Source organism: Lathyrus oleraceus, chromosome 1, assembly GCF_024323335.1.
Source record: "Lathyrus oleraceus cultivar Zhongwan6 chromosome 1, CAAS_Psat_ZW6_1.0, whole genome shotgun sequence".
Classification (NCBI taxonomy): domain Eukaryota; kingdom Viridiplantae; phylum Streptophyta; class Magnoliopsida; order Fabales; family Fabaceae; genus Lathyrus; species Lathyrus oleraceus.
The window spans coordinates 412,562,684-412,634,772 of record NC_066579.1 but is presented as its reverse complement, the minus strand read 5'-3'; the positions used below and the strand labels follow the sequence as shown (position 1 = coordinate 412,634,772).

Genomic DNA, 72,089 nt, shown 5'->3' with positions numbered 1-72,089 from the left:
TCGGTAGTTATTTTTTAAATGTTTTTTTAATATTTTTTTTGTGTGTATCGGAAGACTTTCCAAAAGAGTTCCGATAGTCAAATTTTATGTATCAGAAGACTTTACAAAAGAGTTCCAGAAGTCATTTTCAAATATTTTTTTATCATTTTTTTGTGTACCGGAAGACTTTGCAAAAGAGTTCCGGTAGTCAATTTTTGTGAACCGGAAGACTTTGCAAAAGAGTTCCGTTACTATTTTTCAAACATTTTTTGACTTTTTTTTGTATACCGGAAGATTTTGTAAAAGAGTTCTTGTAGTCAAATTTTGTGTATGGGAACTCTTTTGTAAAGTCTTCCGGTACATAAAAAAAGTTTAAAAAATACGTGAAAAATGACTACCGGAATTCTTTTACAAAGTCTTCCGGTATGTAAAATAAAATTTAAAAAATATTTAAATAATAAAATAATAAATTATTTAAAAATATATAAAAATACAATTGGTATTTTTTATAAAATGCAGGTATAAGGATAAATGTAGGGGTATAAGATAAAATTTTCAAAGAAGCTGAAACCAAAGAAGAGTTTCAAAAAATGCTCGTTCATTCTTCTCCGAACATCAACCATGGACGTGTAGCTCCATTCGTCTACGTGCACCTTCGTCGCATCCGCTCCACGCACACTCCACCGCAGACTCGATCTTACGCCCAAACTCGGCTTCAGATCAAGATCAACATCGAAGTGGAGTTTGCAATCAAGGTTACATGCGAAATAGCGATAGCCGAAGAACTTACGGGAATACATGGCCGCCGGTCTTGCTTGCGTGGTTGAAGATGAAGAGTGAAGATGCCGATTATCTCGTGCGCAAACGCAAGGTGAATTGGATCGCGATTGGGGCTGAAGCAACCAGCATAGTCGCAGGAGGACGATTGAAACGCTGGTAATGTTAGCGGCGGTGGATTTCAGGTATGCCCTTGATGTCTCCTACTTTTTCTTCACATTCATCCCCTTCTATCTATGAAACTTCTTCTTCTACACTCCGAGTCCGTTGTTGCGCACACGTGATTTTGAAGAGATGAATTGTGAACTAGATTCTCAGCTTCTTCAATTTGTGCAGGGATACGATGATGATTGGAGGAGGGTGAATTATGCACTATGTGGATTGAGGAGAGAATGAGAGAAACTGCACCTTCCAATACCCCCTCGAATGGATCTGTAATGAGGTATTTATAAGCTTCTAATTTAACAGAATCCTGACTCTGTTACCTCTTCTATGTGTAAATCAGTTATGGAGTTAACTCTGTGAAATCTCAGTCAGTGTCATGTGAGTCATTTCCACTAGTTGGTTTCAATTCTGTTATCAATCAGTTACAGGGTTAATTGTGAGGAATTTTGTTACGAGTTACTTGAACTAGACTGTTATTGGATACGGTTAGTGCAGTTAGCATTGTGAACTAATAGTTAGTTAAATTAGGATGAAGTTTATTAATTGATTTTCTGTTGGATTACTGAATGACTGTTAGTGTCAATGTTCTGCTATTGAAATCTGATGTTCATTTCGAAAATCTCTCTTAACTAAATGTGCATTGCTGTTGAAGATACTTGGCCTTGTTGTTGTGTATTCATTTTGCCATGTAGCTTATACATTACTATGTGCATTCGATTGAACTATTGAAAACCATGAATATATGCTTTGAACTCTTGGGGGTGATTGGTCATTAGCTCAAAGTCAACTGTTAGTGGTTGAACAGAACCAAACTATGTAAGTATGTGAGTTTATATGATGCACTATGATGAGGTTATATGTCATGCTTATGTTTATGATATTGTTGTTTGGTTAAACTAGATGAGCGTTTGAGCTTTGACATCCTGTGAGTTCATCCGTGCAAAATCTTGTGGATCTGTGAGATTGGAGACAAATTGATACCCATTATGAATTTATTTGGAATTCATTTTTTTGCAGGTTGAGTATAATTGGAGATTGTCGCAGTAATTAGAACGCTGCGGTAAGCCATTGACGCTAGAGCCACATATCTGCAACTGCCCCTTGGTGTGCCGTGAAAGCTCTCTGTTTATATCATCTTCCGAAGCCACTTCAAGTGCATTCTCAAATCAGTGACAACATCCTGTAGCAGGCTGACCTCTTCGATAAAAATCCTTAATGCTCTCTGCATCAAATGCCAAAACCTTCTATCATACTGCTTTGGATTGAAGAGTTTGGTCATGAAATGTGTGGTTGGCCCTTGGTGTGCTAATGGTTGTAATTTGGTTGTAATGGAATTTAAGTCATGGATTTGATTATGTATTGTATATGGAAACAATGGTTGAATATTGATTGTGTTGTAATTGGATTGAAATTGTACTTATAAATGGAATGTGAAATTGGTAATTTGAATGAAATGATTGGATTTTAATAGTTTCAAAGGCATGTGATTCATGATAAAAGGTCTTATGGTTCATGGTAAATCCGGTTAACTTTGGTCAAAGTTGACCAAAAAGTCAACATTCAGTCAAAGTTCAACTTTTTAAAACTATTTTCTCATGGAATTCACATTGATGAAATGCAAATAATTTTGAATGAATGTGAATGGTTTTGACTTGACCTTAACGCTTGGAATTGAATCTTGAATAATTGAAATGACCATGGTATGGAATGAAAATCACAAACCACATAAAACCCCATGGAATCAGACCTTGAGACAAGACTTGAGTGTGCATGGACCATGACTTAAACCAATACAAGATTTGGATGTATTCTTAAACCTTACCTAGGACCAAAGGGGACAACACTTATGACTTGACCAAAGATCCCCGAACAACAAACACCAAGGCATCTTGGGTTGGGGCCCAAAGGATGAGACCAAACTATGTAATCACCATGGATGGATCAGAAACAAGAGGTTATAGGGGATAAGGATTGAGCAAAGGTGTCAACACTCAATGAATGAAAAATGGATGAAACTAGATGGAAAGTCAAGCCACAAAGTCCATCAAGATCATTCCCTCCTTGATTAGGGTTTTGGATGTCACCAGATGGAAAGTCAAGCCACAAAGTCCATCAAGAAAATTCCCTCCTTGATTAGGGTTTTGGTGAGACCTAGTTCCCTAATCAAGTCTTTTGAATCAAACCAGATGTTTCATCAACGAGTCTTCCAATGTATGAGCCCTCACTAAGGTTTTGATGGCCAAGGTAAGGCCAAGGGAAGCTCCATAGGATCCATAATCATATAATTAAGAATAAGGGTTTTGAGGACCCCTGAGGATAGCTCAGATAGCGTCTTTTTGAATTCATACCTCCACCATCAAGCGATTAGGGTTTCACATCCCCTATGAAAGTCCAAGTCACGTATTTGAAGTTATTCCACATGAAAACCCTAGCTCCACAAGCCAAGAATTTTGAATCCATGATACTTATTAGCGAGTGTTAATCATGAATGAATGACGCACATGAATGAGGCATGAATGAGTATAGATGGATTTCAAGTTATAGGTTAGATGGAAGGCAAAAAGGGAGGGCAAATTTTGGGGTACAACAGATACCATGTTAAAATTAAAATTAAACATGGAAAAGATGCAATAGAGGAATAATAATAATGATGAACAAGCTTTTCATTATTCCCTGATCTAAATTTTACATTAAGTGTGAATTAGTTATATAGTAAGCAGCATATAACAAAAGTTTCATAACACACTTTCTAACAATTTTACAAACTGGCTAGGCTCAATTATGATTTCAGCAATCTCAAGACAAACTTTTTTACCTTCTCCTTATCATATTTAACAAAAAAGAGAATGTAATAAATTAATTTTGTAGTTTAAATAGAAATTAATTCATGTCGCTAAGTTTAAACTCTAACATTTAAGCTTTGTTTTGGTCATGTAATAAAATAAAATAGAGTGGTATGAAATATGTTAAACTTACCGGATTTAAGATAGAAGAAAAATATAAATTGTATTGATAAAAGTAAAAACGTTACATTTCAAGATAAAAGATTCCCTTATTTATAAGAGGTGAACCAATAACATAAAAGAAAAAAATTAGGGGCCAAAAATAGTGAGCCAAACATAAATAAAAAACAATAAGCCCAATACAAGGAAACTTAAAATAAGTTATATGTTAACACCCACTCCCCTAAAACTGGAGTGAATGTCCTTCAATCCAAGTTTGCTCAACAGTGAAGAAAAAGGTCTGCGATGAAGGGACTTGGTAAGGATATCAATGACCTGTTCCTTTGTGTTGATTGTCATGAGATGAATAATGTTATCCTTGATTTCGTCACGAATGAGATGGCGGACCATTTTAATGTGTTTAGTTCGTTCATGGAAAATCGAATTGTTCACAATGTGAATGGTGCTTCTATCGTCACAAAATATAAATATTGGTTGGTGGTGAGAAACTCCTAAATCTGTAAGCAAGTAAAGTAACCATTGTGCTTCACAAGAAGAATTTACCATAACTTTGTATTCAGATTTGGAGGATGATCGAGAGTTGATTTGTTTTTTCTTACTTATCCCGCTCACAAGTGAGGATCCTAAGTAAAAACAAAAACCTATTGTAAATCGACGCGTTTCTTTGCAGGCTCCCTAGTTTGAGTCGGTGAATCGAATGACACTGAGGTTAGAATCTCTCTAAAACATTAACCCAAATGTTGGTGTTATTTTAAGATACTTCAAGATCCAGAAAGTTGCATTTAGGTGCTCATTTGTAGAGTATGATAGGTGTTGGTTGATCCTAACCAACAAAACAAATGTCGGGATGAGAATTTGTTAAATAAAATAATTTTCCAATTAAACTTCAAAAAACATAGGGATTATGAAGAGTATTGGCATCTATAGTAGTAAGATTATTATTGGGATGGGAGTTGAAACCAGTTTGGATGCAAGAAGCCCATATTCTAGAAGTAAGTCGAGTGTGTATTTCCTTTGGCATAAAGAAATGCCTTGATAAGAGCATATTTCAAATCCAAGAAAGTATTTTAAGTGACCCACATCTTTAATAGTGAATGTTTTATCTAGATAAGAGTTGGTATTTTCAATTTCTTAAATGTTGTACCTGCAAGGAGAAGATCATTGACATATACAAGAATACAAGTAAAGAAAAAATGTACATTTTAACAAAAAGGGAATAGTCAGATTTGGATTGAGATTATCCTAGATAAATGAGGGATGTAGTTAATTTATGGTTCCATTGTATGTTGGCCAACTTTAGGCCATAAATGGATTATTTAACTTATAAACAATGGTTTTGGAAGAAACTTGAAGTCCATGAGGGACATTTCATGTAAACTTCTTCATCCAAATTTCCATGAAGAAAAGCGGTATTAATGTCAAATTAATGTAAAAACCTATTTTTGGAAGCAACAATGGATAGAAGAAGTCTAATGGTTATCATTTTAGTGATCGAGCTAAAAGTTTCGTTATAATCTAAGCCTTTGGTTTGGTTGTAACCTTTTACAATGAGAGACTTATATCTCTCTATGGAGTCATTGGCCAAAAAAAATAATTTAAAGATCCATATACAACCTATGGCTCTTTTGTTGTGGGAAAGGGTGGTTAAGGATCATGTGTTGTTATCAGTAAGGGACTGGATTTCATTGGAAATGGCAAGTTTCCAACTTGGGTCAGTAATGGCCTCTTTGTAAGAGGTGGACTTAGTTAGAGTAGATAACTTTAAACTAAATAATCTCGGAAAAGGAGATAAAATTATTATAGAATGTAATGAGAAATGGGAAAAGAGGGTTTACCTTTTAAGTGAATGTCTTGCCTTGAATAAGATAATATTGGTAGTCTTTGAGATAAGTGAGTGGTTGTCACACCCTTGTTGATTTTCGGATGGAGATGTCAGCAGTCATGGGTATGGGAATATGTTATTGAGAAGTAATGGGAGAAGTGTTTAAGTATGATGGATTTAATGTAGGAGGATTTATGTTGGGTGTCTTTTGGTGGGCAGCATATTCAGGTACAGGTACATGTGCGTGGTCTGGTACATTGGCATTATCAATAATAGGAGATGGAGTACTAGGTGTGTTGTTATCAAGGTAGTCAAAAGTGTAATCTTTGTAAGTTGGGGGCATGACTTTAAGGTTGTATGGGTGGTTTGGTGGGGTATGTGTGATATGGGAATATGGTTTTGTAAAAAATAGTGTAACAAGATAAAAAATCATTGTTTATTTTGAAGGTCGTATAATATGTGACCTTTCACACCAGGTTTGGAGCCTAAATAAACACACTTATGGGATCTTGGGTCCAGTTTATTTTAGTTGTGTCTGGAGCTAGAAGTAAAAACAAGACAGCCAAAAATACACAAAGAAAGGTAATTCGGTGTATTATTATAAAGGATTTCAAAGCAAGACTTATAATACAATAATTCTGAAGGTAGACTATTGATAAAAAAAATTGAAAGAGAGAGCATAACCCCCATAAAACATTGGGAAAATGATATTGAAAAAGAAGAGCATGAGTTACCCCTAGGTGGTATAGGTATTTTCTTTCTACAATCGCATTCTATTGGGGAGTGTCAACGCAAACGATCTGATGATGAATCCCATGTTTAAGGTAAAATTCTTTCATAGTAAATTCGGAACCATTATCAGACCTGATTGTTTTGACTTTATTATTGAATGTATTTAATACGAGTTGGACAAAAGATTTTATTAATTTAGATGTTTTAGATTTTAATTGCATAAGATAAATCCAAAAAAAATCTTGAGTGGTCATCAACAATAGTTAAGAAATATTGATGTCCAGACATAGAAGGGGTAGAGAATGGACCCTATATGTCCATATGTAACAAGTCAAAACAAGCAAAAGTGGATTCAATACTAGTATGAAAAGGGGGTCTCTTTTGTTTAGCCATATAACAAGTGTCACAAGGAGAAATATTCTTTTGAAATTTAGGTAAAGATTTTTTTTTATTAATATGATCTAAAGTATCAAAAGCAAGGTAGCCTAAACAATAGTGCCACAATTATAGGATTTGATGATATGACTATTAAAGTTGTAAATAGTTTTGCTCATATAGTTATTGATGATAGAGGCATGTTTAAGGATCTAAAGGCCATCGTGGAGATCAATTGCACCAATCTTCATCAGGATACGGTTCCCATAAGTGGTGGAATTAAAATTAATGTGACAATCAAGGGATTTAGTTAATTTTGGAACATGGATAAGGTTGGTATAAAAATTTGGTGTGTATAAAACATCAAGAAGGTAAAAGTTTTTATTGAAGAAAACAGTTCCAAAAAAATGATAGTTAAAAAGGCTCCATTGGGAAGCCTGATATAAATGAGGGAAATATCATGCATATGGGTGAAAATGTGACTAGAATGGGCACATGGTCCATGGCTACTAAAAATAGAAGGTGAAGGATGGATATTACCTATATTTATGTTGATAGATCTGTGAATGTGATGAGTGTTGTTCTATGAGGCAACAATACTTTTTAAAATTAGGGCTAAGAGGGATTTTTGTTGTTCAAGTGTGAATCATGATAAAGGAGTATTAAGGATACCATCTTTAGAGTTAGAACTTGTGTTTTCACCCTTGCTTTCTTCTGAAGCAGATAGTTGAGCTACGTTAGTTTTCCTAAGGTATGAAGATAGATTGTGCTTCTTGAAGCAAACATCAATGGTATGTATTGGCTTTTGACTGAAGGTGCAAATCTGTATCCCTCGACCACAACATGTGTAAGAAGGTTTGGAGGTAGCTTCATTCTGACGAGACTTGTTAGGGAATTTGTTCATTGCATCAATGATTTTGTCATTTGCTACATGTATGGCATGTTGACGCTTTTGTTGGATGAGGAGGGAGAACACCTTGTTAATTGGAGGAAATGGCTGCATCAACATGATTTGCAATCCCACCGGAGCATAATGTTCATTGAGTCCCTTCAGAAATCTGATGACATGGTCATTTTCACGATATTGTTTGAAGGTGGTCAGAAGGAGAAAGGGACATTTCGGTTCATAGGTGCAACTAGGTAGGGGTCGAAAGTTTTCAAGCTCTTACCATAATTTTTTGACCATAATTTTTTGAGCATAGTGAAGTACTGTATAATGTTGTTGTCCCCTTGACACAAAGAGCATATTTCTTCTTGTATGTCTGATATTCTTAACAAGTCTCCTTGGTGGTACTTGTCCTTAAGCTCATCATAGATCTCTTCGATTGTATTCATCCATAAAATGCTTTATGATATGTTTTTCATCAATGAAATTAGTTATCCATGACATTACCATAGTGTTTCATCGATTCCACGCAAGAGATTTGTTGTCTGTATCAGGTTGACGAATTAGGGTTCCGTCACTGAATCCTAGTTTGTTGTTTGATTGTAAGATAACCTTCATCGATGGAGACCAAATATGAAATTTATTTTTGTTGAGTGTCGATGTAACGATAACATGGTCGAGATTGTCGCTTGAATGCTTAAATAATGGACCAAACATATATGTTTGGTAACTACAATTTGAATTGGTAAAGGCGTTGTTGGTGTTGTTGGAATCGTTGTTGGTAGATTTTGGGGATGATGAATGATTAGTACTGGACCCCATAGATGATGGTAGAAGACGAGATTAAGGTTTTTTGTTGATGAAGGTAGAGATCAAATAAGGTGAATATAGAGAAATAGGTGAGGAAGTGGCTGTGAAACATTATTGGTAAGAGAACGTTTGGTTTGGAAATGTTAGAGTTTTGAAATGAATTAAAATAGATTATTCATTATTTGTTTGACTGATGGTATATATGTTAACAAAACAAAATATAATTAAATTTAATTATTTTGATTGTTTAAAAATAAATAAAAGGGAACATAGAATAAATATATTGCATTACATTTCATCACTTATCATTTTATTTTATTTTTTTTGAACTTGTCTTGTTTTGTCGTACCTAGAATTTCTAAATTACTGAATCAAATCTATTTTCCCCTTTGTTATATTATTAAAACTTACGTCTTCCGTAAAAAAAATAAAAATCAAAACTTATGTCTATCAATTGAACTAACCATTATTTTTAAATTTTAAACTGATCATGCAAACATGTGATTGTCAAACACAAAAGTACCTTATCGGTTAAGTGGCACTAGTGGCCTTGAGTCATGCATATCAGCCTTTTTCTTTCAATTCATGTTTGTGATGGAACATAAACAAACTCATGTTCTCGTGAAGCACATTTGTACAAGTCATCATCTTATGGAGGTCGATGTGTACAGAAAAATCAATGCTTAAATAGATGAAACAAATGAAAGTATTGTAACCAAAATTATTGTACGTACCAATATTTAAATTCAAATGCAACTTTTCTTTACGATTAAACCTGTAAATCTATGGTAAGAAAGTTGATAAATGTCAATCAATTAAGATAAGAAAAATATACTGATAAAAACCTTATATTGAATGAAAATTTGTGTGTCATCATGATGGAAAAAATAAATAAAGAAAAGAGAATGTGAAAATACATTGAGAGAAAAGACAAAATCATAGTTATACGAAGAGTTTCATAAAATATGATTGTAATTTATTTAAATGCATAGATTTGAAATTTAAAGTTTAGAATTTTGATGCTTAAAATTTAAGATGTTCAATCCATTTTTAATCTCTAAATTTAAAAATAAATGGAATAAAGTTATATATATATATATATATATATATATATATATATATATATATATATATATATATATATATATATATATATATATATATATATATATATATATATATATATATATATATATATATATATATATATATATATATATATATATATATATATAAAATGAAATGGTTAGAAGATGTTTTGAAACAATTATGATTTTCAAGAAGAATGAAGAAGAAGGAGAGAGAGAGAAGATAAATAAATTATATTGTGAAAAGAGAATTTTATTAAAGTGAAAGTTATGGTTTATTGATGTGTTGATTTACCTTTATATCATGAATATGTAGCCTGCAATTATCTTATTCTCGTATTTATCTCCACTAAAATCTAAATTAGTGTAGCTATGTACCTTTATATTTGTGTTAGTATTCTTCTGCCTTGGCATCAACACACCATGGTCGATAATACCTTTTATGTCAACACTCTTTTGACTGCAGTGAGATGACATTCTTGTGGCTTCTCCATGAATCTGCTCAACAACCTGACACTTTGACAAATATTTGGTATGGCGTTACATAGGTACCTTAAGGATCCAATGATTTGCTTGTACATTGTTGCACTTACAAACTCATCATTTATATCATTTCTCAATTTTGCTCCAGTATCTTGGGCATACTTAATCTGATGCAGAAATACTCCTTCCCTTGTGTCTTTAAACTCCACCCATATGAAATATGACAAGTTCCCTAAGTCAGACATTTCAAATTCCTCCATTAGTTTCGACTTGACCTTTTTTATTTCAGTTTCATTTGCACCCGTAATCAGCAAGTCACCCACAGACAAGCATATAATGACTCGATCGAGCCTGCTTATATTGTTGAAGTACACTCCATGTTCTGTTACGCATTTTGTGAAACTTGCCTCGATCAGGAAGCCATATATTCTCTTATTCCAAGCCATCTATTTTAGTAGGAAAGTTTTATTCGACATAATTGTGTAGTGGAAGTAAGATGCATTTTATGGAGTCAAATACAACATGTGTGTTGAAGTGTGTAAGAATGTATTCGATAGAGTTAAATACTGCAGTTAGTGAATAGACTACAACTTTCACTTTAATAAAATTATCTTTTCACAATAGAATAGATGGTTTGGAACAAGAGAATATATGGCTTCCTAACTTATGTAGGTTTCACAAAATGTGTATCAGAACATGAAATGTACGTCAATAATGCAAGTAGGCTCAGTCGAGTCATTATATGCTTGTATGTGGATGACTTACTGATTACAGGTCTAGATGAATTTGCAATGTCCGACCTAGGTAACTTGTCGTAGTTCTTAGGGATGGATTTTAAAGACACAAGTGAACGAGTAGTTTTGCTTCAGACAAAGTATGCCCAAGATATCCTGAAAAGGTTCAAGATGAATAATTGTAATGCAGTTGTCGCACCATTGGAGACTGGAGCAATATTGAGAAAGGATACAAATGATGGATTTGTAAGTGCAACATTGTACAAGTAAATCCTTGGATCCTTAAGGTATATATGCAATATCAGGCCAGGTATATGCCAAAGTGTCGGGTTGTTGAGCAGATTCATGGAGAAACCACAAGAATGTCATCTCACTGTAGTCAAAAGAGTGTTGTGATACATAAAATGTATTGTCGATCATGGTGCGTTGATGCCAAGGCAGAAGAATAACAACATAGATGAAGAGGTACATGGCTACGTTGATTCAAATTTCAGTGGAGATCATGGTGTGTTGTTTGGATTTAATCCCAGCAGCTCATGTGTGTAGTAATACAACCTCAAGTAGGTTCCTTGAATGACCCTTCTACATAATTAAGTACTACCTTCCTTACCCTATAAGCCTTCGTCCTACTCATACCAGTATTATATTTCTCATGAACTTTCTCACATATTGTAGTGAGTTTCACAACTGGATTAACTCTAATAGTTGAGTACAACTTTTCCCAAGTCATTTAGTGTTAAACATCCTTACATTCAACTCCATATTGCATGTGTGAGTGTCAATGAGTTTTCTCAGTTGCCATGTATCCTCATTTTGCAATTTGGAACAGAATACAACCCATTCACATCCTTTTTTGCATCCCACTCTAACCATTGTCTTATCATTCTTTATAAAGTGTAAATCTCGATCATTGTTAACAGCGTAGTTTGCTATTGCTTCTTTAAACTCCTCCTTTATTGAGGACATGGTACCCAAAATCCATTTATAGTCCACAAACTCCTTAGGCATCATAAATGATGGATATTTTTTCTTTGTTCCTTTATTTGAGTAGTCACTACTTGAATCCTCATCAGTCTCCAACTTTTCAGATATATAATTTGAATCTGACAGACCCCTATCTATCACTTTTCCTCTACTCCTTTCAACAAACCCAAAATCAATTGTATCTTCATCACTAAATGGTTCACTTTTAATAGACATGGCTTCTTCCACCCTTTGTTTGCAAGGTCTTTCCTTTTTCTTGTTAAAACTTCCCTTGGCCTTTTTTTCTTAGGCCTACCACCCTTACTTTTTTTTCCTTTACTTGCATCATCCACTTCTAATTCATCCACACATTGATCATTATCCCCAATAACAAATCCTCATACTTCTACCAAAACATCATTTATTCCATCATTTAATACCTCATCATCAGATTCCTCAAACCTACACCCTAATGCACTATCATCACTTTGTTCATTATGGTCACTCTCAACAATTTTTGCATTTTGTTCATGTATCTCAGGCTGTGATTCAATGTCAGGTATCTCACTCATGGTGTCAGTTTCAGGTATGTCATGTTGGCCCTTAGCTATGTCAGTTTCAGGTATGCTATGTTGACCCTCAGCTATGTCAGTTTCAAGTATGCCATGTTGGCCCTTAGCTATGTCATTTTCAGCCATGTCATCTATTATATCAAGTGTGTCAGTTTTAGGTATCTCATCTGCTACAGTGGGTTGGACATAAGTTAATAAAGGTTGGATATCAACTACATCTACTACACTGGGTTGGGAAATATGGTGGACTATGTATACATCTTCCTTTCCATGAGTCTTGGACTAATTTAGCAGTTCTATTGCATCAAAGTCATTAATTAGTTCCTTTAAATTACCAACAAAATCATACCACATTTCAAGTACCTAATTTCTTTAACAACACCCAAAACTTCAAAATAACTTCATATGTCACCATCACACTTCCAGTTTGACACTATCCCTCCTACATATCTACCCATATCATCAAACAGTCCCTCATGATGAAAATCAACATAAAAAACATCTATTTTTGGCAAAAAAGTTATAAGTTGTAGAAATCAATAAGTAGTATAAGGGACCACATACAAAACTCTATACCTCAATAAATCAAATACATTTTCGTAGGGCAAACGAGACTTACCTAAATGCTTAAAGCTTCGTATCTGAGTTCGTCTCCCTCGAATCCTTTATCTCCCTTTTGAATCCATTATCTTCATTCACAGTAGCTCGTATTTGCAGAGTTTGTCAAATTAGGGTTAACTTTATAAATGCTTAAACTTAAATTAGAGGATTTTGTCTGATTGAATAAAGGTAAGTTTACAACAATTAGATCTCAACAAAGTTGCAACCATCTCAACAACGTAAGAACCACATAAGCACTATTAATGACAGTTGTGCATTTTTGGAACGGATTCATAAAAAATGGTCAACGTTGTAGACGTTACGTAACTTAAAGGACTGACATGTACCCAAAAAATCCTAAAGGAGCAACCTGTTACGATTAAATATTTTAAAGGACCATTGGTGTAATTAATCCTTAATACTATTTTTGTCATTCCCAATACTTGATAAGGGATACTTTAGTAAAAGTATTATTCTATCTCTTTCATTTATTCATTTTTCTTAATCTGTGTGAAATGGTCACTTGGATTACTCATTGTGGAACGGAAGGAGTAATACATGCCAACACATTTTCCCGTTCTTCGTGGCACACTAATGTTTATTGTCCATGTATGATCATCGCCATTTTGAAATACTCCTGCATGAGGATCTTCATTGATGGTCAGTTCGGTAGGTTCCAGAAGTTGATGTTCTCCAGGTACTACCTCGATTGAGGATTGATCAATTTCACAGTGAAGAAAATCTATGGTTTGCATTACCTCATCCATGTCGACCTCAGTAGCACTTCATAAACAAAAGGAAAATGTCACGATACGGAATGCAAAAAGAGTTATGAACTTGAAAAAAAACATATAAATAATAAAAAAAATCACCATTAAAGGTAACTATGGACCACAATACATGCAAGTAAAGACAACAATTTTGTTTCAGATCATGAAAATGTACTTGCTATTGAAATTTGAAAGCGATATGTGGTTTGAAATTGGAAATCTCTTGGATTTTTCTGTCCCTTAGAAGTATGTACAAACTCTACCTTCTTTTATAATACATTCTTATTACCATACGGGCTCAAGTTTACATCAAAACCATACCACCTTTTCAGAATACTACAATGCCAAACACCCTTTCACGTGATTACCCAATGCATCATGCATGCCTTACTGATATAACAACTCTTCGTTTACTGTTCACATGTGTCATAACATCATTATGATACTTTAATTCTTATCACATACACATTACATTTCCTTTTTTTTATCACATACAACTCATTTCACTCTTTATATATTTCATTTAACCAAACACAAAAACTCATAATGATTGCTATAAATATACATTGTCAAAAATTGTTAAGTTCTTCTACATTTTTTCACAGTAAACATCTTTATCACTGCAATATTTTTTCATTTAATGTTACACTAACCCTATAAATATACCATTATTAAAATTAGTTAAATTCTTCTCCATTTTATTTTCAATCATGATGGCTATTGATTTATATAAATATAAATATATATTTTAATTTATTTAACTAATTTCTTTTCTTTTTCTTATATCTAAAATGCAAGTAGACTTTGCAACATTATTAAGAAAAAATGATTATCATTATGTTCTATTGTGTGGTGATAATGAGAAAAAAATTATTTCCTTTATCGAAAATTAAAGATCCTTACAAAACAAAAATACACCCTGAAACAAATTTTGTCGTTCATGGCGGGAGACATAATAGAGTTCAAAGTTGATCTTCATTAAACCAACACTAAATATCATGTATATAAAATTTATCCATCATAAATTATGTTAGATATTATTTATTTACCTAACATTTCTTTTTATATTTTTACTTATATCAATTATCAACATTTTTTTTACTTATTTACTTATATCAATGATCGTTCTATTCAGTTCATTGAAATACCAATAACGAGTAGTAGTAATGTGTAAGTCAATGTGGATGCAGTAATATAAAGTAAATTTTTATCCAAGCACCATCAAAACTCATGCATTTTTTAATCAATTTTTATTTAAAAAAATTGATATTAGTTTTTTAAACAAATTACAATGTGTATAGTAAATAAGCATGTGTGTTTCTTATTTTTCTTTTTATATGTAAGATCAGTTTTACCACGTGAAATCGATAACAAGTTTTAATTAACTCTAGTTGCATCAAATTTACAACCTGGTGATGATGGATTAATATTTTTACAAAATATAAAGAATTCACAAAAGCCATAGGGCATGAAATTCTTGAGTTTTGCCCAACCTCATAATTGCGTCAGTAATAGAATGTTTAGTATTATTTGGAGTATGAAAATTTCAAAGATACTTAAGTGATTTACGTGGAAGATTGGTAGAGATCAATGCTTACTAATTTCAAAAGAGATATAGGATATCTAGGAGATTTTATATGCGACCTCTACCTTGATCCGTCATTCCCACGTATTTTTATAATGTCCATAATATTTTTGTCAAAATTTTATTAAAAAATTCCGACAAAAAATCCAGTAGAATAATAAAAAAATTCAATACAAATAAAAAAATCGATAGTGTATATAAAAAATCTGGTATACTGGATATTTCAAAATTTTGATATTTTATGGTATATATCGTTTTTCGTGGATAAGTGAAAATCTGATAATGTTAATTAAGTTTTAATTTAAAGGGTTGAGATTTTACCGACAATTTTGTATGACTGTGATTACACTGACCATTTTGTGTAATCCACAATGAATTCAAAGTTGTATAAATAAAGGTCATGTGTTGTTAAAAAAACATCTTACAATGCCTCAGTTTTTTGTCAAGGCAGAAGTGTACTTTAACAGGGTAAAACCTCTTGTAGAGTTTTGGCTCACGGAGGACACCACTTATCTTGTCGTTCCGAGATCCAATTTGAATGATATGTTACCCGATACCGAGAATATAAAGGTGAGTAAGATCGAGTTTTATCTAGATTGGATTAATACTGATGGAAAGATAAAATACGACCTTATTGAATTGAAGACCGATGAAAATTTGAAAGTTATGTGGAGAGTATATCATTGTAAGCTAACTTAGGGACCGATCGAGTTTGATGCGACAATTTCTAGATTTATCAACAACTTGATCAAGATGTTGAAACGTCCAGAATCATCTAATAGTGTCTAGATGTTGTTATTTATTATTATTTAGTTAAGTTATGTAATCGTCTGTCTAAGTAATGTAATCGTTTGTCAAATATTAAGTTATGTTCATAATGCATCAATGGAAGTGCCAAAATATTATCTAATAAACAATATTGTGCAAATTTTTGAGTAATACTACACATAATATACAAAAAATACAAAAAAAGAAGATAATAAGGTCTAAATAGGTCCCCTACGGGGTATGTCTGTTGCCTGCGATACCAAAGTATAAACCTCACCATCTTGGTTCACCGAACCCATGAGGTTATCCATAATGACTACTATCATCTGCATGTGTTAAGTGTCATCTACACCATGTGGAGGCGATGGTATGTCATCAGAAGGCCCCCTAACACCAGAAGGTCCAACATAAGAAGGTTTGACATCATCTACATGTTGTCTAGCTGGGATGATGTGAGAGTGTGATACAACAAGGTACCATTCCAAGTACCCATCCATACATTATGTTAGGAATTGAACATCCACTGCATGATCCCTAACAGCACGGGCAAACCCCAAAACATGAACAACAAACCAGTTATTAATGCCCTCTGATGGAATAGCAAGGACTGAACATATCCAAATTGGTGCATACACCTCTCAGTTAAGTGCCTATCAACTAAGGTCTCCTATTGCAGATAACCAGAAAATAATGAAGTGTCATCGAACTTATGATGAACTCTATGGTCTGCATAGGATATCAAGACGACATCGTCTACAGTTAGTGCATCAATCCTCTTCTTATACTCTGCAACACCTCTCGGGTGTGTGTAACACCCAAGGCTAACGAGGGTGGGGAGTGGTCGTGGGTGCACAAGGCATAACAATGAGCAGTTCCTGACAGCTTATAGGGAAAAAACCGAATTCACATCGAAATGAGGGAGATTCTAAGGTTTGTAGGTATATGATTACATGATTGAAGGAAGACTTATAAGGATTGATTAGTATTACCTATACCAACAAAATGCATCATTTTTTCGGTAGCCTAACAAATAAGAACTCCATAGTTAAGCTTGCTTGACTTGGAGTAGTATTTGGATGGGTGATCTTCTTTGAAGTTTCCCGAAAAGCGTGTGAGTAAGGACAAAGCATGATGAAAAGACCCATGTTGGTTTGTGGGATCAGTTGGTAATCCTGAAAGCAGTTTGGGACATTACAAATGGTATCATAGTAGACTTTTCCTAATACGATATGGTTCAGGGACGAACCAAGCGGAAGCTAGTGGGCGTGTAACACCTAAGGCTAACGAGGGCGGATATTGGTCGTCGGTGCACAAGGCATGACAATGAGTGACTCCTGACAACTTCTAGGCAAAAAACTAAATTCACATCGGAATGAGATGAATCATAAGGTTGTGTAGGTATGAGACTTCATGGTTGAAGTAAGACTTATAAGGATTGATTGGTACTACCTATACCAACAAGATGCATCTTCTTTTTGATAGCATAACAAATAAAAAAATCCATAGTTAAGCGTTTGACTTAGAGTAGTATTTGGATGGGCGACCTTCTACGAAATTTCCCAGAAAGCGTGTGGGTGAGGACAAAGCATGATGAAAAGATCTGTGTTGATTTGTGGAGTCGGTCGGTAATCCTGAAAGTAGTATGGAACGTTATAGTGTGTATGTCTCCCCCTCTATCGCTTGGCTTGTTCGGACCTTGCAATGGTAGGAATAATTCGTCCGTAAAAAATGGACGGGAAATGCTCGTATATCCAACAATGTACAATAACATAAGCAATTCAAGAAATGTCATAAAAACTAAAATAGACTCAGGGAAATGCTCATATACCTGAAATAGACTCATATAACCAGCAAGCTACCTCATTTAAAAAACTATCATCTCCTAGTGCACCATATAGAACTATCAGTGTAGCACACCCATATGCCCAACTGACATGGTCAGAGTCATTAAACAACCACATGTACTTCACATCAATATATACATGAGACTTATCTGTTAAGATAATATATCCTACAAGATATAACATGTATACCCTCGCAGCTGCCTCATACATACCCTAATGCACTAGATCTTTATACCTGTACTAGAGCTAAGATAGGCAAAACTGAGCACCCCCAATTGTCCTAAACTCTTCTATCACTTACTCCCTAGTAAACCCCAAGTCCTGTACAACAGTCATACATGCAACATCCTGACTAATGAGATGAGTGGTGAGGAAACTACTTGTTAGTGGAAGATGGAACAGACATGAGACATCATCCAAGGTAATCGTCATCTCACCAAATAGAAGATGGAATGAAGATGTCTCCTTATACCATCGCTCAACAAAGGCATTCAATAACTGACCGTCGAGCATGGTCATCGAATAGTCCACCAGTGAAAGGAGAATGTAATCATCAATAATCACCTTGACCTCCCTTGGTATCTTGACATATAAGAGCTTCTTCAGCTTTTTCCCGTGGATGGGCACCTTCAGCGGAGGTCAGTCCTGTAACAAAAAAATTCAGAAACATCAGTTATTTTCAACGTGTCGGTAATAAATAAAGTCACATCATTAGCATATCATATACATACCTCTCCCTTCCATAATCTGAATGTCACATGAACGACATATGCAGTAAGCACAAAATAGTCATTGGGCCCTCCAAGAAACCCTCCATTTATGTGTACAGATAGCTTTGTCGAAGCCGAAGCAGTCACCTCTATCTCAACCAAAGCATTGACCTTTGACTCAACCGGATGAGTGACACCCATATCATTTGTATAAGTCGTCTCAATAGCAAACACCTAAGTATCTGTTTGAGGAGTAACCTTTGTAGTAGTCAGAGCCTCTGTCTTAGAAGGATGAGGCATCTCCACCGTCTCAAAAGGATGTGGCACATCTGACTCCGCCACCATCTACATGGTATCCTTAACTACCGCCTAGACATCCTCAACAACAGGCTCATCACCAACATCTCTAGTCCATTCAACAAGAGCTCTAGATCCTTTACACAAAGTAGTGCAATATGCATGAAACTAATATGCCGCCAACCGCTTCCTGTGAGAATCGATCGGGTTTACTTTTACAGCACGGAGATGCGAGTCCTCTGTGTCACCTCGCCTCGCTCGAGTCGTGCATGTAGTAGTTTCAGCTCTATCACGCTGCCGAGAAGCATTTGTGACATCTCTTCCTCGGGTCCTCATTGAAAAAAATAAAATAAAAAAATCAACTTACCCGATTTTTCAAAATATCCAAAAAAAAATCAACATATTACCGAATTTTTCAAAATATCCAGTGTAAATTCATACTCATTTTCATATTTTTCAAAATATCCAGAAAAATATATGCATTTTCTGATTTTTTTTTTTAAATCCGATAAAACTGTATGCATTTTGATCGGTTTTTTCAAAAAATTCAAAAATAAGTATGAATTTTTATCGAATATTTTGAAAAGTCCAGAAAAATGTATGAATTTTTACCGAATATTCTGTAATATCTGGTAAAATTGCATACATTTTTCTAGTTTTTTTGAAAAATCCGATAAAAATGCATGGTTTCTTACTAAAATTGCTAATTACTTGTCATGACTTTTGAAAAATGCGGTAGAGGCTATGAAAAACCTTGAAATATACAAAGCTTTTCAAAAATTCAAACTATTCCAAAACTTTTTATGAAATGAATTATAAATTCTATAGGGCTAGTATGGTAAAAACATAGGGAATATGAGGGTGTCAGATCAAAGTCGGGGGATGGTAGGATAAAACCTCGACATCTAAAGTACTCCAAATTGTACATTGTGTGTCGTGTGGTGATGTACCAGAAACTGCTCTTCAAAATGCGTTGTGGGACTACAATGTTTCTAATCAAGTCTCGAAAAGGGTTATTTGCTAATGATGTGTGCATTCAAGAGATATTTAAACTCTATTGCATTCAAAATGTTATCTAGTTTGCCATAGATTACAACTTCTATATAAGTGGAACTGGTTGGTCCCTTCCTCGTGATGATAAGATTAAATAAAATGCCAAGGTGGAGTGGTATATGGGTTTATTTAAGTTTTTATTATTATTTTGGTTTTAGTTTGTCAAAGACGCATAGTCAGGGTATTAAAGGTCATGATGTATGCTAATAATTGTCAAGATTCATATTTCTTTTTTTATTTTAAAGCACATGACATTATGGAGGAATTAACTCCAATTTTAATGAAGGTTCTATAAAACTATGGTGAAAAAATGAGAGTGTATCATTAGATGAAGGTCTCAAGCAATTTAGGAATGATAAAAATGTCAAATATGAGATGACAACAAGTATGATGTCGAACTGTACATGGAATTTGATGTAAGTGTATAGAATTTTGTATGTGTTAAGCATATTATAAAGAATAAAGGGATAAATGGTATTATTGTTGATGTTGATAACTTAAGTGGTGGTATATAAGATGACATCATCGGTTCAGTTAGAGGTATACACTTTGATGATAATGAAGAAGAGATGATGATTGAGATTGATGTAGGGTTTGATTATGGTTTTAATAATACTGCAAATGAAGCTTGTAATGAGTACCCACGTGTTGTTTATGTTGCCAACCATAGTGGCATTAAAAAATTGATAAAGAATGCATTTAATGGGCTAAACCTTGAACGACCAATACATGAGTTTATTACACGAAAGATGAAAAAAGAGAATGTGTTAGAAGATGAGTACTTGACTGAAGAGCTTGATAGTGCATCAAAGAGTGATAGTGATTGTGAAGGTAGACCTCGTGTAATTAGGTTCAATAAATAATATGTTATGAGTAAGAATTTCAATTTCAATATTGGAATGAAGTTCTTGTCATTTAAGAGGTTCAAAGATACAATACTTGAGCATAATGTTTTGAAAGATGGAGAAATAGGACTCTCAAAGAATGATTATAAGAGATGTAAGATGGTGTGCAAATATAATATGAAATATAAACACACAATTTTGTGTAATAGGGTTGTTAGAACAACAACATTTAAGGTGAGTGTGTTATTCTCTAAACACGCGCCTGGAAGAGTTTTCCTTAATAAAAAATATTAAAGCTTCTGCGGTTGCTAAAGTGATTGTAGACAAACTTAAGAGTAATTCCAAGATGAAGTTAACAAAGGTTGTATATGATATAAATGTTAGGTGTGTATCTGAAATACCTAGATGTAGGGCATTTGAGGAAATATAACTTGCTAGAAAAGTTGTTGAGTGGAATTTTAGAAAGCAAATCAGTTTACTATAGTCATATTGGGTTGAACTAAGGAGGGTGTGTCGTGGAAATACTTGTAAAGTCAATATTAAAATTCTTGGTTTAAGTTTGTATATCCAAGATTTGGAAAAAATTACATTTGTTTTTATGGTTGATAGAAGGTAATAAAGAAGGCTTGCAAAACTTTATAGTATTGGATGTCTTTTATTTGCAGAAAAAATATGGGGGAATCGTATTGATTATTGTTGGGAGAGATCTAAACAATCAATATTTGCCTTTAACCTTTGATGTTATGGAGGCAAAAACTAAATATATGTGGAGTTGGTTCATAACTTTACTATTTGAAGATATTGGTGAACAAATATGATGTTTCATATCTAATTAAGAAAAGATAAATTTAATCAAATATTTTGATTAGGAGTTATTGTCGTACCCCAAATTTTAACCACCGCATTCATCTTTACTATCAACTTAGGATATAGATCACTCATATATTCATAGTCCCACATGGGTCATCTGGTCAACTCCAATGACTTAAAAAGTCAAAAGAGGATCATTTTGACTTTTATTTCCTCATAGGGACTCAATTCCAATTTAGGGGTATAACTGAAAATATCATCATGCTAGATGTATAGGAGTCGGTTAATCGGGGGTAATATTATTATTCGTTGGGTTGTATTTTTAATCAGAAATAGATTCATATCGGGATACATTAGGATTAAATTATTGTTTTTATTACATTAAATAATAATGAGACTTTTAAATTAAGTGATGTAATTAGAGTATTTATATTAATACTTATTAACATTTCTTATTAATTTTACTTATTACTTTCAGGAATATTATTAATATTATTTAAGTCAAATTAATTTTATTATTATTAATACTATTTTTAATTATCAATATAATTATTACTTATTGGAATGATTTATTATTAGGAATATTATTGATATTATGTCAAAATATTATTATTATTAATACTATCGGATTAATACTATTGGATCATTATTATTAATATTATTACTATTAATATTGAATTATCATTATTATTACTATTATTATTATTATTATTATTGGATTATTATTATCAAAATTATTAAAATTGAATTACCATTACTAATCTTATATATTATTATCAACATTATTATTACTATTATTAAAATTATTATATATCAATATTATTATTGATTATTATTTAAATATTAACATCAATAATTAATGAATATTAATTTTATTATCGATATTATTATTGATTATTATTATTAGAATATTAATAATTAATGGATTATTAGAATTAAACCATTTATTCAGATGTTTATTTTATGTTGGTACCTTGGGTTTGGGCCTCAATTGCATTTGGTTGAGCTAACTCAAATTGGGCTTTTCTCAATCGGGTCATGTGTGACCCAAGTCCACATGTCCGTTGGGTCAAGCACAACTCAAACCCATCAGTGGGCCGGGTTAAGCCTGACCCGAACCCTGTTCACCGTCTTCCTCAATCATCCTTGATTTCACACACAGAATCAAAACAAAACCTGCAAATCTAAACTTTCCAATTTCATACAATCACGCATTGCAAATCAAATATTGGACCAAATACATTGAAATTTCAGTTACAATTCAGAAACCCTAATCTTTCTAAACTAAATCAAATCTGATTCAACTCAATACAAAACTTCCTAATTAAATCAAGCTAATTAAAACTAAAACCTAATCCTAAGTCTATAAAAATCAAAGTCTAAATCAGAATGAGGGGGAGAATTCGGGAAATCCATAGCAGTAGAAATCTCTAACCCTTACAAGAGCTCTGAAATCCGGTTGATTAAGGTTGTCATCGAACCCTAATCGCACCTGAGTTTGACCTTCATTCCGTTAGGACCTTGCACCAAGCAAAAAAGAAAGGATTAAAGAAGGAGAAAATTATATCAGCGTAGACAAGAGGAAAAGGATTTGAATCGAATTACCTTACTAGAGAAAGTCGCATCTCCGAGGCTTGGTTCCTTTTATCTTTAATCTTTGCTTTGACATTTATTTGATGTTTACGCTTATTGACCATGTTAAATTTCTTGATTGGGGTTCGAGATAAAAAAAAAGGGTTAGGATTTGTGATGTATGTTAGGATCTATTGGGGTTGATGTTCAATCCGCGTTTTGACGTGTGTTTGGGGATTTCTGGGTAATATTTAGGGTTAGGGTTCGTGAGGATTTGAAGGTTTTTGGGTTGGGTTGAAGGTTTTGGGGATGAGGTGTTTGAATGTTTGAATTTTCCGATTGCAGTTAAACCGGAAAATTGAAGAACATGGTGGTTAGACGGTAGGGTTGAAGAACATAGGGCGGCCGGAGGAAGAAGTAGTTGGGAGAATGAGAGAGAGAGAGAGAGAGAGAGAGAGAGAGAGAGAGAGAGAGAGAGAGAGGAAAGAAATGAACAAGTATGAAGAGGATTGTCTTATATATCTCCCCTGAGCTCACACACGTCACGCCTGCGTGGCCTCCCGTCAGCCAATCGTAATGTTGAGTCAACTTGTCCTATATACACATGCATACACCATAAGTCTCAGTTAACTTCGCATCATAAGCACCCATTCCTCATACCTTGACCAGTAATCAAGATGAGGGTGGCGATCTCGTTTCATCAAATCCGTTTGATCCTAATTGAGAGGCTCAGAGAGAGTCAACCATTGACTCTCTCCTTCCGTATACCCTCCCAGGCGTTGGGCTTCAACAACAATTGGGCTCCAATTCCATTTAATTTTTAATTAATTAAATTACTTGATTAATTATAATTATAAGTTAATATAATTAAAATAAAAATAAAAATAAATCTTTGTTATTTTAAATTTGTGATATGTTTATCTCATTAATTAAATGTGATGATAATATTTTAATTGGTTAGGTTTTTATCATTTATATTAGGGTTAATTAAATCATGATTTATGGGATAAAATCGGAGATAATTATTAGGGTTTTTTGGATGTAACATGGGATAAAAATCAGGAAAAAGGATATATCTTATGACATCCTATTTAAATTATTTGTGTTATCTTTAATTTGATTTATTTTTCTATTATATATTTAATATCTTATTATATAATTAAATGATATTCTCAAATTAAAACGGGATAAGGACAGGGGATATAATTTGGGATAAAGGGGTTATCAAAGATAAAACCGGGATTAAAATAGGGAAAAAAGGGTTATCATATAACTATGACTCTTATTTTATTTTCTTAAATAATTAAAAATAAGATTTTTGCAAGGGATAAAAGGTTAAAATCAATTCAACTTCACTTCAAACCATAAGACATCTACCCTAGTGTATTAAGGCATTTTCTAAAAAACATTTCTCTGCCCCCGATGCGTGAGAGTTTTCAAGGGATAAAAATAACTAACCAACCCATATTTTCAAGAAGAACTATGGTACTCTGATCCCTCGCCTAATGCGGAGGTACGTAGGCATAGAATTGTGAACTCTAGCGAGTACAATTATAAAAAACCTTTTTAGGTCTCTCAAATGTAATACCTTATGTAAATAAATAAAAAACTAATAATTAACAAATATTAAAGAAAACACCTTAGAAACATACACTAGCCCTAGAATTGTAGGAGGATCTCATTGAATATAATGGAGGTAGGGGTGTCTAAAACCTTCCCCTTACCTAACTGACTCCCGAACCTAGTATCTCACCTTAACTATTAGGTTTTATCATTATTTTCCTGTTCATTAGGAACAAATAAATGATGATGGCGACTCTGTCATTTTTCCAGCCGCGACAGTTATAACTATGATGATTGATAATTTTTTATACTTATAGGTATGAATACAAGTCTTTGAATAATAATTACCATGAAATGAAAATAAGTTATGCATTAGGAATTTATGTACCAATTTCAAGGAGAAGTTTAGTGGGGTACTCTTATGAGGAACTTCATGATGGCAACTATAAAGTCAACACATTTTGATTCTTGGAAGATTGACATTATACTATACGTTGAGCCTTTAACAATTAATGGTGATCTTGAAAAGACTAACATTGCTTTAGGCATCATTTAAGATCTCATTTAATTTCAAAATACACTTTCTAATTAGAACGGGCGAGCGAGAGCAAAATCCTGTGGTTAGGAGGTGTGATCTTTGTCAATAGAGCGAGAGTGTGAGATGGGACCTTTAAGTCGATATTTTCTACATAACAAAATAGAATCATATTTAGTGTCCAAATTCTACCTAAGCCCATTAGGAGCACAAAATCCATATTTCATACTCATTTATATCATAACTTTTAAACCGTTATAAATTGGTATTTTTATTCCCGTTCATACTCGTATTACCTTTAGCCTTAGCTTTGCACTGCAACAATAAATGACATTAGTTTGACTATTAGTCTTTGTGGGTTCGATAATCTTTTAAAACTACACGATAGGCTGTGAAGTTGCAGTCATCATCCGACAGACACGTCAGTCAGCGATCAGTGATAAGTAGAAAATGCATATGTCTAGGGAATGCATTGAATTTCTGACTGAATAATTGTGAACTGATAATCAAATGCAAAGGAATCGCCCTTGAAACATTTGATTCTAATTCTCAATTACAATTAAAACTTACAAGAATTTAGATGACGATAATACTCTTGATTGTCACCATCTGAACCTCTAAAACATGATGCACTGAAATGACCGATACAATGAGATTGAGAAATCGAGTCTTTTGACTTCTTAATCAACATATGACTGAATGGACATCATCAAGACCATATAAAATTCTATAACTCCTGACTTTTCATCTAACCCCTGATGAATGCTTTTGACTTAAAGAATGCATGATCAAATAATAGTGATCATACTATGCTGATGCAAGTGAAAAAACTCAGGGTAAAATTTAGGATATGACACCCATTCCTTCATATCCAGAAGATATCTTCACTCTAGATCCTGACACTTAATAATGCTCGTTATTCGAGATGGATCCATTAAAGTGTCAAAAGGTTCTTATGTAATGCATTCCTTGTATGGCAGTGATGATGACTCTAACTAGCTCAATGTTTAATGTGGATCAAGAATTTAGGGTTGTAGAAGAGAATATGGGATCAAAGGTTGTTCTCTTGTGTCATACCCTCAAATTTGACCTACCTCATATCACCTTCTTAAGCCCTAATACATGAGCATACATACCACACATGTCATCTCATATGCATCAATCCACAATAATCCACAAATTCAAGGCATGGGATTCATCTGTGAAGTATCAAGTTCCTCAAGTCATGTTGAGGTGTGCCCAAGGCACCTTACCTTAACCCTAATCTCATCCTCAAGCACCCCACATATCTTAGAGGATCACTCAAGACATCTCACTCACTCCTCAAACCCAATTTGGGTGGTGATCCCCGTTGAAGAAACTTCAAGATTCATCTAGTCACTCAAGGACCAAACACTAGTTATTGACCTCTTTTGGATTGTACAAGTCATGATTCACTATGTATCTTAACCATGCCATTGAGGACCCCTCAATTCCAAAGTTTGTTCATGCCCCACACCCTTGAAACATCTCAATTCGATCCTTACATCTCAAACCCTAGTTCATTTGGCTTTGATTCTTGACAAGACTTATGGCTCAAGAAACCCTAATTTAGGGATCCTTCAACCATTGACATTGCTATATTTTTATCATCCAATCACCCTACCATTCATTCAACATCATCTTATGTCCATTACAATCAAAATCCATCATTTAAACATATATTCAATGTAATACCCCGTATTTTCTTAAATACACAAATTCCTATTAATTGAGATCAATTGAGTTATTATGTGCTCTATAAGTTATCAGTTGGGATAAATAGGGTAAATAGTAAATTCATATTGACTTAATTAATATTAATTGGGACCGACCTTGTATTAATTGGGATATTTTAGTAACACTAATAATGGGTCAATAGCTCTAGTAGAACAAATATTACAAGTATAGTGCTACTTGGGATATTTGTTACCACCGGTAACCTTTTTCTAACCACATGTTTCTTGTGGCAAATGATGGCCACATATTTTTTATCTCTCACCCAACTACCCTTGTACCACCACTTCATTTGCTCTATGTATCAGGCAAACTAGAGAGAAATAAGAAGCTCAAGAGAAGAAGAGGAAAACAAGCTAGTAGAGAAGAAGAAGAAGAAAAGCTTGGAGAAATCAAGAGCTTGGAATCATCACCATCATCTTCATATCATCATCTCATCCTCAACAACTTCTCCTCTTCCATTTCTTGAGGCGGGTTCTAGTTAGAAACCATAAGATTTCTAGAGATTAAGATTGTAGAATCATAGGTTAATTATAAGAATCAATGTTATATGATGAATGTTTTCTCTTGATTTTGTTGATTTCCCATGAACAAGTGCTTTGATATGTTCTTCATGATTGTTGTGACTAAATGATTGGTTATGGTTGTGGTTATGAACTTGAAATTCATGATATATCTATGTATAGGTATGTTGTATGATGGGTTTGGTTTGTAGAAGAAGTGGATTTATCTGTTAGAAAAGAAACAAGTTATGCAGGTGGGAATCCAAGTGTTACAGAAAGGATTTTTGGGAATATGGCAAGGACCAATTAATTGGTCCTGGGTGTTTCCTCCAAGCCAATCGATTGGACTCACTCTCAAAATGGGAAAATGTGAAATTTAACTGAGAACCAATCGATTGACACACTCCTCCAATCGATTGGCCAAACTTTATGTTTTGCAGAAAAGGAAATTTTAGCAGGACCAATCGATTGACAGGGGATTACAATCGATTGCATAAACTTTCTGTTTTGGAAAATTGGACATTTTTCATGATCCAATCGATTGACACCGAGGTTCAATCGATTGATCCTCTCTATTCTTTGAAAAACATAAATGTGAGAGGAACCAATCGATTGGGCTTCCCCAACCAATCGATGGGCTTATGCCAAACACTTCAAAATCCATTTCCTTGATGTTTCTAAATGCATTTCATCAACCTTTAATCATTTGTGATGCTATACTTGAATTGAATCAATGTTTAATGTGAGAATTATATAATGAATCTAGTGAGTTAACCTAGTGATCAATTTAGGCAATAAGTTAGACTCATATCTTAGATAACATTAGAAGGCGACATTCATTCGTATGGCGCTTATGTGGAGGTCGTGGACGAATGGTTGCCATAGTTGAGAGTGAGACGCTTTGTATGGAACATGTCATGTTATTGCTTGTGTATTTTGGTGAATGAAGTCACCTTGGATTGATGAATCTTGTTATGATTTGTGGAACTGATCATGTAGTCATAATGTTTTGCCCTTGGTGGTGCACATCTCTATTTTAATATGCTTAGACGAGTAAGCAATAGGATGTGAGACCAATGATTCGTGCCTCAATTGGGTTTGAGCCCCAACCACGGTAGACGTGGGGGAAAGGTGGACACTTAAGTGGGTTAGAGTCTCATACGGTGAAAGATACCCTAAGTGGGTTAGAGTCCCATACGGGTGACGGTCGCTTGAAATGAGTTTGGAACTCATAGAGAACCCGATATCCACCGCGAAAGTCGAATCATACGAGCATGCATGAACTGGGCTTGCCCTAGACGTAGGTCCGCCCGGGGATTGATGTTTCGTGAATTTGAATAATGATCTTATTTTAAGTTGTGAGAACTCAGGTTCATGTTGCCATACATTGCGAGTTAGTTTCCCATCACTTAAGTCTCCCTTCCCTTGTTGACTTAAGATGGATATTATTTAGGAAACCCTGTAAAGCTGAGTCGATCCATAAGATAGGGAACCCACTGAGATTATTATCTCACCCCATGTTGTTGATTTTTTTTCCAGGTGGTTCTGAGCAGGCGAAGGGTAAGGACAAGATAAAGTGATGTCTTGCTTACCTGATGTGTGGATGGCTACTCCACTGTGTATATATTTTTGAGATCATTGTATAATAATCTAGCCCCTAATTTTTATTTTTGGCACTTTTGTGTATGTTTTGTGCCATGTTATGTTTCTTTTGGGTATGTAAATATGTACACTGTTGCCACTAAGCGTTTATGTATTTCAGTACCAGTATTACACTATGTATAATATGTATTCTAGACATATATTATATGTGGGTGTTACATTCAATCCATGTTACAAGTAGTTGGCTTGTTCATGATTTTTCAATTATCAATGCTTTGATCCACCCATGAACTTTACAATCATCCCACAAAGGTCCAAATCTTATTTCCCATCATGGTATGACTATCTGAACTAACAAAATTCACCATTGTGCCTTGGAAATCGAGAAATCACAAAATCCCATTTTTAGGTCATGTTGGTTGGTTGCATTTTCGCAAGAATGACCTATGGGAAGTTCCAAAGACCATAACTTTCTCATTTATCAAGCTTTTTAAATTCTACTTCGAGCCAAATGTCCTACATAACTTCCTCTCCAATTTTTTTTCAAGGTCCAAGACCTAACTCATTAAGGAAGGACTTCAACTTTGCTATTGGCCAAGCTGGTCCAACATGTCCACCATGCCCTAAAATCATGTCATGATCATTACTTTGATACATTGCCATTTCCAAACCACAAACCCTTTTGACTTGGTTCTTTTTTAAGTCAATAAAGGACATGGAAAGGAGCAAATGGCCCAAAATTGAGACAAAATGCACGAGCCAATTTCATTTGGCCTTGGTTCAAACATTCGGGTTCATCCTAATGGGCAAACCAGACCACAACCAGTCAAAATTTGCAAATGGATTCACCAAGTCACGAAATCAATCCAATTTGATCCCAATGGTCCCCAAACATATTTCATATGGTATTATGATGTAGTGGGAAGTCAACTTGGATGCCCAAACTCCTCATAATGCCAAAACCAATCCCATGTGCAAAATTCAGATTTTGCCCAAAAGGGAAAAAGACAAAATCCATAGCAGGCCATCCATTTGCCTTTGTCTGTTCCAAGTCAATGCTAAAGACCAAGGAAAAGTAGTTTGAGGTGCAAGCAAGCTCAGACAACAACCATATTTGTCCCCCATGATCCAACCTTAAGCATGCTTCGAGCCACTTCCCTCTTCTGAGTAAACCTTCACATTCTCCCTCCAAAACCATCAAGACACCTTCCCTATAAATAGGGGAAGGTGTTCCATTCATTATCCAAGCTTGAAATTCCCCAAAACCTCTGCTGAACATTCTAGCTGAACCATCCAAAATAGAGATTTAATTTTTGAGTTTTAAACTGTTTTAACTCCAAACAAACACCCAGAAACCTTCACTGACCTTCACTTAAGCTTTCTCATTCGCTAACTCATCCTCCCCGAGCCTTATCTGATCTGAGCTTAGTCGTCAGAATACCTCCCTGAGTTGTTTCTGATCAAGTAGTTTCACTCATCCCCGCCTCTGAAACAAGTTATCATTCAACTCAAAATATTCTTCTGATCATTAAGCCTAAGTTTCCAACTTTGATTACTCTATATTTATACTTTAATTTTTATATTAGGTTAGTTGTCTTCATCTGGTTCGTGGTGAAATACTCCATACCCAGAGCCAATCAATGACTCATGAGTGTGGAGGGTGATTTGTTTATGATTATGCAAGTTAGTTCCATGTTAAAAGCTGGTTAAAAACACTGATTTTTTGAAGTTGGATTTTCAAAGTTCCAAGGTTGAAGACGACACCGAGTCGTTGCTTCGCGCGAGATTTGATTTTTAAAAACAAACTGTGTCGTGTCCTGGTTAGTTGGCTAGAGTGCGAATTCCATTTATTCATTATGTTTATTATTTAATTACTTCGGTGTGTTTGTTAACACCACGGAGCCATTGGCCCAGTGGAAGAGGGGGTTGATCCCCCATGACCCCCGATGTTTGCAAATCCTTTATTTTCTTTTTCACTTGTTTTATTTTATTTATTTATTTTCCCATTTTATTTCCATTTTGATTTTTTTTATCATCATTAATTTTATTATTCTGAAAAAAATGTCCAAGATAGACCCTCATTATTTTTGCCTTTAGTATTTGATTTTGTCTTATTTCAAGTCATTTGGATTTTCTTTTAGGGACTTATGGAGTCTTGAACCTTAGGCCCAATGAAATCTACTTTTTTTTTTCATGATGTTGGTTTGGTTAGGGTTGATTGAACCTTCCTTGTTTCAAACCTACTAATGGATGATCAAATGTTCATCCATGGTACTTTGAATCATGGATAGGTTGCCCCTATACCAACCAACTTGGGTCATTAGACATGTAGATGAGGCCTTGCACTTGTTAACTTATGGATTCATCTGATATATTGTCATTTCTTTTGATTATACTAACACACTGGCACCTTACTTACGTGTTTATATCATACATTAACTTTTATTACCTTGTTAGTATTATACCTTATCCTTATAGCTTTCTAACTTAACAACTTGATCAATCATTAAGCTTTCAATTTTGAGTTTTGCATAGTCTTCCTTTTGTCAATCTATTGATAGATGGACTTGAGGTTGAATAACTTTCATTGTTACAAATCTATGGTAAGTTGATTCGTTGATCATCTTCCATACTTTGCATCAATTGATAATTTATTCCTTGATACGCCATATTTTAAATCTATTGACCTAAGGATAGATAATCCTCAAGCATTGGTCCATTGTTCATAATCTTAACTTTACTAACTTTTGATTACTACTAACCTTTTGTTATTATTATTATCATTGTTATATTCATTGTTATTTACTTTTATGTTATTTACATTCAAGTACTCATTATCATCATCATTTTATAAACTTCCTCATGCATGTTTATTCATTTGTCTTTACTTTATTGTTATCATTACATTTTAAAAAATAAAAAAAACATGATAAATGATAAGATCAAAAACAATCCATTTCACTTAATCCACTTGGACTTAGAGGATCTCATCTTGGGACCTTTGCTTGGAGGCCTTTTCCATTACCTTTGTGATACTCTATGAACTTTGGGTTTCATCTGTACTTACATACCTGTTGTAAGAATGGCATCATGGCACCGCCTTAGAGGAACATGTTTGTAAGACCATTATCCATTGTTTAACTTAGGTCACTTTTTGCACACACATGACTTTCACTTGGGATACCTTACAATGAAGCCCTTTATTTTTCTTGTTGGTCCTTTGCATTCATGTTGCATAAGCCAAATTTCTCAATCAAATAAGCAAACCCTTGATCCAACGTCAAGTGGCATTTTCTTGATAAAAGTTAAAACACTTAATAACTACAATTAACATTGTACGTCACGAGCCTTAAGTGGTGGAGAATGAGTGAGAATGAGGCATTCCTATCCTCACTCTGATTATTTTGGATGCTTGGCTTATTGTCTAGAATATTCACCTCTGCCCCTAGACTTTAGTGCAATCTAATCATAAACGATTTCTTTTCATAAAACCCTGTTCAAGGTAAAATCAACACAACCCATAAAATCTAATTTTTGTGCCTTAGGGCATCCATTCCGAAAACCCTTTTCTCAAAGGTAAATCAACCAACACACAAACATTTTCTACTATGAACTACGGAGCTCTGATTCTTCATCCCCGATGAGTGATACGTAGGCACAAGGGCCACAATCCTTGGAGAGCACAATAATAAAAAATCAAAACCCCTCCCTTTCACACACATTATTTTGAAAATAGAACAATAATTGTGATAAATACCCGCATACGCAAACAACCCAAATGGTTCCTATGGAGTATCGTGGACGTGAGGGATGCTAATACCTTTATCTTGCGTAACCGACTTCCGAATCCAAATCTCGATTGCAAGACCGATTCCTTATCTTCGCACTATCCATGTTCACTTTTTTCTTCTCCAAGGGTCTTATCGACTATTTCCCCTCGCCTCTCCCATAGAGGCATACAAATAAAATTCGGTCGCGACTCTTCTGACTTTTGCCTTCTCTCATTAATCATTTAGTTCAGTCCTGGTTTCATTATCGTGAAATTCCGGTAGCGACATCTTAGAGCAAGACTTAAACTCCATTAGGATTCATTAGTATAAGTCACAAATGAGCGGGATATAATGAGAAAGGCTTTAAATAAAGCAAAGATGAATTTGTCAAAGTCCTTGGCGGAGCGAACCTGATTTCTAAGAAATTGAAAAAGTTTGAGGAAGATGTGAGCATGTTATACCAATAGCAAGAATCATTAAGGATACATTGGAAAAGGATGATGAAGAATACAATCTCTTGGTGCAGATAAGGAACCTCTTTTGCAATGAGAAAAACCCATTGAAAATAAAAACTTCAAGTAGTTGATGACATTTTGGGTACGACCAGAGGGTCTTTTAAGAATGCTTTGAAGTAGGTTTTTTTCCTTAACATCAAGGTTTCTTTGAAAATTAAAAATGTTGACCTAGATAAGGTAGAGATAAATGGGGAGTTGGTTGTGGATGAATCCCACTGATTTTGTTATGTTATATTTTTTTGGGTTGTGAATTTGTTTTCGATCCTTTTATTGTAATTCGAACATGGTGCCGTGGATATTGTCCCAATTGTTTTGTATATATAATTATGACTTTTCTTCATATTTTATGTGTTTGTGTATTTGTGTGTATATTCTTGCAAAGGAATTCTCGACCAATGGTGTATGCATTCGACCCTTTCCCATGCTTTATAGACTTGGGAAATGGTGGACCACTTAGTTGGATCCTTCATTCTTAAGGGGGGATAACTGGTTTGAAAAAGGTTCTCAGACCATGATGGTATAATTTTGGATTTTTGCATTTATTTTCCAGTATGGAATAGGTTGTGTCTCTCTTTAAACCTCTAGTAAGGTTGCAACATGTGTTCATTTATCATGCAAAAAAAGCATGCAGAAGACAAATAAAACACATGTAAGAAATTCTTAGAGTTTTTGTATTGATTATCTCCGCAACTAATAACTTTTTTACAAACGAGATATATGTAGAAAATATATTTATCTTGGTTGTATTATAGGTCTTGGGAATCAGCTCGTCATCTAGTGTCTATAGAGTATACACATTGATTCCGGTACCAATGACAATTTGATAGGGTCCCTTCGAGTTAGGAACCAACTTCCCTTTAGAGGCATTCTTCTTAGAAATGTTGAACTTCTCAAGACGAGATCCCCCGGTGTGAACTCTCTCAAAATGACTCTCTTATTCTATTTTGAGGTCGTTTTTTCTTTACGACAGTCTCGTTTATTATGAAACAATCTTTACATTCTTCTAAGAGGTATAGCTTTTCCCTGCATCTTTCTTTATTCCTCGTCTCTTGGAAAGGGGTGTAAAGTTCTCCAACTAAATTCTCTTATTTCAATGGAAATCATGGCCTCGATACCATATGTGAGTCGAAAAGGCGTTTTATTGATGGAAGGTTGAGGTGTTGTTTTGTACACCCACAAGACACATGAAAGATAGTTCGTCTACGTGCCTTTAGCACTTTTTAGTCTTCTCTTAAAGATCCTCGGTAAGATTTTGTTTGTTGATTCCGCTTGATTGTTGGTTCGAATGTTTTAAACTGAGTTAAATGTTCCCTTTTTTCTTAAGACGCGACCAACTCTGAATCATAATTAACTATTACTTCTTTGGCCTTCACTTTGATGGTAATACGTAACTCGACTAAGCAAGCCTCATATTTGCTTGATTGTTGGATGCTGGAAATCCAAACTTTGTTGCGACCTTCACGATAACACACCTATTGCTTTCCAATAAGAGATCAACTTTGTTGCCCTCGACATTAGTTAATCCATCCACAAATACCACCCACCGCGAAGGCGTATCTAGTTTATCAGATGATGTCTCCCAGCTAAAGTTAGCTAAAGTTTGTGCTTTAAGTTCCTTTTGTGGTTTGTAGTCAATGTTGAATTTGAAGAGTTTCATAACCCACTTTGACATTCTCCTTGCTAAATCTGTTTGAAGAGTATTTGTTTAATGAGGTCATTTGTTCTCACCATAATACAATGTGCTAGGAAATAATGCTTTGATTTACAAGACGTTGTTACGAAAGTTCAGGGGGATCAAGTTTTGATGTTGACATTTAATATAATAATATCCATTTTTAACAACTAAACTATGATTTGCGAGTTAAACTATGATTTGAAGACTCTATTTTTTTTAAAAGATTAAAAATTGTTGAAATGTTGATATAAAAAAAAACATTTAATCTTATTATTTTTATTAAAGAAAAAGCTAAAATGTATAAATGACGTGGTTTGACTTTATAAAACAATTTTGCAGCTAACCTTATTTAGGGATGTTCGTGGTGCGGTTTGGGCATTTTTGACGCTAAAAGTCATTTGAACTGCAAGAGAAAAAAGCGTGCGGTTCGGTTTGGTTCGATTGACTTTTAGAAATAAAACCAAATCAAATCAATGTGATTTGGGTTGGTTCGGTTTTTTACAATATTTTTATTGAGTCATATATACACATATAGAGAACAACATAACTTTGTGTTTAATCATTCATACATTAAAAAACTCATCATATATGGGCAACAACTTTATATCCAATATACAAAAATAAGATTAGACAAAAATTGAATAAAAACATGAAATAATAACATAAAATAATATCAAAAACATTATAATCAAATAGGAAAAAACAAAGGAGATGCGAGATTAAAGAAGATGAAAAAGAAAGAACATAAGAGATGCGCGGTTAGAGGAGAAATGTAGGATAAAATCGTCATTGAAAGATTCAATAATAACATAAAAATGAGAAGATGAAAAAGAAAGACTATAAGAGATGAGAGATTAAAGTAGAAAATACGAGATATACATGACAAAAAATATGAGAAGAAAACACGATACTACTACATGAGATTTGAGAAGGCTAAAATTGAAACTGTAAATCTGAGTAAGAGAAAATCGTTCTTAATCGAAATATTAAAATATAATAGGTTTGAGTTTTGAGTTGAATATGAAATAAATGATGTTTGGGTTGTAATGTAAGGCAGATTATTTTTGTTTGGTTTGGTGTGCAAAATACAATCCGAAAACTAAATTGAATCGCGTGGTTATTAAAAATTGACTCAAACACATTTAAATTAAATGCGATATTTTACAATTAATTTATAATTTTTTATTAGACCTATTCGATTTTCAACATCCTTAATTTATTTATCTATTAAAAATAGTCAATAATTTTTAAAATATGTAAACCTATCTTATTACCTTTGAATGAAAGTTTTAACTCTCTCCGTCATTCATTTCCAAAGAATGGACATTACTAATTTGACATTAGGCTGAAGAATAAATAAAGAGTAACAGAAAAAGAAGAAGAAAAAAAAAGGAAAAAAGACGTATTCAAATTTGGAGTATATTTATTATTTAAGTTCCAAATGGAAAAGAGAGTAATAGATCTAGGCCAAAAAGATTTAAAAATGTTTGTTACAATCTTTTCTCTAGGACACCATTTTTTAAATATATATATATATTTTTTAAATTATTATTTTAATAATTTATACCAAACTATCCCCAAAGTAATCTCTCTTATATACCTCTAATAATCATCGTTTGGTCCATATTATTTGACATAAACAATCACCTAATCCGATATTAGTGATTATAATTTCCCAATTTTTTATTTATTCACTGAAACTAGAGTGGTCGAATTAATTTCGGCGTAGATGGAGAAAAAATGAAACGTAAGTTTGTTTTTTCTGGTATTAGTATCTACTTGAATCTCGTATCCTAATCCTAATGCATCTTCACTCTGGTTTAACCTTAATCACCTATAATTATTCATTTTTTCATAAAAAAAATCTGAATCATAAATAATAATAATAATAATAATAATAATTGAACTTTTAACAATAATAATAGTAATATTTCAAAACAGAAATATCTCTCTATCTCTAATCTCTATCTCTTTCTCACACCATCTTCATTCATCTTTCACGTTGATTCAGAAACCCTAACAAGAGGAAGCGTTAACAATAGGATCCTGAGAAGATGAAGGGTCTCTTCAAGCCAAAGCCACGCACTCCTATTGATATTGTGCGACAAACCAGAGATCTTCTTATCTTCTTCGATCGCAGCACTGAAACTCGCGATAGCAAGCGGGATGAAAAAGTTTGTTCTATTATCTTTAGATCGCAATTTCTTATTTAGATTTTTTTATTTTTTTTATTATTATGAATAATTTCTGATTGTTGATGAAAATTTCAATTTATGAGATATGCGCATTTTTAGTTTCTTAGTTTCTGATGCTTAATATCTGTGCTGAATCACAATTACCTCCTTTGTGGTGTTTATCAGAATATTATATATATTTAAATTTGTGTTGTGCTCTTGTTTCTCTTTAGGACGTGTTTTTTTTCTTCAATTTTGTAATATGTAGAAAAAAATTATTACCACCGTGTTTCTGGTGTCTTGTTTCATAGATTTTGTATGAATATTTATATCACCAATTTGCAACGAGCACATGGTAGATGTAGTCAACTGATGTAGTTGGCAGTTATTTGTTTCAAATAATTACTTCAAAAGTTGGTGGTTAATGAATGATGATCATGTTTTAGTATTGCAATTTTCATGTAGATGTTGTTTTGAATTGTTCAGTGTAAATTTTGTTTGAGTAATTGGTTTTGCAAGTAGGAACTTATATTTGTAAGTTGTATGTCAATGTTAAATGTTGTATGTAATTGTGCTTTTGTGAGAGTAAAATTTGTGTGAGAAAAGGCTGAACGCATATGCCAGAAAAGCGGATCATTCTTATTTGATATTTACTATGTTTATGTGATGCATCTTACAGCAAATGGTGGAGCTATGTAAAAATATCAGGGAGCTAAAGTCAATCCTTTATGGAAGTAGTGATTCTGAACCAGTCTCAGAAGCTTGTGCGCAGTTGACTCAAGAGTTCTTTAAGGAGGACACGCTGCGACTGCTTATCAAATGTATTCCAAAATTGAATTTGGAGGTATTAACGAATTCTGAGAACCGGATACGTCCAGTTCAATTAATATGTTTTTTATTAGTAATTAGTAATTTGATGATGTTAGGTGTGCGTGTAAGCTAGTTAAGATGTTAACGTATTGCATCCTTGCGACTGTTTTGTATTGCTATTTGCAAATTTTAAAAGTTGAAATTATGAGCTTTTGCAGGCCAGGAAAGATGCCACTCAAGTAGTTGCAAATTTACAAAGGCAACCAGTTCAGTCTAAATTGATCGCATCGGATTACTTGGAGAAAAACATGGATCTTATGGATGTTTTGATAGCTGGGTAAGAAGCCGTTGGATTAAAATTTTGGTTGCTTAATCTTTTTTGTTATAGTAAGCTTTGAAATTAGTATGGTGTATTCTTCTGCTTTTCTAAATGAATGGAAACATACATTTGTTTCCCAATCAAGCATTGAAATAAATGCCTCTGTGATAGCTGGTAAGAAGCCGTTGGATTAAAATTTTGGTTGGGTAATCTTTTTTGTTCTAGTAAATGTTGAAATCAGTATGGTGTATTCTTCTGCTTTTCCAAATGAATGGAAATATACATTTATCTTCCCAACCAAGCATAGAAGTAATGCCTCTGTGAATTAGAACACAATAATCTATGCCCTTGATCACTGGTTTTTTTGAATCTTAATAAAGTTGTCACATTCTCACATGTCTGTCTTATTGTGGTAATTTTTGTTTTTGTTTCTTATTGGGCTTTTTACTAGATTATGCGTTGCTTAATATTGTTTCCATCATGTAGTTACTGACAATTGTCTCTTTATAGATATGAAAACACAGATATGGCTTTACACTATGGTGCGATGCTGAGGGAGTGTATAAGACACCAGATTGTTGCAAAGTAAGCAAAAAAGAGTAGATTTATTTTTTCCCCCAGATGTTGCTTTGTATTATTTTTTGTGCGTACTATCGAGCTCTAAGATTTTAATGTTGACTACTAGAAACACAACCCTTCTTTCTATTCATAAACAGGAACTTTTGGTTCCCATAGATCTATGTAATTGCGCCACTTAGAGATTTATTCCAAATAAGAAGGGTACTGTGCATGAAGGTCATATAAAGAAACTGAAATTGAGAATTAGAAAAGGAAAAACAACCCGGGTCTTATAAACTTTTTCCCACATCTTGTGATGCTTTAATGCTTCATGGTTTTGTATCAGATATGTTCTGAACTCACCTCATATGAAGAAGTTCTTTGATTATATTCAACTTCCAAATTTCGACATTGCTGCAGATGCTGCAGCAACTTTTAAGGTGGGCATCATCTGAAAGAATTTATGCTGGCCGTTTCTTATTTTGTGGCATGCACATTTTTGCAACTTCATCTATGTTATAATTGGTTATCCTCTTTCAGGAACTCATGACCCGGCATAAATCTACTGTAGCTGAATTTCTTTCTAAGAATTATGAATGGGTCAGTTCCTTCTTTAACCGTACTATAAATTATAAAGCAGCATGTTAGTTTTAATCTTTATTCACATTTATTGACATGCCGCCATTCATTTGGTGGTATGCTTGATTGTTAAAATGTTCTTGGGAGTTCGTAATTTGTAGCTAATGTTAACATAAGTTAGATTATGATTTTAGTTTCCAGACAAATTTTGGATGAATATTGCTTCTGCCATAAATAAATTAGAATATGCTAAAGCTACTCTGGAATACTTTTTTTTCATTAAAAAGTTGTTTTGTTGCTTTTAAATATAGATATCTGTTACAGATTACAATATCCTTTTCGGTAAAGGACTATTGGACTGTAGGTGAACTCATTTATGTTATTAGGCATATTGTGGCCAAGGTAGTCAGAATCGAGATCCTACATAGGATCAGGGAGGGGTCACAAGTATGGTAGTTAGAATCGCGATCCTACCTTTCTATCCCTTTTTATTTTTGCTGTACTCTGCCCCCATTTAATTCTTGCCTTTAATTCCAATTAACTACCTATTAACTCTCGCGAAACTTTGGAAACCCTTCCGAATATATCTACTTAATCCCATTAATTTCTTAAAAATTTCCTAATACAACCAACCACCAATCATTTATTTTCAGCCACCAAATAATTTATTTCCCTAGCAGAATCGCAGGATGGTCGGATTCTGGTTAACTTTTACAATGATTATTGACTATACTTTCATGTTTATTTGGCTTATATAGGAATAATGTTTTAAGCCACCTCTTGTTTGAGTAATATCAACTGTTACTCACCACATTTGTTGTTACTGTTTTCAGTTTTTTGCAGATTATAACTCTAAGCTGTTGGAATCTTCCAATTATATTACAAGACGCTTAGCTGTTAAGGTGCTGTATAAATTTGCATATCATCTTTATTATCACTTACGAAGTTGTATGAATATTGAATGAAGCAAGCATGCATACCTCTAGGAATTGGAGATTCTTCGTGTTTGAAAATTTATCTTTGAATCATTGAATCTTTTCCCGTTTATGTATAATATATTCGCAGTACATTGACTGTTACTGAAATGTAAAAAAGCCATCACAGCTGCTAGTCATCAAAAATATATTTAATGCAATGATTCCATTTGTTTTTTTTCTTTTTTTCTTTTTACTTTAGTTTTGGATGTATTTACGGAATACATCCAAGAACTAGCTCCTAGCACCGAGCGAGATTTATGCTTTTTGCAAATGATAGTGCTACTTGGAGAGTTGAATGAGAATTTAAATGAAGTTGGAGATGAGCCTTAGAAACATATAGATTTCGTCTAGGCAGAGGTAAGGTGAAGTATATGGTATGTAAGTTTAGCAAAAGTAGAAACGATTCTAATCTAGAGGTGAAAATTGGAGATCATATAATACCACAAGTTACGCAGAATGTAATACGAGATAAAATGTTGGGCGGTTAAAAACCAACACGAGAATAAACTAAGTGTAGCAGAGAAATGAAGATGCTGCGTTGGATGCATGATAAGACTAGACGAGATAAGATTAGAAATGACAATATGAGAGAGAGTGTTGGTGTCCACCTATAGTAAAAAAGATGATGAAAAATAGACTTAGGCGGTTTGGACATTTAAAGCAAAGTCCTGTGGATTCTGTCAAACAACTAGAGTAGAGGTTAGAGGTAGAGGAGGATTTAGAAAAACTATAAAAGATACTATTAAGAAAGATATAACGAGTTGGATAGAAACATGGTCTTTGAAAGAATATTATGAAGTAATTTGATCCATGTAACCAATCCCACTTAGTGGGATACTGCTTTGTTGTTGATGTTGATTACTTTTGTTTTACATCGTGAAATTTGGGTCATTGGTCTGTGCAATCTGATGTTATAATTAATATGTACCTTTATTGCTGTTTTTATTACATTGTTTCATGTTGCAGTGATGCATGGTAAATTGCTTAGTTTGATTTTTTTTTCTGTCTTTCACAGTTGCTAGGAGATATGTTACTTGATCGTTCAAATTCAGGCGTAATGACCCGATATGTGAGCTCAAGAGAAAACTTGAGGATTTTGATGAATCTTCTAAGAGTATGGTCCTTTACATAAAACTAAATTACCTTCTTGCCTTTATTGTGTGCTTCCCCTACTCCCTTTTTTTGTGTATGATATATTCCTTTCCTCTATCCTTTGCTGTCTTTAGCATATAAATGTGTATTAGATTCACCAAAATATGTAGCCTCTCACCATTCTGGGTATAGTTCAGATGATAATATGTTTAATAAAGATAATTAAGAATTTAATATACGTGCAAAGTGGGTGCATGATTGTTGATTGTTGATTTCACTATGCAGGAGTCAAGCAAAAGCATACAGATAGAAGCATTTCACGTTTTCAAGGTATTATTACAGTGATGTTGTGTTATAGAGCACACATTTGGAGGTGATTATTCTTGATCCATGCAGTTATTAATGTTTCCTTGTCAAAACAGCTATTTGCTGCTAACCAAAATAAACCGCCCGATATTATCAGCATATTTGTTGCAAACAAAAGTAAAATGTTGAGACTATTGGATGAATTCAAAATTGATAAAGGTAAGCGATGCCATCTCTTGAATAGTTAGTTTTTGCCTTTATCTTATCAAATATTTTTCGATGATTACTTGCTTGTTGCGATTGTGCAGAGGATGCACAGTTTGAAGCTGACAAAGCTCAAGTGATGGAGGAAATTGCTGCTCTCGAAGCTTAGAGAATAATAACATGCTTGAGTTGCAGATAGTGTTAAATGAGAAATTGCAATGTGGTATTTTACCTTAATGAATTGTGTATTATTATTACAGTTATGTTAGTCTTCTAGATGCAACTATCATTTTATACATATTTGATTGCTTCCATTCTGTAATTCTATAGTCGTCATGTAAAATATTAAATAAATTGTTTAAATGAGTTACATATGGTTTATGGCTTTCAAGGTGATAGAAAGTAATAAACATATTCCTAGGTGCCATGTAAATTACAAAATGCACGAGGTTATGTGATAATTATCTGCATTCATCCTTTTTAAATAGTACTTTTTATCTATTATAATTTTACACACATTCAAATGATACACGTAAAAACCAAAATAATTGTACTCTTTTGGTAATCTACACAATCTTGTGGTGGAAACAAAATGTGGAAAAAGTGTCACGGGAGTATAACGCATCAGCATATTTTTAGCATATTCCTTATGCCATTCACTTGAATTAGAATCTGAAGCAATAATTCCATCATTCTGTCTGAAATTATTAATTAAAAAGCAAAACTGATTTGATTTAAATCAAGATCAGTTTTATTCACATTATTAAATTACTTTTTAAATTTTTTAAGAACAAAATTAATCTTAAATCAAATTACAGGAAGTCAAAGATACTTTAGCGGCTCTTAGAATAATAATCGAGGTAGTACATGGTAAATCTATAAAATTTGGGCAAAACTATTCAAATTGATTCAGAAAAATGAGTTTGAACAGGAAAATGGGTTAATATGGCTTTTTAAAATGAAAAACCATTTAAAGTATGTGTTTCGGATAAATTCATATCTAACCCACAAAAGCCATTCAATCCAAAAAATTTACCATTAATTATTTTTGTTTTTTTATATCTCTTAATGACTTGATATACGATCTAATATTATATATTTATTATTGGAATTTAGTTGAAAATATTAATGTTGATGTCAATATTTCTTTTTGAATCATGGAAGATACTTGAACAATATTATTGACTTTTTTTTTTTATAATTTGGTGAATGTGGACTTTAATGTATTCATACTTGTTTCTTCAATTTTAAAGTCTCATTTTCTGAGTTTTGATGTTGAATTATTTATGATATTATACTTTGATTATTTTGTTGTGAATAGTAAATTCTGAGTAATTTATGTTAATTCTAGTTTTAGGTACTACCATAATACAACTTTGATTTTGCAATTATTTTTATTATAAATTTTATAGAATGTTTAGACATTTGATGTTAAAAGAATAGTGTTAATATGACTAAACTTCTTTTCAAGAAAAAAATAATCAAGGTGTTTTTTGAAAAACATATGACACATCATTTATAATTCATAAATGATTGTTTACACTTAGTTATACACCTACACCGTAGGTACTATACAAAAAGACTGTTTTTTTTAAATTCATTAAATAAATTGGGGTAACTTGGTCATTTGCATTTAAGTTGTAGGTTAACTCAAACAGACAACTAAGAGCAATAGTGTACGATGCCGAAGTTCTACAACACCTCTCTCAAAAAGTGGTAGAACGACGTTGAAGTTCTCCGTCTTCGTCTCCCCGTCTCCGTCTCACCGTCTCTTCGTCTTCATCTTCTTCGTGTCACCGTCTCTTTGTCTTCATCTTCTCCGTCTCACAGTCTCTCCATCCACGGCGAACGAAACTCTCTCAACTTATCACCAAACGAAGAAAACAACTTCTATCTCAAGGTTAGATGTTCTTTTTCCCTTTATTTTTGTGCTGAATCTGTTGTTCAAAGAGGGGAAATTGAAAGAGGATTAAAGTTTAGGGTTTAACCCTTTTAGATTAATGTAATAAACTTTTTAATTCCACGGTTGTTGTACTGATTATGTGTTTCTTTGGTTTTATTTTGTTATTAAGTTGAGTGATTTATTGCTGAAACTATGACATCATCACAAAATGATTACGAAACTGAAGTAAGTAATAGACATAGGTTTAAATTTTTATTTGTTTTGTTATTCTAGTTGGTCTGCGTCGTTGGTTAATCAATTTTTTTCATGAATTTAAGGTGTGAATGAGGCATAACCATATCCCAGTGATTTTGAGCAGCATCAATGAAAAGTTAACAAAAACTCAACGTGCTCACATCGAATGCACCCCATTCAAATGGGCGATGGATATTTCTAACAACTTCTCAATCTCAGGTGGTTTATTATGCGAGTTAGTAAGTAGATGGGACGTACGTAGTAGGGGATTTAGAGTTAGGGATAGAATAGTTCCCTTTACTTCAGTTGATGTTTCTTTTGCTCTTGGATTGTCTATTGTTGGTAAGTCTCTAGTAGTAGAAGAAGATCAACAATATCAAACATTAGATCTATTTAAAGGGGCTGAGGTAATCCTTAACAATATTCGTAAACAACTTCGTTGCCATAAGAAAAAAATAGTTAATTTTGTTAGACTTTACATATTACTTGCATTTACGGAGTTTTACTTTCCCAAAACAGGGAATAAGGTATTTATGGGATTTATTAAGCAATTGGATGATTTGGATTTCCTTGATGCCCATAGTTGGGTAATTGTTGTTTATAACTTTGTGGTTTCTAGGTAATGTGAGTCTTCAGTTGTGCTGAAGGAGGGAAAAAACAAGGCACAAAGACATTTAAACGGGTGTGCTGCCATATTTCAGGTAAATATATTATATACATTTATAGTTTCATCTTGTGTTTTGAAACTTTGAAATTTACAACTTCTAATATTTGTTATAGATTTGGCATTCAACCACTTATCTTTGGGGAAAACACCTATTGTTTCTAGGTTTAGTTTTCCACGTGTATTGAATTGGCCGATTATAAGTATGCAGAAGAAAATTATTGAAAAAGCATTTGAAAAAAATATGGTAAGTTTGAATTGAAAAAAATAGGTTTTCTATTGTTGTGTGTTGATTGACTTTTTTTCGATTAGATAATTGATATAGTGGTTGCAACATAGAAATAACTAAAATATGACATAGTCAATGTTGCTCCGTTTGAACAAGGACAATAGTTTGTGGATGTTATTGATTATCATAGACTGGTGGCTGAGAATAAAGATTTCAAAGAGATGATAGTTGTTCTTGAGTATGAAGTGAGGATGATGAAAGAGGCGAGAGTTAACACTCCGTTTGAGGACGAGGTTGTTCAAGATGATCGATAACTTGTGAACTTTATCACTGAAGATGAAGTAGGAACTTTGGCTGGAGATGTTGGTCATAACACCCCATTTAATGATGATGCCAATGTTGAGGAAAACCAATCAAAGTCTAAATCTAACATGGCTACAAGAATGAGGAAGAAACTAAGGAAGCGTGGAAAAAGAACCAGAATGAATTTGTAAATCATTAGTGTTGTAGTGTAGAATTTGTGTTAAACGTATTGCAAAATTTGTACCAATTATGTTGTGTTGTAGTGCGGAATTTGGCACAATGTTGACAATTTGTGGTTGTGTTTTGTTTATGTGAACAATGTCTTGATTATGTTATAGTTTATTTTGTGGTTAATGTGTTGAGTATGTTATAGTTCATTATGTTGTTAATGTGTTAAGAATGTGTTATAGTGAATATTGTTCCATTAATGTATTAACCAAGTCTGATTTAACAATTTCCCTTGTTTTGAAGTCTGGAACTGCATTAACCAAAGTTAAACTTCCATTAACCAACTTCATGAAATGTATTAACCAAGTCTGGGACTGCAATTTCCCTTGTTTTAAAGTCTGGAACTGCATTAACCAAAGTTAAACTTTCGTTAACCAACTTCATGAAATGTATTAACCAAGTCTGGGACTGCAATTTCCCTTGTTTTTAAAGTCTGATACTGCATTGACCGAAGTTAAACTTCCATTAACCAACTTCATGAAATGTATTAACCAAGTCTGGGACTGCAATTTCCCTTGTTTTAAAGTCTGACACTGCATTATTAATCGAAGTTAAACTTCCATTAACCAACTTCGTGCAATATATTAACCAAGTTTGGGACTTCAATTTCCCTTGTTTTAAAGTTTGGTACTACATTAACCGAAGTTAAACTTCCATTAACCAACTTCGTGCAATGTATTAACCAAGTCTGGGACTGCAATTTTTCTTGTTTCGAAGTCTGACACTGTATTAACCTAAGTTAAATTTCCATTAACCAACTTCGTGCAATGTATTAACCAAGTCTGGGACTGCAATTTCTCTTGTTTCGAAGTCTGGCACCGTATTAACCAACTTCATATTTTTTTTATGTTTGGATACGAAGTAGTTACATTAACAAAATATTTTATATATTATATACACCAACAAAGTTTAGTATAATTTGGATTATGACAAAAGTCAATTTACAATACAACACCATTTACATTTTAGATTAATATAAAAGTCAATTTACAATCTTGCAACATCCCACCCGAATATTCCACCTGAATAACCTGCATCACCAAATGTAACTGTTGTTAGTGTATATAATGTTTTGAACAAGATTAAAAAAAAATGTTTGAACATCATACCATCATGTCAAAAATTTCAAAATAGTATAGATATGTGATAGTCCCCCCAAAATACACATGTCACTAGTCAATAACCAAAAATTCCCAAAATCATCATAAATTTGTACAAACTTGAGATGAACCCGTCAAGGGTGTTTCACATGTTGTCAAAAGATCCATGAATGACATACAATTTCCGACCTGTACAATAACATACAAAAATCTAAAATATGACGTACATAAAATCAAATACATAATAAATTAGTAGTTTAATGAGTACACTTAATTTATCCTCAACAACTACATATGTTTTCCGCAACTCGTACATACGAATTCCTCGAATTTAAAACACAAAAAATTCTTCAAATGGTACATGTGAATTCAAACATTATTCAATACAATCTTATAATATACACAAACCACAATACTCAAATCTAAGTAATGCTCTCCATTAACAACCTCAAGAGATGATTCTACACAAATATTACTTCCAAACTGATTTCCCACCATTCCAATATTGCACTCCTACACATTTAAGAAACAAAATGTTAGATTGCATACACACATACACACACACACACAAATATATATATATATATATATATATATATATATATATATATATATATATATATATATATATATATATATATATATATATATATATATATATATATATATACACACACACACACACACACACACACACATTTAAGATATCATTTATTAACTAAAGTAGACATACTGTAGTAAACTCAGTGTGGTCACTTTTTTTTGTTCGCTTCCTTGACCTCTTAGCAATCGTTTCGGCGACAAATGTTTTTCTTTTAGATGAAGGACGACCTTTGCGCTTGACATGTTTTGGACTGCGAATTCTATTACTATTGATTGGATTAAAATCATCATTGAGGCTTTCTTCAATAAGTGCACTATCCTTTGTGGACATATTAGAGCTAACCAAATGTAATGTTTCATGGAGGTCTTCAGTAATCTCTTCTGACTCAGCAGTTACTTCAACAACCTCATAAAAATGCTTGCATAATTTGTCAAACTTGTCCATTTGTGGCTTCAACTCTGTTACACCATAACTAGTCTTGATATATGAATGCTTCCTTTTGATGTTTTTCTTCCTTCTCGTTAAAACATACTTCTCTGGAAGACTTATAATCCTCTCTTGACTACACACGGATAACACATGCCGACACACAATACCTCTAAACTCAAATAATGAGCATTCACATTTGAAATCATGGTTTTCCTTATTAAGCACAACTTTTAAGACTCGCTCTTTGCGTATGTCTCCAACTAATATATCCTCCAACACATGATACGTAGCAAAGCAACCTTCCATGTTATTTAATGAGGCGGAACAATTCATTTTAGATCTGAATTCCACTTGAAATTTCCTTGAATTTGGCATTTGTAAACTCACTTTGGAATTGCTTCTCAATGGACGAGTTTGACCCACATGGAATTGTTGTATCCATCGAATTAAAATCAACTTCAAATTCCTTTTCTGCCCAACTTCTAAGAGCATTCTCATATTGTTTCTCGAACTGATTTGAACTTGTTGTAGAATTGATATATCCATCAAAGAAAGCGTGTATGCTCTCACTACGCTGCATAGTTGACATACCATCCCAAAAATGTTTCCTTAACAAAGTTGGTGCCCACCTATGACGCTCAATATACAACCCACCCAACCAACCATTTTATTGGAGATCAAATTTTTCTATGAATGAACACCATTTTTGTTCAAAACTAGCTGTTGTAAATGTATCATAGACTGCTTCTTTCATTGCATACTTGATCCTTTTGTATTCACCATATCCACTAAGCTTTTCTGGAATTTTTTTTCATTATATGCCATAAACACCACCTATGACGAGTTGTAGGGAAGACTAACTCAATAGCATTTTTCATAGCCTTACATTGATCGGTCAGAATACCCAAATGTGCTTTTTCTAGCATACAACGAAGCCATGACTTAAATAGCCACACAAAAGGATTTGTGTCTTCACCTGATAGTAATCCACAACTAAGTAATGTTGATTGACCATGGTGATTCACACCCACGAATGCAGCAAAAGGCATGTCATACTTGTTAGTCAAGTATGTTGTGTCAAAAGTTACAACATCTCCAAAATATTCGTAAGCGGCTCTACTTCTTGCATCAGCCCAAAATACATTCCTCACATGAAAATCATCATCCAAATCTATGTCAGAGAAGAAATCTATATTTTGTTCCCTCATTTTACAAAAATAACTAATCAAATCCTTACCATCAACTTCTTTTCCAATTGCACGACGCTCTTTGTTAATATAATTCCTCACATCTTTTTCACAAAAGGGAATATTTTCATGTCCTCCTGCATCTTTAACAAGCGATTGAAAAGTCTTGTTGATGCTTAGTCCCACATCATCATTGATTTGGATTGGTCTCCTCACATGTAAGTTCATTTTCTTGTTAGCCTTGAACAATCTTGCTTTTATAGGGCTAGTCTCACGAGAATGGTTAGATTCAAATTGTGTAATGTACCACAAACCATCTTGTTTCAATTTAATACAAATCTTGGCAGGATAATTTTTTGCTCTAGATGATAATGTCTTTAATGTGCATGAAATTTTTGATATGTTAGACCCCTCTCTTGAACATGAAAGTGTTAGGTAGTTGACCTCCCCGTCATCTCCTTTTTTCGATGGTCTAATCCTCCATCCAAACCCCTTTTTTAAAACATACTCTTGATAATATTTTTTAACTTCCTCTAGACAAGAAAAATACATCCCAATTGCAGGAACCCAAAGTGAGTCATCATCACCACCACCACAATCACCGTGATCAACTTCTACATCTCCCCCTTGACTACTACCACATTCTATAAAAATGTTTGAATTGTCCATTATGACACAAACTGCACAAAAAATGTCAATGTTATGTATAATATAAATTTATAACAACATTGGTTAATAGCATTCAAAATTATGGTTAATGTTGTCTATAACTTGGTTAATAAACGCCCAGACGTGTGAGCAGGTTTATAACATTGTTTATTACAAAGTTGGTTATTGGTGTGACATAAGTTAGTTAATACAGTTCCCAAAGTGGTTAATGAACCAACATGAGTAAATATATGAAATCAAATCATTTCACAGTAAATAAACATGGTTAACGGTGTGAGCAAAGTAGATGAATATTGTTTAGAACATGGTTAATGAACAAACGTGAATAAACATATGAAATCTATAACAATAAACAAAGTTGGTTAATACTATGTTAAATCTAGAAACATATGAACAATCGTGAACAAACATATGATCCAAAGAAGAACACTGATATTATTGAATGAATCTATAATGATATCTAGAAACTTACTGAGTTAAATATTCATCTCCATCACATAATGATTCTAATAACTTTCTGTTTTTCTTCATAAACTATGTATTTGATTGGGTATGGTTGTAGATATAAAGAAAAGAATAGTTGAAGAAGAGATGAGAAATGACACAGAAAGAGAAAGAAGAAGAAGAAATGGAAACAGTGGTTGTGGCTGATGATATGTGGTTGTTGTTAGGAGAGAGAATGTGAATATGACCCATATATAATACCACATAGATAAACAAAACTGTAGGTCAATTTTATTATTTTAAGTAGTATTCTTACACTGTTCATACGGTGTAGTGTATGAATCAAGTGTAAGAATAACAAAACTGTTTACAATTATATAAGGAAAAAAATTGGATGACCTACTATCCAATCCAACCCACAAATTTATTGTTTTATCCAAACCGACTCAATGATGTTATGAGTAGTTATTTTACTTCACCCAAACTGATATACTTTATGTGGGTTAAGTTTTGATTTTAATCAAATTCAACTCAAACCAATCCCTAGTATGTGGGTTAAGTTTTGATTTTAAGCAAACTGATATACTCAATGATGTTTTGAAAACTGAAATTTTTATTTGATATATAAAATATCTATTTTTGGAGCTTAATTTTATTAATATAAAAATTGATATAACTTTTATAATCTTAAGTTTTTATATTCGTTGAGTATGAGAGATTAATTTAGAGAATTATTCTCTCTATTCTTAAGAGTGCATTTCACATTTCTGGAAATTTCAAAATATATTTTTGAACGTGCATAAAATTACATTAGTCATTGTCTTTCTCCGATCCACTCCATTTTAAATCAAATATGTTTTAGAGATGTATCTTCATAATATTTCAGGGGGTTTTCGGAGATGCATCTTTGATATATCCCCTGAAGTCGTTAAAAAGTATTGGAAGAGTGTTAATTGCAGAGAAATGTGTTGTTTTGGAGATGCATCTTCAAAAAACCCCTAAATGGTTTCAGCGCGACAACATTGTCTTAACATTGTATTTGTTGTGGTTAAGTTATATTAAAGTAAAATCAAAATAAAATAAAATTATATTATAAATGAAAGTAAAAAATCATAAATAATTAAACTAAGTTCAAAAAGTCAATACCATACATAAAATTTGTTTGAAAAAATTAAAAAATAATACATCCAAGCATAAACTATTAGGTATGTCTAATCTTTTATCTTCTTCTCCATCTCTACTACAAGATATTTTGTGTCTCGTCAATCACGCCTTCTACGAGGAGCAACTGAGGACTATCTTCCACAAAATTCACTATCTCTATGCTTGATTTCTCCATCTCCACAATACGCGGATAGACCGCTGATGTAACACCCTAAAATCCCAAAAACATTTTTATAAAAGAAAAACAATTATTTCTCCAAAATAGGTGTTACACATGCTCAACAAACATACTCTTTCAAAATAAAAGGTAAAACATGCAGTGAAACTTAACTTCAAACATACTTTAAATTTTTCTCGATGAAATAAAATATTTGATTAAATAAATCCAAAACAACGACATCATATCAATAATGAAAACGTCTCAAACCCAGTGTTATAGATCAATACTGTCGAAAACTAAATAACGCGAAAAATAAAAAATTAAATAAAGAGGCCTCGACGTCATCCTCTAACTCAATAGTAGCTACTCCTCTACCTGATTATTTGTACTTTAAGAGAGTACAAAACAACAAAAACAAAGAAACATGGGTGAGAATAACTTTATAGATATTAGCGGTGTATTAAACAGTAAGGATAGTTTTCACACAACAAGTAATATCAAATATCATTCTCACATAATCATATACAACAATAACCACAATCACGATGCAAATGTATAATGCAATGTACTCCTCTTTCAAAAATGCATCTGGAATCAAACATTTGAATGTCCAAGTTATTTTACGGAATTATCCATGTCTCAAATTCCTCTATGAAAAATATTCTCTATAAACAATGAGTCTGTCACTGGTTCTCTCTGAGCACTGGACCTCGTCAATGGTTCTCTCTGAGCACTTGACCTCTTTAGACCGAAGTCAGACTTATCTCTGATATACATGAATGCCTGAACATATAATGTCAATCACAATTCATAATCAATCAACAAATGACATCTCCTATCTCACAAAAATATTCTCTCTGAACAAAATTTCTCTCTGGACAAGATTTTCTCTTAACCACACAACTCAAAAATAATGCTATATAATTAAATCTCAATAATTATATTAAAACAACAGAGTAAAATATATATTATTACTCAGTAACTCAAATTATTTATCAACTCATACAAATGCTCAAACACATCAACAAAATACCAATTACTTATATTCGCTCACAACTTGTCAAAAGGATAACAATCTTTGTCTTAAACTCAACAGAGTCCTCAAGGTGAACTCTAAACAACTCTATAACAATCTCCACAACTCTAAATAACTCTAAATGACTCTAAAACACTCTAAAGTATTCTAAAGTACTCTAAAATGATCAAAAGACAACTTTTGTATATAAAGATAACTTTCATTAACTTTATTGGTTGGCAGCTTGACTCAAATAATAGTAAAACAATCCTAAGGTCACAATTTGATCTCAAACTTATCAAAATGGTAGCGAAAGATCATTGAACTCAAAATTGTTCAAAACTCAATAATATGTAATTCACATAATACTCCAAAAAAATTAAACAAACTCTTTGAGCACATTAGAGTCAACCCAACCATTTCAGACTCAACTCTAAACATGTCAATAGTTCAAAATAGAACACTAATTTGCTGCTCTAAACATATTCGGACTCAAATTCAACACTAAACATATTAACAACTCTAAACTCATACCAAATTAAGTCCCTTAATTTAATTAACTCTAAAACATATCACTAACTCAATTTTAAATGATTTATAATCATGTTTAGTTCCTTAAATTGCTAAAGGGTTGTCAAAAAACTATATACTTAACTCTAAAATTGTCTTACTTCAAAATATCATCAAAATATTATATACTTATGATAAAATTATGAAAGTCTCCAGTCTAAAATTTCTTTAAGCCCTATTTCAAACGCATTTAACCGCACCTCAAATAGAGTTACGAAACTCCTATTCTATTCATTTTAATTCAGCCATATCACAATAATTACTGCATAAACTCTAACAAAAGGTTTGACTTTAAAATAACACGAAAAATTATATACTCATGATAAAATTAGGAAAATCTCCATTTTGAAAGATCATTAAATTCTATTTCTAACATGAATGACCACACCCTAAACGAACCTACGAAACTCAAGCTACACGTGAAACATGAAGACCAACGTAGGACTGAAATTGAACATGCCTCTGGTATAAAAACCAGCAAACTGATATTATTCTAGCGCTCATGAATCCAATTTTTCTACTTCAAAAATATTTTGTTAGTTTTCTAACGCAACTGACGGCACCTCAAACAGACTTACGAAACTCAAATTATGCCTGAAACAAGGTGGTCAATCCCCCTCTATGTCTATCTGCGATTTACTGTGTTTTTCTACCTATTGAACAAATTCGAAACTCACTTATTTCATCTATTTCGGTTCTAACTGCCTAAAATATACATAGATAAGTAACATCATTGAAAGGACACAAAAATTAGGATTAACAACAACAACAAGGCATCATCATAGATCAAATTCAAGATTGCACACAGATTACTACTTCCGCCTTATCACAAGACACCAACATATGTATCAAATCGAAATATAATAATACACATAAATCACTCAATAGAGAATAAAAATCATATCATATTGCTCTAGAATAAAAGTAAATATTTATCAATCTAGCGTCTCAAATGAGTTTTGCCCAAATCTTCTTTGGCCACAAACCACAAACCACAAATACAGATTAAAGAAAAAGAGAGAAGACATGAGGGTAAGGATCCATCAATATCCATTTGTTTATCCACTCATAAGTAAAAAGTCCTCCCCCCACCTAGAAGGTTTAAGGATCGTTGAATTTTCTTTACTTTGAGATTTTTCCTCGCTCTCTGAATCCTCATAGACCTGTCTCTCTCTTTCTGCCTCTTTTTCCTATTTTTGCACGTACTCTCCAAAAACTCCCCTCACTTATTATTTATTCTAATCTAATATTCCATTTACTCTTTTCACTTATAAATTCTTCCCACACCCTCACTAAATCTCTATTTCTATTATTTATTTTTATTTCAAATAACATCTAAATTAATTACAATAATAATTAATTAATTATTCCAATAATTCAAATATTTATTTAAAATAACAATTATATTATTCTCACTAATTCTCACCACACCCTACCTCTTTGCTCAAAATACCTCTTTTTCTCTAATTTTAAATAAAACTCTATATTCTCCTAACTCTAAAATATCTCTTATTTTCTATTATTAACTAATTATAATTAATTATAAAAAATTCCAATAAAGCACATATAACACTTAAATAAATCTAATAAATCAATATAAATTAATATAAATTCAAAAAAATAAATAATTAAAGTTGGGGTGTTACAACTGGCACGTCATCGACGTGGTTATCCCTAACCTTAAGTACGTCCTAGTTAGCTGGCCTAGGTTGTCTTCCAGGAGCGTCTGGTGTCATGATATGGTATGACACTCTATAGAACCATGTCATATAACCGTTAGCATAAGCCTACTCTAAAGGAGCTCGCACCTTACAATATTCATATGGTACCAAGTGACACTTGAAATTCTCAAGTATCGTATCGAGATCTCCGCGGTGGATGGTGGGAGAAGAGGACTCTGATGGGTGTCTCAGAATAATCTGCAGATAGCCAAATTAGCGTATCACTCGCTTGGACTGATAAGGATACATAAGAGATGACCCGTAAGTCAGTCATCCAGAGTATAAGGAGATGACGTCCAATTGACGCGTCTCACGATGGTCGTCGTATGAGTAAAAGGAAATGGTATATTGTACATGATAATCAAAATACACTCTAAATGACTCAATCACATTATTCTTCTTGTACGGGGTAAATGCGGCAACACGTGGCCAATCCTCAATGTAGGTGTTAGCTTGAGAAATTTGGTTTAGTATTTCGACAATAAATATGCGATGTAAATGTATGATAATGTTAGGTATAAAATAATCTAGCTATCGTTTCGAGATTTTGATAATTTCAATTGAAGGGGTGAGTTTGACTCGCTTATAAGATGTTTTGGGACTTCGTCTATTTTTAGTTCAAGGTTTAGATAACCTAGAAACCTACCAAGCTTGGTTTAGAAGAATCTCAGGAACAAATCCACAAGATTAGAAACGCTAACCATGTTCAGAATCTCAAAAAGGTTTATGGTGATTTGGCATATTCGATAGAGATAGAAATGAGATAAATTCACAGTCTAAGTACAATTAGTTAAATCATTTCAATGTTATGCTCCAAGGTTCGACTGAGGAAACTTTCGACAGAAGCAGTTAGGAGATTTAAAGATGGCTTGAAACAACAAGAACAATTCAAAACAGTTCAAATGTCAAAGACACATGGAAGCATACAAGAAAATTGAAGCCTACGTAAGGGAGTACATGTCGATTTCTGAAAAGATAATCATTATCGACCGTTAATATTATAATAGTATATAAGACGAGTTAAGTCATGTAAACAATGGTCACAAAAATCCATTAAGTATTCTCTATAGAACTTCAGTATCCAAGCCACATTGAGAAAAGAGTTATGAAAAGATGTATGAATTTACGTCCTTTCTTTTAATTCTTTAAATTCGAAGCATTTACTTGAATGACTTTTATTATGTTCTTTGTTTATTCTTTAAATCCCAAGCAATTATGTATATTCCAGTTAGAGTTTATGTCCAAAATTTTGACATTAAAACATCAAAGTTCTAAGCACAAACACCCTTTTGTTATATTATTTTGCACAATATGTCCTAGGATTTTTTCGAATTTAATCCTGTAAGTGAACGAAAACTTGTGATTTCATTTACCAAAAACAACGGTAAATAGTAGGTAGACACAACTTTCCACCCAATGATACAGGGGAAGGGAGAGATGGTCCATCTCTTAAAATGATTCAGATACAATATTAATAACAAGTGTAACAAATAAATTAGGAAAATATTAGTAACAGTAAATTAGTGTAAGCAACGTACAACTCCATGTCATCTATTTTGTCTTCCAAAGACAAACCTCACTCAGATTCAAATCCAGGTAGACCTAACAGGCCGTCCCTCAGTTGTAATCGTGAATTCCCATTAAGTCTATGACATACTGAAGAGAGACTACATCGATGTAATTTGCACTTTTCCCCACAAAATGGGCGTGCCAACCAAGAATAAGAGGTAGCACCTTAATGGACAAGTATGATGGCACTCAACATGCATATCATCACCTTCGACATCCACAACCCACTGCGGGCGATCTTTATTAAGTTTTTCTAAAAAACCTAATTTATCATGAACACCTTATGTGTCAGCTACCTCATTGGAGGCCTTAGTTGGGTCACCCTCTAAATGGCTGACCATCATCTCACCAACTTCCTCTTGATCGATCCTTCTGTGGCTCAATAATTTTCCCTTGATAGGAAGATGCAGGAAGCATAAGACGCCATCCCGGGTGATGGTTATCTCCCCAATAGGAAGGTGGAAAGATGACACCTCTGAATTCCATCTCTCTGCAAATTCCGCCTGCATGCCATGGCTTATGGTCATATACGCACCAACGCCTAATCCAGCAAGACCGAAATAATGAATAATATCCTTGGACCAATCTGCAGTGGGCAGTTCTAACTCCAATATGTTCCAGCCATGGTTTACTAATTTCAAACACACACACTCCAATAATTAATATCACCATCACTTGTGATTCCATTAATTTTAAACATATGTAAACATATATAAAAGTAAATAAATATACCTCTCCTTCACAGACATGCCTAGCAACATGACTTTCATTGAGATAAAGTAAGGAAGTGTCAAATGAGCCTCTTGGATAACTCTATAAAGGGGAATTAGTAGCGGGTTCCTCATATACTTAAGGGTTTCATGTGCTGCTTCATCATCTGGGGACTAGTGGCCCCGTGAAGTAAAAGCTCGAGAAGTAGAGACATGAGACAGGCGACTACGTGAAATAGAACTAGATGGTTATGAATCTCGGCAATGTGAACCATCAAACGAGGTTTCATCAACTCGTAGCCTCGTGGTCCTGGCTCTGGCGACCCTCTCACGTCGTACAAACGTGGTTTGGGACCCACGTCTGAGCCTAATTTTTCCAGGGTTGTTTTCAGCCATCGCACATGCGATAAAACTAGATAGGCAAATAAAAAATGCAACCAAAATTCTGCCATGTCCAGATTTGGAGATACATCTTCAAAAGTAGTTCATAAAGAATTTGGAGATACATCTCTAAAAATAGTTCATAAAGAATCCTGAGATGTATGTCCATTTAGGCTAAGTACTTTGACTAAACACTACCTAATGTAACTTAAGTAACTTATTTTCTCTAAAACAATCACTCAAAACACAAAAAAGAAATGGTTTTTGAAAAACTTACCAAATATAAGTTGTTGTATAAAAGCTTGAATGAAGTCAGAAGGTTTGCAACAAATGAAGTAGAATGCAGTGAGAATCCAGGTTGAAGTGGCCAACTACGACCATGGAATTGGAACACGTATTTCGATGAATTTGTCTTGTCGAAAGATGATGCTAACCTGTTAAATTTTTCAAGAAATTAGTTTTAAAAGGCCAAGGATAAGTAAGTTTCAGACTTAGTAAAATTCCAAGTTTTTAATATGGTGTTACTCTCCACACGGTCGAACAACGCGTAAGTGAATAAGATCATACAGTTACTCTAGAACACGTGGAAGCTTGTTGAGAGCGAAGGTTGCATGGAGACGAAGACGTGACGTAATTTGCTATGTCGATCGTTGCAAACAATTATGTTAGAACTAGTATATAAGTAGTGTTCACTTATAGTTTTAGGGATCCTCAATTTTACAAAATTCTAAAAACTCGGAGTATCCAAGTGTTAGTGGGAAAAGAGTGATATGAGAATGTATGTATTTGTGTTCCACTTTATGAATTGAATTCTTTACTTTCAAGTAATTTACTGTATTTATAAATTATTTTCTTTTTAAATTCTTTTACTTTCGACTTTACATGTTAACATGTTTCAAACTTATGATTTTTGCACAATATATCCTAGAATATTTTCGAGTTTAATCCTTTAAGTGAAATCAAACTTGTTTTTGTTTATCATATTTTATCGTAAACAATACCAAAATTGTATATCTGAAACCAACACTGATACATGATAGAATTTTTTAGGTCCACATTTATATGCAACTTCTACAAATTTAGGGGCTCTTGTTTTTTATTTCATACAAATACAAAATGTCTCAAATGTCACAAGTAAACATCATCTGGTAAATCGCAAATGTCTCATTCTCCCGCGCGACACATGTGCGAAAGTTTAAGCTCAATGAAAACACCTCTTTTGCACATCTGCAATATTAAATGTTTAATCTCCTATCTTACGGAGATAATCGAAAAATTGTGAAGTTCAAATATCATTCACCGCCAATTAACAATAAATACAAAATTGAGTTTAACAACTATCAACTCAAGACGGATGCAAATGTAAGAGTTACGTGAAATACATTTTTCCGTTTTGAAACAAAAGTTTCTATCAAGATGAATGTAATATTTGATTTTATTTTAACACCCTCGTGATCCTGCCTCAGGCGACCCTCTCACATCGTATAAAAGTTGTTCACCATTTGCTCGATCTAATGACATATTTTAGTATAGTAGTTAAATTGAATGTAAATTGTATTCCGTAAAAAAATGTAACTTTAATAAAAAGCAATTAGTAAAGTACCGTACATGAGCATAGAATATTCGATCCTAAATCCTGTTATAAAATCCAATAAAACCAAGTGATTGAGTATTCACTTCACTAACCAATAGAGAAAAGCTAAATTCCAATAGTGCTTGCAGTGCGTTAACGCAAAAGGAAGGATCAATCAAGAACAAAGCACAGCCTCTCTCTCCAGTTCCAAAAGAAAATGGTTGACAACAATGGTACCACCCTCTCTCTCTTTCGTTTCAGTTTGTAATGCGGAGATCGTATAACAATTACTCACTGATTCGTCGCTCAACTGTAGAATCACTCTCTCAATTCCTCGCATCTGCAGTCGACGCTGCTCACAAAGCTGGCGAGGTTAGTTCTTTCTCATTTCAACTCTCTCTCTCTGTTCGTTCCCTTTCTCTCTTCATCTATCACTATCGATTCGGTATCAATTTTTTTTTCAGGTTATTCGAAAAGGATTTTACCAAATCAAACACGTCGAACACAAAGGATCGGTTTGTTTCAATTCTCCTCTACTTTATTTTCCGCTTCATTTTCTTCCATCATATAATGCCAATGTTACTTTTGGTAAATCGTACGATATTTTTTTTTAGTTTTCAATTTTCTTCTATATTATTGCAATTGGTGTTCATTTCACTTAATGTTACCGGTTTCAAAGCTATTTTCATGACGCTCCGAACTGAAATTGAATATAGCTTACGGGGACTAAATTTGTAGTCTTGGTTTTTATTACATTTTTGGATTTTGTTTTCAATATTCAAAATTCTCGCACGAAACAAGCTTAGTCGTCAGTGATATAAGTTATGTCTATATAAAAAAAGTCATGGTGATTTTCATATAAGCTATATGTTGTTTTTGATTTTCTTATAAAATATAAGTAATGGGTCATGGGTGAATCCATACGGACTCAAGAGCAACCACACAAGTGAGAGACATCATATCTTCATCTAAAATCTAGGTTTATGATACAACTGTGAGTGGATGTGGATGTGGATGCCCATCCACTTATATGCTCTCCTCAATGGTTGCATTGTCGTTGACACTCACCTTATGACATTAGGTTTACGAGTCAGCTCGCTTAAATATTATTCAACCTTCAACTTTTCAAGCATTGTAGGACTTCTAACTGACACTTGTATCATAATAATAAGTTGCTTTCATAAGCTATTCTAGAGTATATGAAAATAAAATAAAAACAACTTATAGACCTGTCATAAGTCGTTTTTATCAGTGTTGTTGATGGCAGACGGCGGTGCATAGCGGAGAGCTAAAATCCCGCAATACAGGCCTCTTTGATATACACCATGGCAAATATTCGATAACACTGGTTTCTATACACTGTCCCGATCAAGCTCTTGATAAGCAATCAAATGAGCTTAGAATAAGCTCGTATGCATATCAATGTCTATAAGCTTATATGACATTTTACAATCTGTAATTATATTAAAGAAATAAGAAAGTTGTTTGAGGTGCTTACTTTTTCTCTGTTCTTGAGAAGGTACTTACTTGTAGGTAAAGGAATTGAAAAAAAAAATGGGCATTATTAGCTATTAAAGCGTATGAAGAATAAAGTATTATTGTCTTTTCATAGTGTTTTACCTTTGCTGTGGTGCACAGGTTGATTTGGTAACTGAAACTGATAAAGCATGCGAAGAACTAATATTTAATCATCTCAAGCAGCTTTATCCCACTCATAAGGTTCACCCTCCTCTTCCTCCAATGATATAGTCATGTTTTATGTTGGTGGCTATTATTGCCCGCTGCCATTTTATATTTCCTAAAGTTCATTTATATTTGTGAACTTATTAGTTCATCGGGGAAGAAACCACAGCTGCTTTTGGTACTACAGAACTTACAGATGATCCCACATGGATTGTTGATCCCTTGGATGGAACTACTAACTTTGTGCATGGGTAATTATCAATTCTTATATTATCATTGATGGTGATTGATGATACACTCATATTTACATATTGATGGACTAAACATTATACTATCTGTAGATTCCCCTTCGTCTGTGTCTCCATTGGTCTCACAATTGGAAAAGTTCCAACAGTTGGTGTTGTGTACAATCCAATAATTAACGAGGTATGGAATCTTCCATTTTGAAAATGCTTTAGAAGTAGTTGTTGTTGACCACTAAACCATTAGATTTTGCTGAAAGGCCTTTAGTCATTACAGCAATGGAATAAATTTTGGAATATGATTCAATAAGTATTATCAGCATAGAATTTTATAATATTTAAAATTAAGCTTCCTTTCTTGCTCAATATGCTCATTGAAATCTGGGATTGTTGTATGTAGCTTTTCACCGCAGTCCATGGAAAAGGAGCTTTTTTGAATGGGAACCCTATAAAAGGTGTGTCCTCTGTTTTTTCATCTTTTGATAACTTGTTATTAATATAGATGTCATACTTATGTCTTGAATTTCACAGTATCGTCACAAACTGAATTGATGAGCTCTCTTCTAGCAACTGAGGTATGTCAAGGCTGTTATAATTGATTATGTAAAATCTATTCAATTGTTTTTATTTGCTTATCATTTACCTGTGTCGATGGCTAACATGGAACTCGGAAACCTACAATAACAATGTGTGGAATGACCATCCAGTGAGAATAGTTCAATCGATTAATCAAAGGCATAAAAATGATACAAAAGTTGACTGTCTAATGCATATGATCCCTAAGTATGACCATCGAATGCGTTTTGACCATCTTAGTATGTCATACTTCGACATGTACATGACTTATCTAGGTGAGATGGTGATAGAGCGTTGGTTGTGTCTAGGGGTGGGAATAGGCCAAGACAACTAACAGGGTCCTACGGCCTAGCTGCCTAGGCCAGGCCAGTTTTTTTTCTTTTCAATAAAAAAGGCCTGGGCTTTTCTATAAGTTAGAGAACACTCTCTTTTCTTTGTGTTGCCTTGGATCTGGTCTTGTTGAGAGTTCTCTCTTGTTTCAGTTTAATACAATTTTCATTTTCTACTAATTGTTGTTAACTCTGCTCTAGCAAATGGTCAGTTTCTCTTGCTATTAACCTAATGATCCCTATGATACTATACATTCTTGTTTAACACATTTGTGTTAAAATTTCTACATCTGTAGCTGTATATCATTTGGAATGTTTGTAGTGAAATCTTTTCAATTTGACTCTGCAAAATCAAACACTGCTGAACCTATCACATTGATACTTGCAATACAATTGGTAAATCAGTAATTTGCTCTAGAGAGTCTTGATTTTCAAATTTGTAAAATTTATTGTACTTGAAAAATAATGCGGCTGATATTCAAATTACATATTTTTTTAACTTGGCCATATTGAATTTTGAAGAATTATTTTGGATGTAAACCATCGAATTCAAACTGGATGGTTGAAATGGAGGAGGGTCTCAGGAATTTTGTGATAGAAAGGTAGCGCTCAAGTCGAAGGAAAAGTTTTATCGGATTGCGGTAAGACCTGTGATGTTGTATGAGACAGAATGTTGAGCGCTTAAGAATCAACACGAGAATAAAGTAAGCGTAGCAGAGATGTGGATGTTGCGTTAGATGTGTGGTAAGATTAGACATGATAAAATTTAAAATGACAATATTAGAGAGTGCTGGGGTCAAAGTAGTCAAGCACTAGATCTTAAGTAGGATCGGACGACATGTGAAAGATCGTAAAACTAGGATCGTAGCACGACACTTAAGATCTTACCGAAGGGTAAAGCGGAAATTTGACATATATATACACACAAAAAAAACATGAAAATTATAATGCACGGGCAAAATAAATGACAAAATTCAACCAATTTAATTGATAACACATAACCATCATTCTATAATTTAACAAGTTCAAAATAAACAGCACAAAAAACATAAATCTAACTAACAAGTCTAATCATCTAAGATATTATGAATTCCCATGTCAATATAGTCATATAAAAAGCAACTTCAGCATGTAAGATCATAAGATTTTAAGACCCATCACTCGATCTTGACCACGAAGTGCACGGAAATAGTTTTTTCTCATATCATAGCACTAAAAGACAACTTCAGCACGTGAGATCGTAAGATCTTAAGATCCAACACTCGATTTTGACTATATTGGTTGGGATAGCACCTATAGTAGAAAAATGGTGGATAATAGACTTCGGTGGTTTGGATATGTAGAGAGAAAATCTTTAAATTTTGTGGTAAGGAGAGTAGATCGGATGGAGAGGAGTCAAATAGTTAGAGGTAGAGGAAGACCTAGAAAAACTATAAGAGATGTTATTAAGAAAGATCTCGAGTTTAACAATTTAGATAAGAACATGGTCCTGAATAGAACTTTATGATGGAAGTTGATTCATGTAGCTGACCTCATTTAGTGGGATAAGGCTTGGTTGTTGTTGTTATATTTACTCTACATTTAGATGTTCTAAAATGATTTGAAATGTCTTGGGGCAGGCATATTAGATTAGTGCCTTCTGTCTTGATTTCTATGTGCCACTTAGATATTCCAAATTTTAAGTTTATTCTCATGTGTTTTAAAAGCTTTTTAATCAATCATATGAGTGTTGTCAACTCAATTGTTTTTATACCTCAAGATAATCATATGTGTTTTTTCTTCTTACAAACTACAATGTGATCAATTAGCAGATTGTAACATGAAATTGCTAATCCCATTTTAAATTGTATTTGTATCCCCAGTCCCACTAAATATACATGTATCTTTACCTGCGTTATTGTGTTTAGTTGCATACAAAGCTTATCCTTAAAATTAGTAAGATATTCCTGATGCTTGAAATTTGAATCTGGCTCAGAATATTAAGATTATTGGTTCAGGTTTACTTCCAAATATGTTGCCTTTTAAATCAAATGAAAAAATTTGATATTCATCAAGTTTTTACCCTTCGAAAAGTGCAGGTTGGAACAAAACGGGACAAGGAAACAGTAGACGCCACTACCAATAGGATTAATAGTTTGCTTTACAAGGTAAATCCAAGTCTTGCCATGGAATCTTTTGAACTAAGATGATAAGTACAAACTGCTATGTCATAATAACTACCCTATTTCTAATGTCAGGTGAGATCTCTTAGAATGAGTGGCTCCTGTGCTCTGAATCTTTGTGGAATTGCATGTGGAAGACTAGATGTATTCTTTGAAATTGGATTTGGTGGTCCATGGTATGAGCTTCTCCTACAATCTTTTTGGGCATTATCATTATGTGCTAGGCCGACCCAACCTTTGCGCAAGTAAAGCAAGGGATTTAGGTCCACAAATATTTAAGCTTAATTGACATGTGTAGTATCTAATACTAACTTACTCCCTCCATTCTCGTTTATAAGCATGATTTTAATTTTTAGATTTATTGAATAATTGATGTATCTGATTTATATATAATCTAAATATATTATTTATTTAAATATATTATTTATTTAATAAATTTAAAAGTCGAAATTTTGCTTATAAATGAAAATAGAGGAAGTATATTAAAAAAAGGCCTTTTGTCTAATGGTTAAGGCATCTAATTTTAAATAAAGTTTTTAGGCTCTGAAGCACTAGAAACCTCTTAAGAAAGGGGTAACCGTGTTAGGTTTTGTATTAGAAACTAACAAAGACATTTGTGATTAAGTGAAACCTTTGAAGAAAGGGATAACCGTGTCAGGTTTAGTATCGGAAACTAACAAAAACATTTGTGATTAAGTTTAAGTTATTTATTTTTCTCAAATTATTACCAATGTTGTGTCGGTATTCTATTTCTGGTGTCCGTGTTTTTATAGATTTTAGATTTTAGGTTAGAATTTTTAGGCTTCATACTCTTTCTAACCTTTTATTTTTGGCCTTATCATTATGTGATTCATATAATAACATGGTCTCTCTTTCTCTTTCCAGGGATGTGGCAGGTGGAGCTGTCATTGTTAGAGAAGCCGGAGGTGTTGTGTTTGATCCGTAAGTTACTTTGATATTGCTTAGATATAATTTAACCTTATTCTTAACTAAGTGAAATATGTACATTTCTAGATGGTCTTTTGCATTGTTAGGTACTACATAGTTTAGTTTACCTTTTACATGTGTCACCATGTTATGGATAGATAAATGTAATCATGGTTGATGTACAGAAAGCTACAAAACATGAAGCTTCATACTAACCTCAACCTCTGATGTTTTTGTTTGCTTCAGGTCTGGTACAGATTTTGACATAACAGCCCAGCGTATAGCTGCTTCAAACCCTTCATTGAAGGACGCACTTGTTGATGTTCTGCGCCAAACCGAGTGAAAATTGAAATAAATTATTTTTTATGAAGTATTTATATTTGATTAGGAAAAATGTGATATCATTTACTTTTGCTCAAATAATCAAAACTCTCAATTTTGGATATTAAATTATCCGATCAGTAATTTTATTATGTTTAGTGAGAATTACTTTAGTATTAAAAATATTAAGTATTTGTCGTGACAAAAATTGATTATATAAAATCAATTATAATTAAAAATAAATTAAATATAAAGTGATTTATTACGATTAAACTTTTATATTAAAGCTAGAATATTTTTGAACTGAAAAACAATGAGAATATTTTTGAACTGAAAAACAATGAGACTAAAGATATCTAAGTTTTCTAAAAATATTATGTAGTGTCAAAAGAGTTAACTTATATATAGAAAAATGTTGTCATTATTATTTAACCATCATTCTTTTGTATTTTAATGACAAAAATTTATCACTATAATTTTTTTAATAATATATTTACAACACTTGTTAGTATACAAATAAAACAATATTCTCTAATTTTAATAATTGCATCAGCATAACGTAGTGAATGATGCAACTCGCTTTTTTCACATGTTTTATGAGAAGCTTCGCGAAAGGTTGTGTCATTTGTAACACTGAGATTCTTTTGTTCTTTTCACGTAAACTTTTTGTAGTTCGTTATGGTAAGTCTAGTGGCCTAATCTTTTGGCACGATCTTAAAGTTAGAGAATTTGGCAAAATTGCTAGAACATTTGCATGTTCTAATTCTTTCCTCATAGAACCAAGTTCTGTTCACCAAAGTCTCACCTAGGTAGTTTGGTTGGTTTGTTAGAAAATATTAGTTATATTTGATTGATGAGGATAGTATAAAAGCTAGTTGATTAAATTGAAATGATGTAAAATTAGCTGTTTAATTAATTGATAATTAAAAAACATTTAATGCACATTAAATTAGTTTATATTGTTTAATATTTTATATATAGTTATATTTAATTAAATATTTTATATATTACTATATATTAAATTAAATCTAATATTTTATAGTGTTTTTATAATATTAATAAAAACTTAAAATTTTATAATTTGAATATTAAAAACGAATTTAAATTAAATTGCATATTAAATTAGTTTTTTTTAATCAATTGAATTGAAGGTAAATAATTATATCTTTGAATCAAATAAATTTTTGCTTTAAAATTGATCCAAATCATCTTTTATTTTGTCAATTTTAATGGATTTTTTTTTAATTTTTTAATTTTTTAATTTTTAATTTTTTTTGTTATTTTTAAATATTAAATGTTGAAATTGATTTTTTTGGTATTGTTTCATAAATATATTATATATTCTCACCGCGCACACACAAATTTTAGAAGTAAGATTGACTGGATTATGTCATAATTTTCCTTTTGAAAACACACTCAACGTGTAAAGTGATAGAGTACTTTATTACCTCACTCTCTTATAAGTTATAACAATGACCTAAAAGTATAATATAGTGAAAAAATGTGTCATATATCAAGAAGAATTCTGATTTATAAAATATTCATATATTTATTAATTACAAACAAAAAAAATGGACATTTATAATAATTAAAAAGACTCGATCCTCAAAAAACGGACATTTCATATATTTTAAATTTGACTCTAAAGACTAATAAATACAAAGTAAACCACTTTGAACAATATGAGTTTTTCATAAGTTAGTCAAATTTGTCCGTCGGAAAAAATAAATTAGTCCAATTTGGTGGTGAAATCTAATTAAGTCAACAATGCATATGCTTAATTGCTTCGGTTATAGTTTTCAAACTCTTGAAAAGAGGGGAACATGAGGTATTAAATACTGAAAATGATAGAAGTGGAACAGTATAAATAAACAAGTCATACTGCGTACATACGTCCAAAAAACTAGTCATACTCGTATACATACATATATTTATAATTTTTTATTATAGGTGGTGAGAAAGATTATTTTATTATTTATAATTTATAATTATTTTATTACTTTTGGAAAAATATTCAACAATGACCTACCAAATTCCTATTATGGTGTGGTATGAGAAAAAGTTAACACAAGCCATGTTATGTACAGCGAATCCAAGTTGTTCATTTTTTAATGGAAATATTTTGTCGTCTATTATGGTCTTCTGGTGGTGCGACTTCAGAGGATCGATAAAAAAAACAAAAATTTAACTAAAGATAAAAAGTAAATAAAAAATACAAAATATGTATATCTGAGACAAAGTATCCTCTGGAATTGCATGGAAAAAACCACACACCAGGATTTTTTTTCACTATCCTATGAAAGAATAATCTAAAACCCAAAATACACTCATGCAACCAACCAAATATACACAAAAAGGGTCTAAACAGCAAAAACTCAATTATATAAAACTCAAACCAAAATCCAGTTTCTATATCTATCTCTCCCTACACCTGCTGACCATATCCATTTGTTCCATTTGTTGCATGTGACAACTTGTTCTCTGACTTTTTCCTTTTGATCACAATCATCCATGTGTAAGCTTCTAAAAGCACTGCGATTCCACCCAAAGCTGCAATAATGCCGGTGTACGCATGCTTCCAGTTATCATATCGGTTCCCTGCGGACACTTCCAATGCGTCGAACCCTTTAAAGATGTTGATGATGCTGATGATTATCGTTGCGTATCCGATACCCCAATGGTAGAAATTCCAGTAGATTCTGATTTTGTGATCTTTGTTGGGCCTTAATAGCAGCGCGAAAACCTGAATTTAATACCAGAAGTTTCTATCAGTTGCATTACAATTAGTAGCATCTGTCATATATGACTGTGGTTATCTGCAATATCAGAAACCGATCAAGAACATATAAGGACATACCTGAAGGGTTCCAAGGCAGAAGAGGGTGATTCCGAGTGCTCTATGCGTTGAGTAGGTAATACCAGCCGAGTCACTGCCGAGTTTTAGACCGGTACCCCATCCAGCAACACCGACTATGTACGCAGCTGTTTGACAGGTAACATGAAGGTAAAACCAAGCAGGGTCTGCAGATTTGAACACCTTCAAGTACCTTGCAATTACAGCTCCCAACGGCATCAAAGTTCCCCAACTCACTGCATTTAGTATTCCATGGGTCTGAAACAAAATTAACATCCTTAATCATTAATCAATTTTCAGTTATGATAGAATAAGATCACAATCACCACCCTTGAGTGCTCATGGCTGGATTCGAACCTAGGGTCTCTGGAACTCTGGTTAAGAGGAAAAAGATTCCTCTTGGGTTCGAAAATCATTTTTACATGATCAATTCATCAATTTTAACCCACCTTTAACCAAAATCAATTTAACAGAAACAACTCAAAATCAATTTTGTCACCGCAAAACCAAACAAACACTACTAAAACCTAATAGTAACATTGAGCAATTTGAAACCTTTATATTTTTGCTTACAGAAAAACCTATATGAACCCTATAACTTAGGGTGATGCGGCACAAAGAAAGAACAATTTTTTGAGGAAAAGAAATACTCACATTTCTTCTTCTACTGAGTGAACCTCCACCTGATCCAGCTTGAGTAACACCAGAAAGAAGATCCAAGCTCTCCTTCGAATTTAAATTACCATTATTCATGGCATGTGGTTGAGGAGAACCACCAGACACAGAACCATCTTGCCAAAGATGAACCAAAGAAGTAACACCACTAGGAAGATTAATCGTCGCAAAAATCGTAACCTCATCACTCACATGTGTAGCCCTCAAGTTCGAATGATTGTAACTAATTCTACTCTCTGTTAATTGAGTACCGGCATTCGCAATCGACGAAGTATAAGCTCTTGGCGAACCACTGGATTGTAGAATTGCAACCAAAGCTTGTGCTCCAGTCATGGCGGATGTGAGATCGTTGTTAGGGTTAATAGCCCATGAGACCCACTGGTTTGTTGATGTGATTCCTGTGTGTCGGAATGCTATGTCGAGTTTTCCTGTTGTTCGGTCGAATGTCCAGTGAAGGTACGAGGTGAGTTGAGGTAGATCGCGACACGAGGTGAATTTCTCGTTGTTTGTGAAGGTTTGTAATTGACATGTTTGTGTTTGTGTTTGTTGTGCTAAGGTTGTTGAAACAAACAAAGAGAGAATGAACATGAACCATAGGTTCTTCTTCCCAACCATGTTGTTGTTTTTGTTGTTTTTGATACAATTGATTTTTTTGTTGGATTATGAATGAAGTGAAGATGTGTTGAGAAATGGGAGAGAGAAGGGGTTATTATAGAATTGGTGGTGGGTTAAAGTTGTTGAGTGGTTGATGTCTAAGGATGACTAAAAGTCTTACTTAGAGAGAGAAAAATTCAACAATAAACAAAAGAAATTTGTTCTTAAACTTTTTTTTTAGAGGAATAATTAAATCTTAAAATAAACACAATAAATTATTCATTTTTTAGATTTATTAAATGATTAACTGAAATTATATATGTTAAATATCTTAATTATTTGGTAAATTTAAAAAATAATTTTTTCTTATAAATTGGAGATTTTGTATTTTTAATTAGGGTATTTATATAAGTGAATGTTAAAATTTAAAATTGTATAAATGGTTTTTATTTATAAAGAGACTATTTTCATTTGATTGGCTTTTTAGGTAAAAGAAAATTATATTTAAGAATTATAATTTATTGATTTTAATGTTAAGTAGCTTTACTTTTTTATTTATTTCTTAATTAAAACCCTTTTTTGTCTCATTCAATGATTCCTATTTAAATCCTTTTGAGTCTAGCATTTATTGAATGTCTTTTTTTATTTATAAATAATTTAATTTTAGAAATTAAATATTATTTTGAGGATTTGAGATGTTACCTTATCAGCTTTTTTTTAAAGATAATTGCAAAATTCTTTCTAATTCTTTTTATACTATTGTGTGTCCAAAATTGTATTTGAATTTAAGATTTTTAATTAAGATGAAAAAATCGATTATCATGTCCTTCACTTGCTTTTGCGTTTTTGAAAGAATAATTTGAACAAGAGCTTTAAAATATATTATTAGTAAAATAGATAAATTATTAATTAATAATTTTTTTCTATACTAGTACTCTATAGGATTGCAATCGTGGATAGGCTCGGGAAATTAAAGAAAGAAATTAAAATTATTATTGTTATTTTGACAAAGAAAGAAATTAAATTATTATTATTGTAAAATTGAGATATGTTCCATATCTGTAACATTGGTGGAAAAACACTTTCCTTGTTTTTTATACCAAAAGAAAACTTTTTCTATTTTTAATTGCATACAATTTTTTTTCTTTGAGTATGCATTTATGAAGACATTCAATGTCCCTAAATTATGCTATATTTTGTTTTTTTACAATGTAGAATGTTTTTAAATATATAAATAAAGAGAATATTCTTATTTGGTAAATTGTCACTTAAATTGAAATATGTTCGTTCTAGAAGTTGAATTTTTTATTTGTCTTTTAATTTAATTTAATAATAATAATAATGATAATAATAATAATAATAATAATTTTTGGAATTTCAAAATATATTGATAAAGAAACCAAAACAATCCAAGCAAGACGATCTTCAATATTCAGCCTAACAAAAAATTACACCACCCCAAAGAAACCTAGATATTAATGATTTGTCTATGTGGTGCCTTGACTTAGGTCTATTCCATAATCTATTTATAATGATTTAGAGTATGTTCTTCTATAGTATTAGTGATTTGGGTATTACCAAAACAATGAGAGTTTCTATACTTCTAGAACTCATAGACGGTTCCGTAAATGCGCACTTGAGAAGATGAGCTCTCCATCCTTTTCCTTTACATTTGTTTAGGATCCATAGAATCTCCTATTGTCAGCCAACTAGATTTCACATGATTTGCAAGCATGATAACACATGGTTCCAAATTGCCTTTGTTTCTTCAGAATCAAACATCATGTGATGTCGAGTTTTTTGTTTATCACAAAAACATCAAATATCTTCATGAATCATGCTAAATCTCTTCATTCTTTCATTTGTAGCCAATCTATCTTGGCAAGTCATCCAAAGTACAAACATAGCTCTTGGCCTAACTATGTTGCCACACACCAACTTCCTCCAATGGATAAACTGATTAGGCCTTTTATGAACACGATACATCTTGTTGGTTTGATAATTGTTGACTTGTTGAAGTTTACTCCAAAGATTGTGTTGCTGCAAGATTTGTCTCTGCTTGAGAATAACTTTTAACATCCAAGAACATGTCTTCATTATTGGGACAGTCATAATGTCATCATCTTTGACATAGTAACAATGAGCCCATTTAATCCATAAGTTATATCTCTTGCCACTAAGGTTCCATAAGAGCTTAATCAAGCAAACTTGGTTCTATTCCTTGATAGATATAATGTTTAGTCCTCTTTGATTCTTAGGGGTACATACATTATGCCAAGCAACATGGGACTTTCTGCTAATGGTTTCCCCTCTAGTCCAAAGGAAAGACCTGCAGACAACTTCAATATTCTGAATGATTTTCTTAGGCAATGGAATGCATTGCATCCAGAAATTTATGACATCAAAGAGCACACTCTTAATCAATTGACTTTTGCCAGCAAATCTAAGGAGCTTTGCACTCCCAGTGTCTAATCCTAGCAATAATTTTATCAACAAAAGTGAGACATTGATGATAGAAAGTTTCTTACTGGTAAGAGACACTCCAAGATATCTGAAGGGGAGAGGCCCTTCAGTGAACTTTGTCATATCCTGAATTTCCTGCTTAGTCTGCAAATCAACATTGGTAAAGTAAACCTTAAATTTGGCTGGGTTAACAGACAGATCAATGAACTTAGAGAACTCCTCAAAAGCATCCATGAGAAGATTAATGGACGTGGTGTCATCCCTTG

General features: G+C 33.1%; 5 protein-coding genes and 1 long non-coding RNA gene across 6 annotated transcripts; 3 read left to right on the top strand and 3 right to left on the bottom strand.

Annotated features, from left to right (window-relative positions):
* The first annotated feature begins 542 nt into the window (after positions 1–542).
* Positions 543–2,375, top strand: LOC127076843 (uncharacterized). Its single transcript, XR_007786899.1, has 3 exons — positions 543–941; positions 1,093–1,198; positions 1,939–2,375. It is a non-coding gene; the product is annotated as an uncharacterized LOC127076843 (long non-coding RNA).
* Positions 2,376–37,022: 34,647 nt separating this feature from the next.
* Positions 37,023–42,531, top strand: LOC127076833 (putative MO25-like protein At5g47540). The gene is made up of 11 exons (XM_051018627.1): positions 37,023–37,295; positions 37,975–38,139; positions 38,324–38,442; positions 38,935–39,009; positions 39,329–39,422; positions 39,523–39,582; positions 40,395–40,463; positions 41,554–41,652; positions 41,916–41,960; positions 42,053–42,155; positions 42,245–42,531. The coding sequence occupies exons 1-11, from the start codon at positions 37,176–37,178 to the stop codon at positions 42,307–42,309; spliced, it is 1,014 nt and encodes a 337-aa protein (XP_050874584.1). The 5' UTR covers positions 37,023–37,175; the 3' UTR covers positions 42,310–42,531.
* A 4,157-nt stretch (positions 42,532–46,688) lies between these two features.
* LOC127112561 (protein FAR1-RELATED SEQUENCE 2-like) lies at positions 46,689–48,140 on the bottom strand. The gene is made up of 4 exons (XM_051046380.1): positions 47,535–48,140; positions 47,210–47,314; positions 46,981–46,990; positions 46,689–46,732 (listed from the first exon to the last, which is right to left on the bottom strand). The coding sequence occupies exons 1-4, from the start codon at positions 48,138–48,140 to the stop codon at positions 46,689–46,691; spliced, it is 765 nt and encodes a 254-aa protein (XP_050902337.1).
* A 28-nt stretch (positions 48,141–48,168) lies between these two features.
* Positions 48,169–49,690, bottom strand: LOC127112550 (protein FAR-RED IMPAIRED RESPONSE 1-like). The gene is made up of 3 exons (XM_051046373.1): positions 48,739–49,690; positions 48,536–48,632; positions 48,169–48,463 (listed from the first exon to the last, which is right to left on the bottom strand). Exons 1-3 carry the CDS (start codon positions 49,688–49,690, stop codon positions 48,169–48,171), a joined length of 1,344 nt encoding a protein of 447 aa, XP_050902330.1.
* Positions 49,691–59,050: 9,360 nt separating this feature from the next.
* LOC127076822 (inositol-phosphate phosphatase) lies at positions 59,051–65,402 on the top strand. Its single transcript, XM_051018616.1, has 12 exons — positions 59,051–59,230; positions 59,314–59,369; positions 59,462–59,512; positions 60,636–60,716; positions 60,828–60,931; positions 61,022–61,106; positions 61,323–61,377; positions 61,454–61,497; positions 63,906–63,974; positions 64,065–64,165; positions 64,875–64,931; positions 65,163–65,402. The coding sequence occupies exons 1-12, from the start codon at positions 59,215–59,217 to the stop codon at positions 65,257–65,259; spliced, it is 816 nt and encodes a 271-aa protein (XP_050874573.1). The 5' UTR covers positions 59,051–59,214; the 3' UTR covers positions 65,260–65,402.
* Positions 65,403–67,439: 2,037 nt separating this feature from the next.
* On the bottom strand, positions 67,440–69,554 carry LOC127076812 (cytochrome b561 and DOMON domain-containing protein At5g47530). The gene is made up of 3 exons (XM_051018605.1): positions 68,746–69,554; positions 68,095–68,349; positions 67,440–67,980 (listed from the first exon to the last, which is right to left on the bottom strand). Exons 1-3 carry the CDS (start codon positions 69,379–69,381, stop codon positions 67,663–67,665), a joined length of 1,209 nt encoding a protein of 402 aa, XP_050874562.1. The 5' UTR covers positions 69,382–69,554; the 3' UTR covers positions 67,440–67,662.
* Between the last annotated feature and the right edge of the window lie 2,535 nt (positions 69,555–72,089).

Excerpts from the sequence above, each read along its gene's own strand:
- LOC127076833 (XM_051018627.1), top strand. The coding sequence starts at position 37,176 with ATGAAGGGTCTCTTCAAGCCAAAGCCACGCACTCCTATTGATATTGTG. Across the intron at positions 38,443-38,934 it reads ATGGATGTTTTGATAGCTGG|ATATGAAAACACAGATATGG; the intron begins GTAAGAAGCCGT and ends GTCTCTTTATAG. Across the intron at positions 41,653-41,915 it reads TTTTGATGAATCTTCTAAGA|GAGTCAAGCAAAAGCATACA; the intron begins GTATGGTCCTTT and ends TTCACTATGCAG.
- LOC127112561 (XM_051046380.1), bottom strand. The coding sequence starts at position 48,140 with ATGGAAGGTTGCTTTGCTACGTATCATGTGTTGGAGGATATATTAGTT. Across the intron at positions 47,315-47,534 it reads ACCACACTGAGTTTACTACA|GAGTGCAATATTGGAATGGT; the intron begins GTATGTCTACTT and ends TTAAATGTGTAG.
- LOC127112550 (XM_051046373.1), bottom strand. The coding sequence starts at position 49,690 with ATGGACAATTCAAACATTTTTATAGAATGTGGTAGTAGTCAAGGGGGA. Across the intron at positions 48,633-48,738 it reads GCTAGAAAAAGCACATTTGG|AAAAGCTTAGTGGATATGGT; the intron begins GTATTCTGACCG and ends AAAAAATTCCAG. Across the intron at positions 48,464-48,535 it reads GCTAGTTTTGAACAAAAATG|GTGGGCACCAACTTTGTTAA; the intron begins GTGTTCATTCAT and ends TGAGCGTCATAG.
- LOC127076822 (XM_051018616.1), top strand. Across the intron at positions 63,975-64,064 it reads TTAATAGTTTGCTTTACAAG|GTGAGATCTCTTAGAATGAG; the intron begins GTAAATCCAAGT and ends TTCTAATGTCAG. Across the intron at positions 64,932-65,162 it reads GGAGGTGTTGTGTTTGATCC|GTCTGGTACAGATTTTGACA; the intron begins GTAAGTTACTTT and ends TGTTTGCTTCAG.
- LOC127076812 (XM_051018605.1), bottom strand. The coding sequence starts at position 69,381 with ATGGTTGGGAAGAAGAACCTATGGTTCATGTTCATTCTCTCTTTGTTT. Across the intron at positions 68,350-68,745 it reads CACTCAGTAGAAGAAGAAAT|ACCCATGGAATACTAAATGC; the intron begins GTGAGTATTTCT and ends ATTTTGTTTCAG. Across the intron at positions 67,981-68,094 it reads TCTGCCTTGGAACCCTTCAG|GTTTTCGCGCTGCTATTAAG; the intron begins GTATGTCCTTAT and ends TATTAAATTCAG.